Source organism: Mustela putorius, unplaced genomic scaffold, assembly GCF_011764305.1.
Source record: "Mustela putorius furo isolate JIRA1106 unplaced genomic scaffold, ASM1176430v1.1 tig00000407_pilon_pilon_pilon, whole genome shotgun sequence".
NCBI classification, from domain to species: Eukaryota; Metazoa; Chordata; class Mammalia; order Carnivora; family Mustelidae; genus Mustela; species Mustela putorius.
The window spans coordinates 4,824,544-4,896,632 of record NW_025421373.1 but is presented as its reverse complement, the minus strand read 5'-3'; positions in this window follow the sequence as shown (position 1 = coordinate 4,896,632).

Below are 72,089 nucleotides of genomic sequence, written 5' to 3'. Positions count from 1 at the left end.
TCCCAAATGAGAGAAGCAAAGTTAATAGAGCTTGCCAGAGCAGGCTTGTCAGCCACTGTTACATGCATTTTGGCAGAGAATCAAACACAAACAAGAGGAGTGGAAAAGCTTTAGACTGGGCCAAAGGAAACGACTTCAGGTGAGCCTTGATTGGAGGCTGTTGGCACGAAACAGCTGTAGGCACAATGTTTAAAAGTGGAAGCATAGAAAACAAGAGCAGGTACATGATTAGTTAGAGTTTTGAGATCTTTTTGCCAGGTTAGAAAGTGTGGTGAATATCACTGAGCAATGTATGCAGGGAAGTAATATTCGGGTTTGCACTGTGTCTTAATCACTCTGTCGCAGTGAAGAACACAATGGGTGGCAGAAAACCTGCAGAAAGGGGCCTGAGAGTGACCTGATGACATAATTCACTTTTTACCCACCCCTTCTTTCTTTCTAATCATCCAGTTAGAACGATGAATATATTTACGAAGGTGATGGAATTTAAATAAATGGTATGAGTATTACATACATTTAAACTTCATCACTAAACCAAGAAGACAATAAATACAACTTAAATGAAAAAATAACCCATATATTCTGCCATGTCATGATTTTTCCATTTCCATTTTCCCCTTCCTTGTTCTTGCATATTTTGCATCTAATCTGTTGTTGTCTTTTAATATATCTTCCTTCCGTGTATCTCCCTGAAATCCACAGGGGCATCACTTTTCCACAAGCCAAAGGAACAAGATCATCATCACTTGATGCCCTTACATAAATGCATTAGTCAAAATGACAACCTCATTGGCAATCAATAAAGACATAGGAAAAATGGCTAAAGCAAGTGGTGAGTTCAGAAAAGCAGTCTAGTTAAACAATTGCTCACCTAACTGAACAAGATTAATAGTGATTGATTTCAAGTACACCTTACAGAGCATATTTGTCTAACCATTCATTCATTCCTATCTCCTCTCCACCTTTCCCCTTTTTCTCAATGTCACTTTTACTGATGACTTACAGATTTAGTGAAAGAGCTAATTATAAAGTCTTACTTTCTCAATACAAACTAAAGGTTCTAAATATATTAATATCCGTGGTTTATCTGTATTGAAGAATTTTGTAATTTTGTAGTTTTTATGAAAAAAAATATTTATTTTGAGAGAGAGAGAAAACACGAGCACATGAGCAGCATGAGGGGCAGAGGGAAAAGGATACAAGCAAACTCCCCGCTGGGTGGGGAAGACCCTAGGCAGGGCTGGATCCCAGGACCCTGAGATCATGACCTGAGCTGAAGGCAGCAATTTATCCAACTGAGCCACCCAGGCGCCCAAGAATTTTATACTTTATGAGAATATTACTTAATATTTATTTGTGTTGAAAATATTATAATTCTATAAATTATCAATGGGTACTTGATTGAACTTTCTTGAAGAAAATGAAAAAGGCCCTTCCCATGGGCGCCTGGGTGTCTTAGTCATTGGGCGTCTGCCTTCAGCTCAGGTCATGATCCCAGGTCCTGAGATTGAGCCCCACATCGTGGGGGCGAGGGGGGGGGGTCCCTGCTCAGCGGGAAGCCTGCTTCTCCCTCTGCCACCCCCCGCTTGTGTTCCCTCTCTCGCCGCCTCTTTCTCTGCCAATTAAATGAATAAGTAAAATCTTTAAAAAAATGAAATAAGATGAAGAAAAATTTCATTTCGGCTACAAATTACTATCTTAGGGCAATTCCTACCTATACTTATGGTCCTGGCTAGTGACCTGTTTTACATTAAGCCAGCATGTTGCTTGTGGAATCATCCTGCTTGGCTGTAAATCTGATTCTTTTTAAATTCTTTATAATACAAACTTTCCTGTTATTACAAAAATATTGTATGCCTTTGACATACATGACTAGACCCTTTATGTGTGTGTTGACCTGCAGCAGAGACAAAACGATCCAAGAAAGATAAGAGTGACAAATTGATGGAAATGAGTGTGTGTGTGTGTGTGTGTGTGAATTTAATACCTATGACCATATTTTGTAGCATTCACAGAATGGAGCTTAAGTTATTTACAGTTATCTAGTAATGGAGAATGTAGGAAGAAGATAAATTTTGACACGTTTTAGGGTAATAACCATGTGAGAAAGAGGAAAATATCTATGTTAGGAGCTATAGAGCTAGAAAGATGGAATCAGCTTCTATTTAAAAGCTATAATTTCATCCTTATCCATGAAGTGAACTCATATATGACAAAATAGACTGGTTCCCATGGCACCCATAAATACAACATTATGTAAAACCATAATTTGCATCAGGTTAAAACACACAGGCAATTTTAGATTCCATAAGAAATTAAGTAACCTCCAAGTATTATTTACCCCATGTTAGTATTTCTCTTCTTCTAGCTTATAAATCAGAATACTAACCACTTAGAAAAATAAATATTATAGATTTATGTAATATAATATCAAATTTATTTTTATTTTAGTTTATAGGCTTTTCTGTAATTCATATATTGCAAACTGATTTCTATTTAAATGAGTCATCAAAAGAGAGAGTTTTGTTTACGCTGGGGTTTGCATGAACATGCTTTCACTTTCCAAACACTGATGTAGAAAGCTCTGCTGTATTCTAGTTGATCTTTGCTGTCTTAGTGACATTAAGTGAACAAACCAATTTTTGCCATAACAAGGACAAAAGAAATAAAGAATAAAATATACTTATGTGGAGAAAAAGCAAAGCAAAACGAAACAAAGATCCAAACTTGTTTTCATTGTTTTTGTGTCTATGTGAAATTGCAAGAATGAACTTCCTATGTATGTGGAAACTATCTTTGAATGTTTCTTGCTGTACTAGATAAAATAGGAGAAATAAAAGAGAAGAAGAGGAACTATGTAATAATGCGAGGAGCTTCTTCTGTGACCTTGGGCAAGTCGCTTAACCTCCTGGTGACTCAGCTTTTCCATCTGTATAACTGAATGGTAATTACCTCATTTATTCTGCACTCAATAGGTTGCCATTTGTATAAGCCTTGTTCAGCATCAAGGACATTTCTTCAAGGCTTCCTTCTTTTCATTGCCTGATGTCTATTTTTCACAATTTAAATAACGATTAATGTGATCACTATAACAAAATGGGGAGGGGGGAAGCATCCGTTATCTACATTTGCTGAATAATAGCTCAGAGTTAAGCCAGGCCTTGTACATTTTCCTGTGTATGCAAGGTTGTAACCGAAAGGCAGGAGCCAAAGACTAGAACAAACTATGTTTAAATAGATAACTACCTACCAATTATTTCTTAGTGATTTCTTTATTTTAATTCAGATCCTAAAATATTTATAAACTCTCTCAAATCAGAATCAAAGCCATCAACAGAGGGGGTACCATCTGTTGTCTGTGCCCATTTTTACCGAACTTTTTTTCAGAGTTTATTCGGGAGGTCAACTACTTACCTCACTCTTACACTTTGGAAAAATGCAAACAGATGTTCCGTTTGTCTCTTGCATATCATCAGTTCTGACTAATGATGGTAAAGTTCACGTTGGTGAATTTTCCCTAGCCCACATTTTATCTTCCAAATAACTTTGATTCTCACTAGCATCTTGACACCACTTTTATCATTCCGTAAACACATTGATTACTTGACAAAGAAGACTTCAGCTAAATTGAACATTTTTAAGATCGATTTAGACACTGTCTCACTATTAGAAGAGCTAATACAATTTTAAGCACATTTATTTTTCTCACATCTGGGATGCTGGCCTACAAACACACTTTAAATCAGGGTATAAAAATCTTCAAGGAGTCTTACAACCCAAAATACATGGTTATATTGCAATTAACACCCATAATCACTCACTCCAGAAACATGTACAAGCAATAGAGGAACACAATGTTTAGATTTAATGCATAATTAAAATCTTTGATAATTGTGTTTACAGATATGGACATCCAGGTAACATAATGAAGTGCTTAAGTAGAAAATAAGTTAGTAGGAGGAGTTGAAGATTACCATATAGTAAAAGTGGTATTTCAAATCACAGAAACTCAGTATTACCCAAATCAACTATAAACCATGAAACTTTCTCATTGGACTAACAGAATACCATCATGATACACATTTCCATTTTTTTAAAATTCACAAATGCATATTTTTATTATTAAACACTTATTATAATAAAACACCACAAATAAAATAATGCTATTTAAAAAAAATTTTTATAATTTACTTGACAGACAGAGATCATAAGTAGACAGAGAGGCAGTCAGAGAGAGAGGAAGAAGCAGGCTCCTGCTGAGCAGAGAGCCTGAGGCAGGGGCTCGATCCCAGGACCCTGAGATCATGACCTGAGCTGAAGGCAGAGGCTTTAACCCACTGAGCCACCCAGGTACCCCATTATGCTATTTGTTTTTGTGTGTCTCCTATTGTATTAAACATATGCTCTGAGAGGCTTTCTTGAACACATGGTATAACATCTATCTATTTTTCTAGTTTCTACAAGTGCAGTGTCACCAAACCTTTCATTCTGTAATAGACTTTTGCTTTTCTCCAGGTTACAATAACATTTTCCTTATTGTCTTTCAAAGCCCTTGTCCAGTCTTCTGGAAGTGTTTCCGGCTTTTGCTAATAGTCCCTTTAAGTCCTTTGTAGCTACTGCCTCATCCCAAAAGCAATGTCATATGGTGAGGATATTTTGGGAAAACCCCTCTTTTCAAGTGTTAGATTCTTCTTTGGTTTTCTGTTTCTGCATAGCAAACTTTCCAGACCTAAGTGCATCAAATAGTAACCTTAAAAATTATATCCTAAGTGTTTTCCTAAGTCAGGCATTTGGGTAGAGCTTGTCTGGACACCTTCAAGGAAATTGTGCACTGTATTTGACGGATACAGTCAGCTTAAGGTGCACACATGGGGAGAGCCGTGGAAATACAAAACAACCTCACTCCCTTCTGTGATTGTCTACTTGGGTTCTTTATTGGCCAAATCTAACTGAAAGCCAGAAAATATGGATAGCCTGTTCAATCTCATCATTAAAGAAAAAAACATCAGACAAATCCCAATTGAGGGACATTCTATCTGAATAATATTGTCCCGTATATCAACGTCATCACAAAAAAAAAAAAAAAAAACAAAAAAGTATGAGACTGTCACAGCAAGAAGAACCTAAAAAGACATGGCTACTGAATGTGATGTGGTGTTCTAGGTGGATCGTGAAACAGAAAAAGGACATTAAGTAAAAATGAGTAAATGTGCCTAAATTATGGGGTATAGTCAATAATTCTAAATATTAGTTTACTAATTATAAAATATGTACCATACTAATGGAAGGAGTTAAATGCTACAGGAAAATTTCTGTTCCCACATCATTGTATTTTTTGTAAATTTAGAATCGTTCTAAAGTTAAAGAAATTTTAAACATTTTCCCTTTTTAGTGTTTCTGATGTTATTGTCACCTATCTTTGAATGAAATATACCCTCTCCTTCCATTTGTAAACCTCAAACCACCTTGAAGAATAGACCATGCCTTGGAATCTCAGGTACTCTCAAGAATATCAGTTGGTTCAGGGTTTTTTTATTTTAAGATTTTATTTATTTATTTGACAGACAGAGATCACAGGGAAGCAGAGAGACAGGCAGAGAGAGAGAGAGAGAGTGAGGTGGCAGCAGGCTCCCTGCTGAGCAGAAAGCCAATGCGGGGCTTGATCCCAGGACTCTGGGATCATGACCCAAGTCAAAGGCAGAGGCTTTAACCCACTAAGCCACCCAGGAACGCCAGGGTTTTTTTTTTTTTTTTAGTTTAATTTTATTTTTTCAGTGTTCCATGATGCATTGTTTATTTACCACTCCCAGTGCTCCATGCAATACGTGCCCTCCTTAATACCCAACACCAGGCTCTCCCAAACCCTCGGTTTGTTTCTCAGAGTCCAGCTAATAGAGTGCCTGATACATGAATGGAACTCAAATTTTAAAGTAACCTTTAAAATTCATAAATATTAAGGAGCTATCCATGGTTTGAAACAAGTCATTTTTCAGGGATTTATAAGATTCCTGATATTCAACAATGCAAAGATTTTAACATGAACTAATTTTCCTATTATTTTAATAGTAAGCATAAGGTATTGAACTACATATAGGACTTCACCTAAAAGTTGAAATGCATATACATAAGGTATAACTTGTAAAAAAAAAAAACAAAACAAACAAAATAAACCAAGAAAAATAAAACAACTACAAACAACCAGTCACCAGTTTTCATCAGAATGCACAAATATTACTATTTGGGCTGTGTTGTATAATTAATTTGCATTGGCAGCATGCCCCATTGTGTGTTTAGATTTGCTAATGCAACAACTAAATGCACTTTGCCAGTTCTTGTGAAAGTTGACAGACATCAGATAAATTAAACCATGCTACAGACAAAGCTTAAATAAATACTGCACTGTGTTAAAAATAATGACTGTAATGATTATTCCAATAACACTGTGTAAAGCAACTCATCGTCATCTTTTGGAATCTTAAACTGACGAGAAGAACTGTGGGAAGAATCCATTGCAGAGAGAGAAGGGATGAAGGCAATATAGTTTAACACATTAACTCTCAAAACAATCTGTTAACCTGTGTGTGGGATTGTGCCACTGGTTGTTCAAGCTGTCTTGTGGGTATTGTGACATGAGAATTGTTTAACAAGTATCCTGGGAATTAGAGGGTATCCCTCAGTAGTCGCATGTGGCCTTCTCTGCGGCATACATGGCAGTGCTGCTGCGTCTCCCAGACTGACCTAGCATTAACTAAATTGGATGTCAAGTGTGTCAACATGCTTTAACTGCCAGTGACATTGTTCTCTAGGCTTCTGAGATGAAAGGCAACACATCCTGAGAGAAACAGGATACAGGAGTTAAAGAAGCAGGTGGAATGCACAAGATTTGCCTTTTATTTTTGGATTTACTATATTCTGATACTATAGTGCTTTATTGAAATGGCCGCCATAAGCTTTCCATCAAACAGGGCATTAGAGGCATCCCTTCCTTCACAGATACACATAGACTCATAGAGTCGTGCTGTTCAAACGGTGTGCAGGAAAATTGCAGTCCTGTTTCTTTTAGATCTGACTTCCTCACAGGTACCTACCTTTTACAGGCACCTAACTAAATTTTGAAAGGTATTACCATAGAAATGACTTTCCTTTATCTATGATTTCCTAAATAATGGTAACATTTAAAAACATGGCCACAGATATAACTAGTAACTTTTTAAAATCAAAATAATGTACCCAGGTTGTTATAGAATGAGACTTAATGTACCCATGTTATAACCATAAATTAAATAAAACATTTTAAAAAATCTACTTATTCCTGTGATAGAAATGCTATTTCTTTATAAAAACTGGTCAGTGGTCTCCTCTAGATTTGATTTCACCCTGTTCCTGAACTATGGTTAATAATACTGAATGAATAAATTCTTGAGTTTTGTTTTTTTTTAAGATTTTATTTACTTATTTGACAGACAGAGATCACAAGTAGACATAGAGGCAGGCAGAGAGAGAGAGAGAGAGGCTCCCTGCTAAGCAGAGAGCCCGATGCTGGGCTCGATTCCAGGACTCTGGGATCATGACCTGAGCTGAAGGCAGAGGCTTTAACCCACTGAGCCACCCAGGTGACCCAAATCCATTCTTTAACAACCAGCTGAAACTATGTCCACTTCAGTAAACTTCTCTGTAATTCTCCAGATTTTAAGAGTGTTATGTTTATAAGTTCTGTTAATGTTTCTGGCCTATGCCATGGAATTAGTATTGCTCATTTATTTTATACAGTTTCTATCCAAGGGAGCATATAATATAATATGGAAAGAGAAACAATATATACAATATATAACAATAAAGTGAAAAACAATTGACAAATAATTGTAACAATCACTTGTTGGGCACTTATCAATAACCATCATCCCCCTTCCATTGTCAATTTAAGTCCAAACTTTTATCAGGCACAGTTATCCAGAATAAAAGATCCCATTTCCCAGCATCTTTTACAGACTAGTGTGACTGGGTGTTAATATCTCAACAATGAGATATCAGAACAATTTATTTGAAAGGCTTTCTGGAAATCTTTATATTAGGACATTATTCTTTCACTCTGCTGTCTGGAAGTCTGTGGTGATAGCTGTTGCTTTATTCTGAAGCAAGAGATCTCAGTAAGGATTTTAGAACAGGACAGCAGGAGCTGGAACCCTGAAGAGAGCAGCAACTTTCTCTAATGTCCAAGATACCCCACCTCAAGTTTATTTTTTGAGATAAGGTCATATTTAGTTCTAGCCATGCTAATGTTGTGTGTTTCTTCCAACATATAATCAAGCCTAATCCTATTGGGGAAGAGAGAGGGATGATAGCACTTAGTGGTTGACTCTAACAAATTACCCAACCACTCATTGTTTTCTTCTGTATAACTTTAATTCTTATATTTGTCAAAATTGATATTCTTTCTTTTAAAGGATTCATTTATTTATTTGACAGAGAGAGATCACAGGAAGGCAGAGAGGCAGGCAGAGAGAGGGGGAAGCAGGCTCCCTGCTGAGCAGAGAGCCCGATGTGGGACTCAATTCCAGGACCCTGAAATCATGACCTGAGTTGAAGGAAGAGGCTTAACCCACTGAGCCACCCAGGTGCCCCCAAAATTGATATTCTTAAAATACACTGAGTTTGCATATATATATATATATATATATATATATATATATATATCACCTAAATAAATGAAACAAAATTTGACAAAAACAGAGAAGAGAAATTGACAAATTCATAATTATAAGTGCAAATTTTAATACTCTTCTTTAAGTAATTGAAAATTAATTTTGAGAGAAAATCAATAAGGAATTAACACATCTGAATAACACAATCACACTTGACCTAACATTTTTTCTAGAACGTGATACTTAAGAAAGTCAGAGAGCATATTCATCCTAAGTAGAATTGGTAGTTCCCAATATTAACTGTGTATCTGATCATAAAACATGTGTCCTTAAATCTGAGACACAAATTCAAATATTCAAATATTTCTAACTGAATGAAGAATAAATCACAACATATCTAAACTAGTAAGAAGGAGTTAAAGCAAGGCTTAGGGTGAAATTAACAGCCTTAAATACTATTTTTGAAAATAATAAAGGTCTAAATTAGTGATCTAAAGTAAATTGTATCCCATGTAAGCAGAAAAAAGAAAATAGCAATTATATATATATAGAAATCAATGAAGAGGGGGTACCTGAGTGGCTCAGTTGGTTAAGCATCTTCCTTCAGCTCAGATCATGATCCCAGGGTCCTGGGATTGAGTCCCAAGTCAGACTCCCTGCTTAGTGGGGAGCTTGCTTCTCCCTCTCCCTCTGCCTGCTTCTCCCCTTGTTGTGCACTCTCTCTCTCTCCCCCTCTCTCTGTGTCAATTAAATACATAAAATATTTTTAAAAATCCATGAAGAAAATATAACAAATCAAAGAATTGATGCTAACAGAAAAAAAATGAATTTTTTGTTTGACTATTTGAAAAATTCAATAGAATTGATAGAATTCTAGCAAAAGAGATCAAGAAAAAAGTAGTACATATTACCAATATCATATATGAAAGAGGAGACATAACTAAAATCATATAGATATTAAAAACATGAGAATATAATATGAATAAAATTAGACAAATGAATTGAAAATAGGTGAAATTAGCACATTTATTTAAACATATATATTACCAAAGATGACTCAACTAGAAAAAATCAGCTTAGCCCTCTTTATACTAAAAAAATTAAATTTTAATTATAAAGCTGATACACACACACACACACACACAGACACACACTTTGACTAGGTGATTCTATTAAATTGTTAAAGAAGAAATTATATCACTCATATGTAAATACTTTTCAAGTACAGACCAAAAAAGAAGGAAAACTTTCCAGATCACTTTATTAGGCCATTATCCTGAGAGCAAAACTAATCAAAATAATTATGATAAAATAAAAATATAGAAAAGCATCATTTATGATGATAGTTATCAAAGTCTTTAACAAAATATTAGCAAATTGAATCCATCAATATATAAGAAAGGGAATGCACCATGACCAATTGGTGTTCTTTCCATTGGTCTGACATTCAAAAGTTAATTAATGCAAGTTGCCATATAAATGAAATAAAGGAGGGAAAAACTGAACAACTTATTAGATTCACAGAAAGCATTTAACAAAATTAAACTGTTAAGATAAAATCTCTCAATAAATTAAGAAGAGGGGGACTTTTTTAAGTTGATAAAGGTTATCTATAAAAAACTTAACAACTACCATAAACTTAGTGGCAAAAGTTTGAATTCTTTCTCTATAAAATTGAGAATAAAACAAGAATATCTGCTCTGATTATTTCCATTTAACATTAAACTAGAAGTCTTAGCCTGTGCAATATGGCAAAAAGATAAGAAAAAGGAAAAGCAAAAGCATGCATACAAATTGGAAAGGTAAAGCACAGCAGGCTATTTGCAGGTGACATGATTCTGTACAGAGAAAATCTAAAAAAAATATATACAAAGTCACTAAAACTCATAAGTAAATCTAGCATGGTCAAAATAAAAAAATAAATTTATGTGTCTATATTTCATTTAACTAAATAAATAATGAAATACAATATATCATTTACAATATTATCAGAAAAGATGAAATACCTGAGAATATATTTAATAAAATACGAGTAGGACTGGTAGAGTGAAAATATAAAATATTGCTGATAGATATCAAACAATATCAACATGTATGTATGTAGTTTTGAAGACACGATATTGATACAATGTTCATTATCTCAAAAATGATACATAGATTCAATATAATTTCAATTAAGATTCTAGCAGAATGTTTTGGGTAATATCAAGTTGATTATAAAATTTACTTAGAAAAAGGCAAAGACCTAAAATTGCCAAAATAAATTTTTTCATCATTTTATTTATTTATTGGTCACCATGAGAAGTGTACTCTTTCATCCTATCCCCTATTTCACCCCAGCCCCCCACCCACTTTACCTTTGAAAACAATTAGTTTGTTTCTTGGTTTGTCTGTTGTTGCTGTTTTCTTTGCTTGTTTGTTTTGTTTCTTAAATTCCATGCATAAGTGAGTTTCTGTGGTATTTGTCTTTCTCTGACTGACTTATTTTGCTTAGCATCATACTCTCTAGCTCTGTCCATGTTGTTGGAAATGACAAGATTTTATTCTTTTTTAATGGCTGAATAGCATTCTATTGGGTATACATACCACATCTTCTTTATCTACTCTTCAGTTGAAGGACACTTGGGCTGCTTTCATAGTTTGACTATTGTAAATAATGCTGCAACAAACATAGGGACGTATGTATCCCTTTGAGTCAGAGTTTTTGTATTTTGGTGATAAGTACCCAATAGTGCAATTCCTGGGTTATAGGGTAGTTCTACTTTTAAATTTTGAAGAACATGCATATTGTTTTCCATGGCGCCTGCTCCTGTTTGCATTCCCACCAAGTGCATGGGGATTCCTTTTCCTCCACATTCTCCTCCATACTTGTTTCTTGTTTTGATTTCAGCCATTCTGACTATTGTGAAGTGATATTCCATGGCAGCTTTGATTTGCATTTCCCTGACGATGGGTGATGTTGAACATCATTTCATGTGTCTGTTGGTCATCTGCATGTCTTCTTTGGAGAAATGTCTGCTCATGCCTTCTGCCCATTTTTCAGTTGGATTGTTTTTTGGGTATTGAGTTATACGGGTTTTCTATATATTTTGAATAGTAAACTTTTATCTAATATGTCATTTGCAAATATCTTCACCCATTCAGTAGGTTGCCTTTAGTTTTGTTGGTTGTATCCTTCACTGCACAAAAACTTTAATTTTGATGGAGTCCTAATAGTTTATTTTTGCTTTAATTTCCCTTGCCTCAGGAGACGTATGTAGAAAAATGTCGCTATGGCTATGGTCAGAGAGATTGCTTCCTGTGCTATCTTTAAAGGTTTTTATGGTTTCAGGTCTTATATTTAGGTCTTTAATCCATTTTGAGTTTATCTGCATGTATGATGAAAGAAACTGGTCCAGTTTCATCCTTTTGCATGTGACTGTCCGGTTTTCTGAGCACCATTTATTGAAGAGACAGTCTTTTTCTCATTGTGTATTAATTCCTTCTGACAATTCTTCCTTGTCAAAGATTAATTGAGCATTTAATTGTGGATTTATTTCTGGGTTTTCTGTCCTATTGATCTAAGTGTCTATTTTTATGCTAGTACCATACTATTTTAATTATTACTGCTTTGTAATATGAGTTAAATCTGGAATTATGATACCTCCAGTTCTTTCTTTTTTCAGCCAAAATAACTTTTAAAGTGAACAACAAAGTTGGAGAACATAGAGTGCTTTATTTCAATATATAATATGAAGCTATAGGAATCAAGACAATATTGGCATGACATACAGATCAAGGAAACAAAACAGAGTCTAGAAATATATATATATGTATATATATATACATATATATATTTAGGAAAGATAATTCACTAGGGAAAATGAGAGTTTTATTTTTTTCTTTTAATTTGGTGCTAGATAATTTGATAATTTTTACCTTTCTTGCAGCAAATAATAAAAAAATAAAAGACTTATTTTGGAATAGAACATAAACCTAAACTTAAAACCTAAATCCTTAAAGTTTCTTCCAAAAGAATGCATGAGAAAAAATGTTTGTGACCTTGGGATTGGATCTTATTTCTTAGGTAGATCAGAAAGCACAAATTGTAAAATGAGAAATTTGGTTAAATGGACCATATGAAAATGAGGGGCACCTGAGTGACTCAGTCAGTTAAGGGTCCAGCTGTTGATTTTGGCTCAGGTCGTGATCTCAGGGTTGTGCTTTTGGCATGGAGCCTATTTAAGATTCTTTCTCTCCCTCTCCTTCTGCCCCTCAACCTCATCTTTCTCTCTCTCCCTCTCAAAAACAAAACAAAACAAACAAAATTAAGAGAAATGGAAAGATAATTCAAAGACTAGGAGTAATTCATATGTATAAAAATAAAACCATTATGAACAAATAATAAGTACATAAAGAAAGCTGTCAACCTTATTAATCATTAGGAAAATGTTAATTAAAGCCACAGTGAGGGATGCCTGGGTGGCTCAGTTGGTTGGACGACTGCCTTCGGCTCAGGTCATGATCCCGGAGTCCCAGGATCGAATCCCACATCGGGCTCCCAGCTCCATGGGGAGTCTGCTTCTCCCTCTGACCTTCTCCTCGCTCATGCTCTCTCTCACTGTCTCTCTCTCTCAAATAAATAAATAAAATCTTTAAAAAAAAAAAAGCCACAGTGAGATACAACTCAGACCTACTATCATAGCTAAATTAAAATAAATTCATAAAGCCAAGTGGTAGAATGAATTTTGAAGAACAGATATACTATACTCATGCCTTGCTTGTAAAATGCAAATTTGTCCACGGCTTTAGAAAAGTTGGGCATTTTCATGACATGCAGATATCATATGGTCTGCCAATTCAATTCTTAATTATTTATCTAACAGAAATGAAAACATATGTTCATGAATGTTTATTGCAGCTTATTTCTTATAATCGCCTTGAATTCAAATGGATCTAGTGTCCATCAACAGTGAATTAACAAATAAATTGCACCCCATAAATACAATGATATATTACTTGGCAATAAAAATCAATAAGCTAGTGATACACACAATAATGTGCACATATTTCAAAATGTTACTGAGAGAAAAAGAAACCAAAGAGAAAACAAAGTATGATTCCATTTATAGGAAACCCCAACATCACCTATGGTGATACAAATCGGACCCAAGTTTGCCTTAAATTAGGAGGAATTGACTAAAGAATCAAGGACATTATTCTGGATTGCAAGGAATATTCTGTCTTAATTATGGTGGAAGTTATACAGGTATATACTTCTCCCAAGGGCACTGCACTATACTTTTTATATGTGGGTATATTTTATTGTATATAAATTATGCTAACAAAAATTTTTAAAAGATTTTATTTATTTATTTGACAGAGAGAAAGAGAGAGTAGCAGGAACACAAGCAGGGTGAGTGGGAGAGGGAGAAGCAGGCTTCCTGCTGAGCAGGAAACCTAATTCAGGGCTTGATCAGAGGACCCAGGAATCATGACCTGAGCTGAAGGCAGTCGCTTAAGGACTGAACCATCCAGGCACCCCTGCTAACAAAGTTGATAGAAGATTAATAATACTTTGATTGAATCATGTATTCTGTGCGTATTTGCATATTGTGTTTGTGGGACAAAGCATTACTACTGGCTTCAACACTCACAAAGGTTTACCTTGACATGTTTTAAAAGCATATTCTTTATAAATATTTATATGACCTTTTTTTTCCCCTTTATTTTACCCCTCTTCTTTAAGGTGGCTTTTTTCTTCTTCTTCAAGTTCCTGTGGCTCTTTGAGCAAATTATCAAATACAGTTGACCCTTGGACAACAGTTTTGAAAGGTGCAGGCCCACTTATAGGCTCATGTTTTTTTCCCCTGCAGAAAGCTTTACTGTTTCCATTTGGCCCACAGCTTGGGAGAGGTTCCCAAGGGGGTTAAAGAACTACCTAGTGGCTGGAGGGAGAGGCTCAGTCAGAAGCCCTGACACCAGCGGGATGACAGAGAGGCCTCTCAAGAATAAGCAGCTGGGTGTAGGAAGCTCCTCCTTATGCTTGGGGTTGAGCCTTTTCTAAATTATACTCTCCCCGCCCAGCCTGGGGCCAGCCCAGCTTGCGGAGGTGAGTCAGGTGGTCACTGTGTTCTTAATGAGTTTTCCCCTGGCTCATCTACGAAGTGGTTCTCCAGGAAGTCACAGAGACGCCGTCTACTCCGCAGACCCCAGGATATGCCAAAGCAAAGGTTTAGATAGAGTCTTCTCCAGAAGTGTGGCAGCTTCCATGACATCTCGGGTTTTACCCTCACCCATCTGCATGTCTGCATGTTCTGGAAGAGGAGGAGCTGCTGTGCTGGTTTTGCATCTTTAAGAGGCGCTTGACAGCCTTGTGCTTCTCCCCTGACAACTCATGGGAGAAATGGCGCTGGCTCCAAAGCTGCATCACGGAACTTGACGCCCAGAGAGAGGTGGGTAGTAAAAGGCCCATAGATGCATGTTGACCAGGTGCTTAACTGAGGACCCCAAGGTGGTGGAAGAAGTCTGACAAAATCTGTGATTTATGGTAGACTGGAAATAAGGAGCTAAGCTTAAAAAAAGGGGGGAGGGGGCGAGGTTGTTGGCTGGTCTGCAGGTAGAGCGCGGCTGCAGAAATAGTTTGGAAGCTTGCAACAGAAAGGAGGTAGGAGAGCGGTTGGAGGCTGGAAGAAGGTCCCTCCCTGGGTCAGTTCTGCCAAACACTGCTGAAGCAAGGACAGGCCCCGGGACCCTGAACACACAGATTAACTTTTTACAGTATGTTGCTGCTAATGTATTCTGTAGCTTCCTTTATCGTAGGGATACAACATATCATATGTGCACAAAATATGTTAGTGGACTGTTGATAAGGCCTCTGGTCAAACTAGGTCATTCGTAGTTAAGTTTTGGGGCAGTAAGAAGTTATCGGTAGCTTTTTGCGGAGATCAGTGCCCCTAACCTCTGAACCCTGTTTAAGGGTCAACTATGATTGAGGACTTCCGGTGTTGGTAACCGCAGCGAACAGCACGGAGGGTGGGAGAGAAGTGAAGGATCAGACAGCCCTCCCTGCTTACAGGGGCTTGTGTTGCGTTCTTTCTGCCTATAACCTGCAACTAGATGGTAGGTACACATTCCAGGTGGAACTGAGGTGAGGCAATCAATAAGAAAACTGAATTTCACAATCTTGAACTCAATTAATTAAGTGACCCGTAGAAAAAACGAAACCTTCCACCTACCTTCTACCCCCCACCCCTCTTGTGATTTCAGACTCAGTTCATCACTAATAAGCCAGGTTAGCCTCTTGGGCTGTTTTTATTTGGCTAAATTTTCTAGATACTTGATTTCCTTATGAACAGACTATAATTAGAAGTATAAACTATCGGAGTCAAATTAGTCTGTGGTGTATTTTATATGAATAGGTACATGGCTAAAAAATTGCTTTACATCAAAATGAGCTTTCGTTGTTTCTCTTTTTCTTTCTTTCATTTTCTTTTCTTTTCTTTTTTTTTTTTTTAGTGTGAATGAAGTATTAACATTCACCCTTAAGTACCAAGAATTAGTGTACTTATGAAAGGAATAAAAGGACTAGGGGTGTATGTGAATTGTTTCTTGAGAAGAAAGCTCTCTAGTGACTTTGTTAGTTCTATAAGTTATGTTCTAAAAATGATTGAGTAGATAATACTTCAATCCTCATTTTTTATAGGATTGTAAATAGAGTGTCAGATAAACTATGTGGACATTGTATTTACGCATCTGTATGCATTTTATGGATCCAAACTTAGGTTGAAAGAAGCAGATAGAAGAGGTCACATTGCAAGTGTAACAAATAGGAAAAGTCACAAAATGCAGAACTAATTTGAAGAAAATAAATGATTGATAGTGCAATCATTGTGCAAATAGCTAAGGAGAAACTTGGGAAGCAAAGGGCATCAGGACAAAGGAAGGTATTAAATAAGAGTGGGAGTGGTGGGTTAGTAAGTGTCAGTATGGTAGACACTCCTATAGGAGAAATAAATGGTTGGAATGCACAATTTCAATGAGGACCATAAAGTGTTCCCTGTGAATACATTTGTAACATGCATCCAGAATGGAAAATGAATATCATAGGAAATGTTTACTTTAACATTTTCTTGTAACATAGTTACAAAATAATGAAGTCCTTTAAAGTTAGATATTTGGCTATTGCAAATAACTTGACCATTGACAGTATGTACCAGTTAGTTAACACTACGGATATTTACAGTTCCTCTAGTAGGTAGTACAGTAACACATAAAATCAAATCTCCAAGGGATGGATTCTAAGTTAAATTTGAATTACAACCTTAGATAGAAATAGACTTTTCTTTAGTTTAACCACAAGGTAACCAAACCAGCTGTAGCTTTCTGTTGGCCATCAATCTATTTAAAACTAGCTTTCTGGGGCACCTGAGTGGCTCAGTTGGTTGAGCATCTGCCTTTGGCTTAGGTCATGATCCCTGGGTCCTGGCATTGAGCCCCACATCAGGCTCCCCGCTCAGCCGGGAGCCTGCTTCTCTCCTCTCCCTCCCATCTTGTGTCTCTTCCACTATCTTGGTCTCTCTCTCAAATAAATAAAATCTTTAAAAAAAAAAAAAAAAGCAGCTTCCCATCATAAGACCTGGTGTAACTAGAAAATCCTCCAAAGAGAATGAATCCAAAGAGAAACACAAACATATTTTAAAGCTTCTTCAGTGTCTTTGGCATATAATTTGCATAATAATGGCATCTGAAGTAAGTCAGCACATGTTTAGTAATAATGAAGTAAATTATGCACCAAGTACCCATATGTGGAACAGCAAAAATCAATAGGGTATCAAACTAATAGAGTCTACATAGATGCGTTTGCTGTTCTCTATATGTATAAGCCTTTGTCATCGTGGTTGGTTAATGGTAGGTATAAATGCCTTCATTAAAAGCCCTGAGTAATCTGCCTGTGATTTATGTTTGCTGTTCTGCTGTCTAGTTTAATATAATGCTTCTGATGCTAATTGCAGCTTCGTAGCACTATTTGGCGATCAGAAGTTCTTGCTTTTTTGTCAAAATGCAGATCTGTTCCTCTTTGGATGCTCCAACCAGCTCATTCCACTCCCTCTGTGTATCAGAGGTCAGAGGGGGTGCCAGTGGCTGTGCAGTGGAGGTGAACATTTCTCTCAGAGCTTTGAAGTCCCTGAAAAGACCGTAGTTTAATATTTGTTGTGTTTTATGTAGTTGGAGCAGAAAGGAAATACCACTAATGTACAAATAGTACACGTGAGGCACATTATCCAGGTTCACTCCCTTATGCCTCCACCACTCTGAGAACGGTATTGTCATTTTATAGGAACTAGAGTACGTACAATGGTAGAAAACAGTATGCTTCATACTTACCAATGGTATGAAGATAAATGAGAAACTACTTGCAAAATTCTTGGGAGAGTGACATTGGAAAAGACTTGATTAACAAAGATTTAAATAAGTTGTGTCTTATGTGAGAAACCATATTCTTTGCCTTACAGTAGGTGTCGTGGAAAATTATAAACAGGCCCTTTGAAATACAAGTTTTTTTGTGCAATCAACATTCTAAAACATCCTGTAAGGTCACTAGCTCATCTATACTATTTGAGTTAAAGAGAAAGAGTTTTTGAGCTTCTGATGTCTTGCTACCTTGTTCCATTTGACAATGACTGAGTCACGTGCCTGCTTACTACTTGTTCCTCCCTCCACCTCTACCATCCCCGGAAGAAGACCACCTGATTATGTGGAAAAGCTGCACTGTGTACTTTCCACTTGGGAAGAACTGCATAGAAACCATAGTTAGGCCATTAACCAGCAGAGCGTCTTCTGACAAATAATGTAGATTTTGGAACTTCTCCTTATCAACCGTGAAATGGCTATAAAATGTAATACACACAGTTGTAAAGAAAAATGAATGAGATAATATGCCTAACATATCTTGGAAGCCAATAGGAATACTGTGGCTGGTCCTTTAATATTGCCTCCCTTCCCCTTCTGTAAGCACATTAATCAAAATACTTTTATGTTTGAATTTAAAAAAAAAAAATCTGGTGAATTCTTTTTTTTTTTTTTTTTCAAAGATTATTTATTTATTTATTTGACAGAGATCACAGGTAGGCAGAGAGGCAGGCAGAGAGAGAGGAAGGGAAGCAGGCTCCCTGCTGAGCAGAGAGCCCAATGCGGGGCTTGATCCCAGGACCCTGGGATCACAACTCAAGCCAAAGGCAGAGGCTTTAATGCACTGAGCCTCCCAGGCTCCCCTGTCTGGTGAATTCTTATCTACATATCATCTGTCATCAATGTCTGACCACCAAACATGGCTATAGTAATCCTCGACACTGGAAGATATCAGCTCTTACCCTGTGGGAAACAACTTACACATAACACACGTGATCCATACAGTGGGCAGTCTCAGCTGTAACTTTTCCTTTTCCTGGGAAATTCAAATGTCAGTGTTATTAAATCAAGCCAGTAAATACCAAAAGAATATTCTTATCCTGAAATAGTTAAATGCTCATTTTTTTTTTGTCAATTGATGTCTGCAGTACAGATCTGTTAACATGTATGATAGATAGCCTGATATTAAATTAACCTTGTCTTTATTGATCACTGAATCATTTCCATCACTTCCTATACCATAATTATGTTTTCACTTTCTGTTACAAAAGTTGATGGCAAAGGAAAGCAAAACATTAAATTATTTTTCATTATAGTTAATACTTTTAAAACTCTCATATCAAAGTTCAAATTGTTTTCTCTGGGTACTTAAGAATGGAAATATATTTAATAACTAATAGTTCATTAATCTCACTCAGTAATATTGAAATAACAAACTGACATTTTTTATTATAAATTATCCTCTGTTAAAAGCTGTTGTTTGATAATATATTTCCTTCTCCCTGTGAAACTAGCTATTTAACAGCCATTAGGTTTGTTTTTGTTTGTTTTCGGTGTGATTCCAAATGACTAACTTCAGGCATTTTAACTCCTCTGCTGATCTCAACCTCCTGAATTCAATCGCTGTAAACTTCCCCAAAATGTTAGGGTTGACACTGATCAGCATATCAACTCGAGAGTTAAATGTTTCTCCCTTCTTTCATCCAAGAGACATTTCTGGCTACATGAAATGTCCCTAATGAAACACTTATTACTCCTTCAAAGATCCATACTTATTTTCTAAGGCTTAATTATCTTTATCATTTACCCTAGGATTTTTAAAAATTCATTAAAAAAAAGTAATCCGTGAAGGTCTGTAGCTAAGGAAGTATATCTGCACCACTGTTCATCCCAGAACAAGTCTGTTTTCTTTCTTTCTTTCTTTCTTTTTTTTTTTTAAGATCTTATTTATTTGATAGAGAGATCACAAGTAGGCAGAGAGGCAGGCAGAGAGAGAAGAGGAAGCAGGCTCCCCACCGAGCAGAGAGCCTGACTTGGGACTCAATTCCAGGATCCTGGGATCATGACCTGAGCTGAAGGCAGAGTCTTAACCCACTGTACCACCCAGGTGCCCCATCTGTCTTTTCTAAAAGCATTTGATCTCACAACATAGAACTATTTTGGTGAGGGTTTAGGTGAATATAACTGGTAATATGGCATCAAAGTGACATCAAATGGTACACTAGTTAGCAAGGAATAATAGCCTTTTTTTTGAGTTATTTTGTTCATTTTGTTTTGATTTCCTAGGAGATTGCATGTTACAAAGTATGCAAACTATGTGTTCTAGGTTTTAGAGAGAAATTACCCATAGCCCTTCTAATTTGTTAACAAATTAGAAGATACTTCTTTCCCATTGTTTTATCTTGGACAAAAAAAATCCCCCAGAGTTTTGTAACATAGTCAGATTTCTTCAAGTGTGCTCTTAATGTAACTGTAATATTTACCCTGATCTACACATAACCATGGGTTTTTCAAAGAAACATGGATTGGTATCTGTAAGGTGGCAGTCTCTGTTCTAAACACTTGGGGGTACTATTGCAAACATTAAGAGAGCTCCCTTCTCTCCCTGTGCAGCTTACTCCATAGGAGAAGACAAATTATTGAAATGGAAAAATAAACACATAATAATTTCAGACAGTGGCAAATGACATAAATACAATTAAACAGGTGATATGATAGAAATTGCAGGTGGATAGTTCCTTAGAGTGATCAGAGTGATCAAGAAAGTCTCTTTCAAGGAAGCATTATTGGAATTGAATCGTGAAAGAGGATGACACTAAGAATTTTGTGGAGAAGTCTTAGAAGAAACAGCAAGTTTAACACTCTTTTTAGAACAAATTTGGCGTGTTGAAGGGAAAAAAAATTATCAGTGTATCTGGGGTTAAGATAGGCAGAGAGAGAGGAGGGAGGGAGACATTGGTGGAAAAGGCAAGTTCCATCACAAAGTTTTGAGGTCTGTTGAGAGCCTAATGGGAGGGGCAGCTGGGTGGCGCAGTTGGTTGGGAAACAGACTCTTGGTTTTAGGTCGTGGTTTTATGGGTCATGGGATTGGGCCCCATGTGGGGCTCCCCACTCAGCAGAGAGTCTGTTTGGGGTATCTCTTCCTCTGCCCCTACCCCTTACTCATGCATGCATTCTCTCTGTCTGTGTTATCTGTCATTGTCTGTCTTGCTCTAAAATGAGTAAAAAACCTTAAGGAAAAAAAAAAAAGCCAATGGGAAGCTATTGGGTGGGAATTGCAGGGAGCAATAATGTGATTAAAAATTTTTAAATCACTCTGACTGGTTAGTGGGAAAGAAATTTGGAGTGACAAGGCAAAAACAAGGAGAACATTGCAGTTGCGCAGATTGGAAATTATTAAAGGTATTGAAGAATGAATTCAATAAAGATGGGAAGACATCTGCAGGAAAACCTTCAGAGAAATGGTACGAAGAAGTATAACAGAGACTGAAAGGAAATGTAGGGTTAAGAAAGAAAAATCTACCTTTGCTTAAAATAACAAACACTAGAAGAGGTTATAGTTGTATGCCAATGTGTATTTTCCAGCTGGCAGAAATAAATTGATGTGGGAGAGAGAAGTGAAGACACGAAGTTGAGATTTACTCAACTCTAGTACAAATCCTTGTCTTGACAGGTGTGGGAACATTTCTTTCATTTTAAACAAGAGAGGAAAGAAACAGTGCGGGTGAATGAACACAGTTCATGGTGATTGCCGTTAATGGCACATGGAATGGTTGACATTTGGAGACAGGCTCCCGATCCAGTGTTGCACATGTCTACTGAAGGGAAAGACAGTCTCAACAAGTCACTTGCTATGCTATGTCCCTCTGCCAGGGATATCCTAACAGTAAAACAGAGTTGAAGTTTCCATAGCCAATCATTTGGAGACAGGCTGCTGCAGACGTACCAGATGATTTTGTCTTCAAGGGCTATTTTATAAATTCATTGCTGGCAGTATCTGAGTGATCTGGAATGCATTACTCTATCTTCTCAGCTAATCTGTGCCCTGTGGTTAGTATTCACCTAACTAGCTAAGAGTCCTGGTATGGTAATTCACCTACCCCAAGCATGGCAAGTTAACAGTACAACTTTTAAGTATCCATTCTGAAATAAATAACAGAGTAAGGTAACAAGAAGGACAAATGCATATTTCTTCATGACTATCTTCTACATCCACAATCAGGGCCAAAACCAATTTAACTGAGACACTATTAGCAGGAAGTATGTATGAATAGTTGGGAGGGTTAGGCTTTCTTAATTACTCCAGCCTCTCCATTCTCTTACCCATGTTACAATTTACTGAAAGCCTATTAATTATAAGGCATCAGAAATTTCAGATTCTTCAGTTTGCTAGGGTTCATGATATTCTAATCATGCTCCTCAGCCAGAAGCTACTGGCAGAGAAGGCACCGAGCTGTGACAGAATGCCATCTATGAGCTTTCAGACTGGACAGATTTCCCTATTCATAATCTTACTCTAGCAAATAAGCCATTCTTTTTTTTTTTTTAATTTTATTTATTTGACAGAGATCACAAGCAGGCAGAGAGGCAGGCAGAGAGAGAGGAAGGAATGCAGGTTCCCCATTGAGCAGATAGCCTGATGTGGGGCTCGATGCCAGGACCCTGGGATCAGGACCTGAGCAGAGGGCAGAGGCTTTAACCCACTGATCCCAGGACCCTGGGATCATGACCTGAGCTGAAGGCAGAGGCTTTAACCCACTGAGCCACCTAGTTGCCCCTGCAAATAAGCCATTCTTTATGCTGACATTTCCAAACCCTATAACATCTGCCATGGAAAACACATGATCTGGATTAGGTACAGCCTCTAGAAGTAACCTTCATTTCCAAAAATGTTTTTGATTAGGTAAGCAAACCAGAAGACGGTGACTATACCAGATGAAGAAAGTGAAGTTGAGAAATTATAATCAGGATGATCGTTATAGTTGACCTTTGAACAACACAAGGTTAGGGACACCTAACCTGCACTCCCATGCAGTCATATATGTATGAATGCCTCTTGATTCCTCAGAAATTTAACTGCTAGCAGTCTACTGTTGATAAGAAACCTTACTGATAATATAAATAGTTGATTAACACACATTTTTTTGTTATATGTATTATAGACTGTATCCTTGCCATAAAGTAAATAAAATGTTAAGAAAAATAGAAGGAAGAGAAAATACAGTCACAGTACAATACTGTATTTATTGAAGAAAAAAAATCCATTTATGAGCAGATCTATGCTGTTCAAACTCATGTTGTCATGGGGCAGCTCTAATTCTAGTTTTCCTGGGATTGTATTGGTCTCTGTATGTTCTTACAGAATAGTTAATAATAACAGTTGGGCTTATATTCAAAAGAACCATATTTTAGGATACAATACATAGTCTAAGTAGCTTTTCCCATTTCATATAGTTAATAGATGGCAGAATGGGCTTCAAGCTCAGATCTAGCGTAAAAACCCTGTTCGTCGTTCTACAACTCAATAAATATGCATCCTAGCTCACTTTAATTTAACCTTGCCACAAATTCTGTAACTATAAGATAAAAGGGCTAAGATATATTAATTTCAATATCAATTTCTCTTTTAGACCATCAACATTTCTATATATTTGCCATATTAGCAAAATATAAATTGGACTAACTTCAGTCATTTTACTTATTGAGAATTTTTTCCTAGGAAAATTGATCTCTGATAGTTAATTTTTAAATGGATGATCTCTCAGTGGATACTTGGTTTATAGTTAGCTTTGAATTCATTGTCAGTAAGACTGTAAGACTGAGTATGTAGCTATATGTTTCAGTTCAGATTTAATAGGAAAAAGTAAAAAATATATTCACAATTTTATCAAATACTTATTATAGGCCAAACTGGTATTCTATTTGGGGGAATTAATGATTCCTAATTTGTCCCTAATAATTATCATCAATTTTCCATTTGTCTCTAAGGTAAATATTCGGGTGAGGCTTTATTTCTAAGGGTGTACAACTCACTTGTTAGCTTATCTAATTTATGAGCAAGAGCATAAATCTGTAGTCTTATGTGTCAAAATATGATTTTTGAATTCTACTTTTCAAATCATCAAAAGAACAAACAAATTCAAACTCAATATACGGAAGTAACTAGAACTTTTACAATAATGAATGATTGGGCTGAAGTTAGTATCACACCTCTTAAACCCATAATTAAAGTGTGATATCTTATCTGACACAATTAGCTTTCTGCATTTCAGTTTATCCTAATTAACTTGGTTGAGTTTGACAGGTATCAGCATCTCTTGTCTTTGTGCCCTTGTTATATTCTGGCACATTAAATTTAGTCTTAAAACATAAAAAAATATGCCACCATGTCCTTGGTAAACTCAAGCCTCTCTGGAGCACTGAAATGACAGTCACAATCTCCTTCATTAAGAAGAAGAGACTTAGAGGATAAAAATATGGAAATTTAACCAATTTTTTATTGAATATTTTTGCATTAACAATCTATTCAGTAACTTCCAAGAAAATGTTTTCCTGATGTTTTCAGTATAATGATATAGTTTATCTTCATGATCATGCAAGATAAAAGGGAGAAAAAGTACAGTGACAAAACCCATTTCTGTGCATTTTTGGTGTGTGTAGAGAATGACTACAATAGCTTAAAATTGAAAAAATTCTTCAGTTTTACTGTTTCATATGATTATGCTAAATTATTAAATTAAATTTTTTTTTCAAATTTTAAGTACTTTTTATATGCAGTGAACAATTTTTTGTCAGCGATAATGGAAATTATTCAAAGATACCACTAAGTAGAAGCACCTCTAAAAGTTGATCAAGCTCTATTATTATTTGTCTGAAAAATTTTCACACAATTTTAGTGAAAATTCTCATAAAGCATTGAGTCCCAGTAAGAATAACTGATGAGACCAATTTAAGCTCTTTATCAAGTGTGCTTGCCAATATGGTACCCTATATGTTTTTTTCTTTTCCTTTCTTCAATTAACTACATTTTTTGTGTATCCAATAAAAATCTAAACATTAAAAAAATATAATTTTCACAGTTTGGGGGCTTTTGCAAAGTGCCAGATTCCAGAACTCCTAAAATAATCTTGAGAAAGTAGTTTGCTACTTTTTAATTTTTGATGCTACCTCTGTGGGTGCTACATTTTCAGAATATCTACTAAATGAAAAAAAAAAGAATATCTACTAAATGGATGAGGTCATGATCATCATCAGTGACTCCATCACTGATGAAATTAAGATGATAAAATTTTCTAAGGATTAGACTTGTGGTCTTCAAAATGTTCCCTGCTTATTAATTAATTTTAGAAACACAGCTGCTGTGGATCGGGGTACTTTTTACTTAATTTCTAGAGATTATGTTTATTGACAACATTGATGTTTGAAACTTATAATAATTTTATTTGTGTTTTAACTCATATGAGTAAAACTATTCACTCCTTGATCTAAATGTGACAGTGCTTAAGAAATGCATGTACTGGGCACCTGGGTGGTTCAGTGGGTTAAGTCTCTGCCTTCGGCTCAGGTCATGATCTCAGGGTCCTGGGATCAAGACCCACATCGGGCTCTCTGCTCAGCAGGGAGCCTGCTTCCTCCTCTCTCTCTGCCTGCCTCTCTGCCTACTTGTGATTTCTCTCTGTCAAATAAATAAATAAAATCTTTAAAAAAAAAAAGAAATGCATGTACTTCTTTTCAATTTAATTCTATTACCTTGCTCATGAAAATTTAATTTGGAAAAATTCCCAATAAGTTTTTCTACTTGGGAAGGAAAAAATAATGTATTGTTTTATGCGGATGTCTTACTTCAGAAATGACAAGTAAGTTTAGATAGCTGTTGAGCTATCTAATAACCTAGATGTTTTGAATTACCCTGACAAAAAAATTTGTTGATTCATATAACTATAAAATATCTTGAATTCTAAATTTGTTATAAGAATATTAATGTATACTGCAGAGGATTAGCTTTACTTTCCGGAACATAAAATGATCATTTTTCTAGACATTGATCATTATTCTCAACTAAATATCTCCATTTAAAGATTTTATTTATTTTATTATGAGAGAAAAGAGAGCATGGGGAGGGACAGAGGGAGAGAGGAAGAATCTCAGGCAGAAGCTGCACCAAGCTAAGAGCCCAATATGGGGCTGGATCCCATAACCTTAAGATCTTGACCTGAGCCAAAAGTGACAATCTACTGAGCTACCCAGGTGCCCCCAAATAGCTATGCTTAAACACTTAGTTCTGCTTAGTTTTTATTCCAAAAAGAGTTTATTTTATGAGCCTAGCAAAATAAAAGGAAGTAAATTAAAACGGCAATTACAAATTCTGGCTCAGAACATGGACCTTTTGGGACTCATAGATTCCCAGTGGCATAGTCACTTTGGAAAACAGATTGGAAGTTTCTTAAAAAGCTACCTTCATAAAATCTAGCTATACCATTCACAGGTTATCTACCTAAAGAAGTGAAAGCTATTTTCATGTAAAAACCTGTGTATGACTGTTTATAGCTAATGTTAACCCTGAAGACCCAAATTGAAGACAGTACACACATCCTTCATCTGGTATGTGGATGAACTGTGGTATAAAGGTATAATCTTAGAGTGGACATACTACTCAATAATGAAGACAAAGGACCTGCTGATAGCTGACAGTGTGTGAAGGCATGGATGAAACTCAGATGCAAAAAAACCTTACTCAGAAGCTTACATGCTCCATAATTCCATTCATAGGACATTCTAGAAAAAGCAAATGTATATAGATAAGAAACTCCTGAGTGGTGGCCTATGGGAAGATGTGGCAGAAGACAATGACTACAAAATGAGGGAATTTTTTGGGTAATGGATATCTTCTGTATCTTGGATATGATAATAATTTTATGGTTGCATATGATTTCAAAACATGAACCTGTACATCAAAGAAAGTGAATTTTACTACATATAAATTATAGCTCAGAAAACTCTATATATTCAAATTATATATCTTATATATATGAATAATTATATCTTATATATGTTTAATTATATATGATTTAATCATATATATGATTTAATCATGAATTATCATCCTCCTTTAATTCAATATTATTTGCCTTATAGGAAAGGTTTCTATTGTTTTCAGAAAGTTGCCAAATAAATAACTATTTTGTAAGAATTACTGGTAATTATTCTTTAACAGTATCATTAAGAGGCTATTTCAATTACTACCAAAGTTAACTTTTGAATGATTACAAGAAAAATGTTGGAAATAAGTGGCATATTTTATTACATTATATTAACAAAACTAGCAAATTTTCCCTATAGAACAAGAACAAGGGAAAATAACTTTCTTGTGTGGGAACAAGAATCTGCAATTTACTAACAATGCCAGTTACCATCGTAAAAGCTTGTTTTATTTTTAGATTATTATTTTAAAAATGAAGCATAAAGACATTTTCCTAAAAGGAAGACAAAAAATGGAAATTATGCTCACACTACTCAATGTCATTCATTTCATTAGACTTTGTTTTGTATTCATTAAAATAACTGACTTTTCCTAGACTTGGGTATATTATATGTGGCGGCTTTGTCTCTTTTTTAAATAGTTTTGTTTGAAGTGATTTCATTTCTGTGAAAGAAGGAGAAAGCAGAGATAATTACAGCAATATGCTTTACAAGCTCATGGGGTTTCAACTTTTCCATAGTTACTTCTTGAATTAGTTCTATTATAAAAATAAAACCCTTCACAGCTCATTGTCACTAGTGTTACAGCCTTAAAATGAATCACTTCTCATCTTGTCTTCTTAATATTTGACAAGGCGCAACTATTTTTTTTAAGCTTTTCAGATCAAACTTTAAAATATCCTCTTAAAAAAAGAAAAGAAACCTTTCTCAGAAGAAAGGTAAGAAACTGGACAAGTGAAAATGAATTGAATTACTAGCTTCATAAGAAAAATTTTGATGATTAATCAATTTATTTTTATGTCTGATTATCCTAGTTATCTCAATGAATCAAGCAGAATAATTCCTAATGAATAATCTATTACTTTTGAAAACTTATAAATTTTAAATTAACAAGTACATACTGGTTTTCAATATGGAGCATATCAGAATACCTAAAGTATGAGAAATGTTTCCAGAGTTCAGAAGGTAATAGGTATAATATAATAATTCTTTTATTATTAGATTGTGGGCTAAATATCACATCTTTTTAAAAGAAGAGTTGATTTTTTTTGCCTGGCTTGTTAATAACCACGTCTTTTCTCTCCTTTAAAACTTGAGAACTGTGGCGCCTGGGTGGCTCAGTGGGTTAAAGCCTCTGCCTTCAGGTCAGGTCATGATCTCAGGGTCCTGGGATCAAGCCCCACATCAGGCTCTCTGCTCTGCAGGGAGCCTGCTTCCTCCTCTCTTTCTGCCTGCCTCTCTGCCTACTTGTGATCTCTGTCTGTCAAATGAATAAATATAATCTTAAAAAAATAAAATAAATAAATAAAACTTGAGAACTGTTTTTAATTTAAAAAAAGGCATAATCAATAATTGCAGGTTATTTTCTCTCAAGGCCCAGGCAGAAGATAGGAGACAGAGGGATTACTTACTATGGGGTTATCCACTTTGTCTTAAGGCATAACTGTTTTCGTACCTAGATCTTACTGATGAGTAAAACTTTAATTTTTGATCCTTGATTCATATTTGTTATCTAAATTCTAAATCCTAGGAGTAGCTTAGTCCCCATTATGTAAGGAAACAGTTAAGATTCCAAGAGGAAAGTTTCTAAGGCCTGAATCAGCTTCATTTAGTTTTCAATTCTAATCCAGAAGATCTGATGGTCAAAAGTAGAACTTTAGGAAATATCTAAAATAACACTGAAAAGAGTGCAGATCTTAACATTTAGAGAACTGACTCCACAGTTCACTCAACAATAATGTAGACTTAGAGAATTTATTGAACTTTAGGAAATATCTAAAATAACACTGAAAAGAGTGCAGATCTTAACATTGAGAGAACTGACTCCACAGTTCACTCAACAATAATGTAGACTTAGAGAATTTATTGAATTTTCGAGATCCTCAGTCTCTTCAGGTCGAAAACAGAAAACTAATGCCTATAATACAGCTCATGTTAAAAATGGAATGAGATATGGATTATAAAATGCCTGCTCAGCAGTGGCTGCTACATACATGCTCATTAGTCAGCCAACAAATATTAGTCTCACGTTTATATTAAACCATGATTTCTCTCAATGACCCAGCATTCCTGAGAAGAATGTTCACTTACGTAATCATTTATGGTCCTGGCATTTCTCATGGCTTCTGCTTACTTAATATTGAGGACATCATTATCAGTCATTGATTATTTTTTATCAATGAATTTATGATCTTTTATTCTAGTAACATAATTATCATATAGATCAAAAAGATCTCATTGCTGGCAATATTTGTGTTTAAATAATTTCTTTTTTTTTTTTAAGATTTTATTTATTTATTTGACAGAGAGGAAGAGATCACAGTAGTAGGCAGAGAGGCAGGCAGAGAGAGAGGGGGAAACAGGTTCCCCCCCTGAGCAGAGAGTCCAATGCGGGGCTGGATCCTAGGACTCTGAGATCATAACCTGACCCGAAGGCAGAGGCTTAACCCACTGAACCACCCAGGTGTCCCAAAGCAAATAATTTTGTTCATGATCTTGTCCATTTCAATCATATTTGAAATTTCTTTCCAGCAGCTCTAGTCAGTCAAATAATCTGTGAACCCCTTAATGATTCAGTGTACCAGATATCTAGCTGTTCAGACGCTCTAAGAGGTAACTGCCCCCAGAGTTCAGTCCTCTCTCCACAAGCAATTGACTGGTGTAGGATTTTGAAAATCTAGCTCCCCTCCCCACCCCCGACTGGAGAACAGAATGAACTCTGCAGTGTTTTTCATGGTCCTCATCCCCCAGTGAAGCCAGCACTTCACCTGACTGGACTGGCTTCTTCTCCCTTCTTCACCTGCTTTCCTCCAGTCCTTTACCAGATTTTTCTTGGCTTGTCTTAGGAAGTCCCTTCTATTGGAAGACTTGTCTCAGATTCTGCTCCAGGGAAACTTAGCCACTATTCGTGGTGTTAAAATACTATGGTCTAACACATGTTTATAGAGAAATGTTCTTTCTAAATTATAAACCATAGGGGCTCCTGGGTGGCTCAGTGGGTTAAAGCCTCTGCCTTCGGCGCAGGTTGTGATCCCAGGGTCTAGGACTGAGACCCACATGGGGTTCTCTGCTCAGCGGGGAGCCTGCTTCCCCCTCTCTCTCTGCCTGCCTCTCTGTCTACTAGTGATCTCTGTCAAATAAATAAATAAAATCTTAAAAAAATTATAAGCCATAACCAAACCATTCTAAGATATATCTTTCTGCAAAGTCTTAGTGACTCCACATCTATCTACCAAAAAATGTGAGCGGAGTATTTTTTAAAGATTTTTTTTTTTAATTTGAGAGAGAGAAAGAGAGAGAGAATGAGAAGGAGCAGGAGTGGGGAGGGAGGAGGAGAGGGAGGAGACTCCGTGCTGAGCAGGACCCTGAGATCATGACCTGAGCCAAAGGCAGATCCTTAACCACTTAAGGCTCCTAGCTACCCCTGAGCAGGATATTTATAAACATTGTTTATAAATGTGTTCTTAGTATAGATAATGTAATTTTACTTCACAAAGAAATATCTCATTATTAGCCACTGGCAAAAGCAACACAAATTATATATACCTCACAATTACACATTTATACGACTAATTTAACCTGGACTAAAAGTTCCTGAAGGCCTTATTTATATTTATTTACTTACTGTCTTTACAAATCTGTAGGTCCACCTTCTTTTTTTTTTAATTCTTTCCTGTTACACTTTTTTGCCTGTATGGTATAAATATTCATTGTATGTGCACTAGATCAAAAACAGTAACATAAGGATTTGTGTGAGTAGGTTCATTCACAAATATAAGAATATTTTCTTTTTAATAAAAGAAATTTTGAATATTAAAATGTAGACAAATTTATCCATACAAATTTTAAATTACTTTCTGCATTTTCATATTTCATAAACTATTTCTATATAATGGAACAAAAAGCATAAACTGTTAAATGTTCAAAACAAAACTCCTGTTTCACGGAAATCCTATCATTTTTCATATGTCTTTCAGTACACAATTCAAAAAGAATAAATTGAAATATATCTGAACATATATTGGTGCATATCTCATATAGCACCTTAGTAAACCTGTTGCTTAAAGCTCAGAATTCTATGGATGCCTTATTAATTTTTTCTATTTTAATAATAAATCCAATATTTTATCAAGACCCTTCCTGAATTCACCTATCTTCAATTTTCAGATTAAAAATAGTGGAAAAATATCGCTATTTAAATCAAGTAAACTTTGTGACTTCAACCACCCATTTTAAGTATACTTAAACAACATTTTAAATTATTTTTATGGTGAATTCTGGTATGGAATTGTAGGTTTGTGTTGATAATTCTTTTTGAAAGAGTAAGAAACTAACATTCTGTGTAATGAAGAAATTTACACAGATCGCCCAAGTGACAAATGGTGGAAAGTGATCTGGAATGTAGGCAGTCAAATGACTGGAAATTTCATGTTTATTTCCATTCATGCTGCCCATATCATGGGGAATAAATAAGAAGGTACTAATGTTAATGTGCAGCTCTATTATATGTAAAGGATAATGTAGTTTTGAAAGTGCAAGAAAATTGCAGGGAATCTCACAGAAAATTAGAATGAAGTAAATGAGGTCCTAGGTGGTCTAAGGGGAACATGGCATTAACTCTGGCCTTAAAGGATGAGTTGAATTCAGAAGTCAAGAAACAGTATGAACTTACACAAACTTTTTATTAGACATTTTAATTGGTTTTATGGTTTTTTTTTTTTTTTAGATTTTATTTATTTATTTGACAGAGAGATCACAAGTAGGCAGAGAGGCAGGCAGAGAGAGAGGGGGAAGCAGGTTCCCTGCTGAGCAGAGAGCCCGATGTGGGGCTCAATCCCAGGACCCTGAGATCATGACCTGAGCCAAAGGCAGAGGCTTTAACCCTGGGCCTCCCAGGCACCCCAGTTTTATGTATTTTTAAAATCTGAATGTCCCTTTGGTTATTATTTCCAACTTCAGATATATGTGCTAGATACTCTCATATGCCCAAAGATATAGTAAGTATGATAATTACACTCCTAATGTATAAAAATATAAAGTCTGGGGCACTTTATATTTGGGTAGCTCAGTGGGTTAAGCCTCTGCCTTTGGCTCAGGTTGTGATCCCAGGGTCCTGGGATCAAGCTCCGCATCAGGCTCCCTGCTTGGTGGGAAGCCTGCTTTTCCCTCTCCCTCTGCTTGTTTCACTATCTCACTGTATGTCTCTCTGTCAAATAAATAAATAAAATCTTAAAAAAAAATATTAAGTCTGAAACTATATAAATGATCATCCAGAAAAGAATGGATAAAGTTGTAACTGTATAATGGGACAAACAGAGATACAGTTTGAAATAAGAGGACATACATATGTGAGACATTATTGAAAAGATTCTTACTGAACAATATGCATTGTTTGATCCTATGTATGTAAAAAGAAGCACATTAAGTCAATATATCTTTTCCTGTACAGGTTACTAAAAATGCATTTTCAAAACTCTGGAAGGAATATATCACAATCTAATGGTGTTAGCTCTAGAGGGGAGTAGAGTTACTGTGGGACAGTACAGGTTGGCATTGGGGCAATAACAACTAATGTGCTTTTTAAGTTTTCTTTAAAGATTTTATTTATTTGAGAGACAGCAAGAGAGAGAGCACAAGCTGGGGGAAGGGCAGAGAAGAAAGGAGAAGCATGCCCCTCACTGATCAGGGAGCCCAAGACATGGCATGATCCCAGGAACCCAGGATCATGACCTGAGCCCAAGGCAGATGCTTAACTGGCTGAGCAACCCAGGTGCCCCTACACTTTTTAAGTTCTTATTTTTGACAATTTTCAGTGATTAAATTTTTGTTCATTACATGTACTCAAATATTATTTAAGTATTAAAATATTATATAGTGATCTAGAGGAATAGGTCCCTTGCACAGATAGTTTTCCTACTATCATTCAGAAAGCAAAGAACTAACACTCCCCCCACCATCACTAGTACAAAAGTATATGAAACAATTGTCAATCCTTATCACCTCTCTACAGTTGATCTAGATACACTCAGGAAACTTCAGGCAATTCTGAGTTATAATACGTTGTACAATAAATTGTAAGGAGACTGGACACTAGTGTCTTATTACCTATCATTTTTATAAAATGGGATAGTCTGAGAAGAGTAATCATTTTTCGATCTTCATTTGTGTAATTGTATATTATCATTTGAATTCCCACTCTATATCAGTATGCTCTTCATTATCTGTTGAATTATCTAACCTTTCTTCCTTCCCTCTCAACATAGTTTTTTTACTTTGTTCTCTGAAATCACTTTGGCGATATTCATTAAATATTTTGGAGTCTGGCTCATATCCTTCAGCCTCTTAAAGATCCTGACACAATCCAAGGTAAATTTTAAAATTCATCAAGATTTCTAACAATTTAGCTTAAAAATTTAGGATATTACCCAATTCAAAAAAAGAAAAGGAAAGGAGTGGTAAATATTGTAGAGGAAGACCTTATTTAAATGATCATCTATGTAGGAAGTCCAAGAGAGTCAACTAAGTAATTATAAATAAATCAGATAATATAACAGTAGGACCACTGTTTACATTGTGTGCAAAAATAAATAGCTTTTTGGTAATCCTTTCTGGCATATGACACCAAAAGCACAGGCATCAGAAGAAAAAAATAGGTAAATCAGACTTCATCAAAATTAAATAACAACAACAAAAACATGCTATCAAGAGAATAAAAATGCAACCCACAGAATGAAAGAAAATATTTCAAATAATATAAGATAGGATATTGATATATAAAATATATAAAGAACTATGACTCAGCAAAAACAAATAATCCAAGCAAAAGTGAGCAAAGGACCTAAATAGACCTTCCTCCAAAGAAGATAAACAGATAGTCAACCAGCACATGAAAAGATTCTCAACATTTCACTGGTAATTAGAAACATGCAAATCAAAACCACAATGAGATACTACTTCACTTCCCGTTAGGATGGCTATTACCACTTTGTATTCATTAGAATGGCTATTGTAAAACAAGAAAAGAGAAAACATGTTGGAGAGGATGTGAAGTAATTGGAAACCTGTGCATTGCTGATAGGAATGTAGAATGGGGGCAGTTGCTGTGCAGAATGGTATGGTGAGTCCTCAAACAAAACAAAACAAAAACTGAATTACCATATAATCAGATGATCCAACAATTCCACTTCTGGGGCTATTCCCAAAAGAATTAAAATCAGAGACTTGAATAGATGTTGTACACTCATGTTCATATTAGTAGTATATACAATAGACCAAATGTGGAAACAACCCAAGTATCCAGTGATGGATGAACAGATAAACAAAATGTACTGTTTAACAATGGAATATTATTTGAAGGGAATTCTGGGGGCACCTGGATGACTCAGTTAGTTAACCACCTGACTCTTGATTTCAACTCAGGTCATCATCTCAGGATCCTGAGAGATTGAGCCCTGCACCTGGCTCTGTGCTCAGTGTGGAGACTGGTTGAAATTCTCTTACTTTGCCCCTGTCCCTCCCCCTGCTTGTATTCTTGCTCTCTCTCAAAATAAATCAAATCTTTTTTTTAATTTAAATTCAATTTAACTTACATATACTATGTCATTAGCTTCAGAGATAGAACTCAGTGATTTATCAGTTGCATACAACACCCAGTGCTCATTGCGGTCACGCGCCCTCTTTAATGTCCATCACCCGGTATCTTCACCCCTTCACACCCATCCCCTCCAGCAACCCTGTTTGTTCCCTACAGTTAAGAGTTTCTTACAGTTTTCCTCTTTTATTTTTCCTTCCCTTCTCCTATGTTCATTTGTTTTGTTTCTAAATTCCACATATGAGTGAAATAAAATATTTAAAAATCTTTAAAAAAATAAGGAAGGAAATTCTGATACGTGCTACAATGTGGATAAACCTTGACATAATGTTAAGTGAGATGAGCCAGTCACAGGACTGATATTGTATAATACCACTTATACAAGATTCCTAAGATAATCGAAATCGTAGAGTCAGAAAGTAGAATGGTGGTTGTCAGGGGCAAGGGGAAAGAAAAATGGCTTACCCACTGTTTAACAGACACAGAATTTCATTTGCGGAAGATGAAACTAAAAATGAAGATGGTGAGGGTTGAACAATAATGTGAATGTACTTAGTGTCACAAAAACGTACTACTGGTGTATTCCATTGGCTGGAGAATGGGTGTCTAAAGGGGTATCTCTCGATGGGATGGAGGCCCCCAATGTGGGGTAATGATCCAGTGGAAGCCGGTGGCATTGGAGGTGAAAGAATCTGCTTGAGACAAAACAAAGAAAGTAAAAGTTTATGGAATCCACTGCCAGGGAGCAGGAGGCAGGACAGCAGAGTAGGTCTGCCCTGAGGTAGGAGGTGAGGCTGCTTTTAGAGGGGGGCAATGAGGAGGTACGGCACAAAGGGAATCTTCCCTTTCTTGGTAACTGTTCCTGGTTGTAAGTAGCCCACGCATCAGTTAGGGCCTATGCATATTTTGAGGTGGGTCCCCAGATGGGCCTAAATTCAGTCAACGGTTCACTGTGGGTCCTTTTTCATTCCACTGCTCAAGCCTGTTTGGCTAAAAGCATCCTCTACAGAGAGTATTATAAAGAATTCCTCCCATGTTCCTGTTTGGATGGATGTACAATTTTTCCTCGCTGTTTTTGTGGTATCAAAACTTTCGAATAACCTGACTTACTAGGGTGAGTTTGTTATATTCCCTACTGTAAACTTGGCAGCACCTCACCTGTCTTTCAAAGTCACCATTCCATTTGTAAGGAGAAGCTTCCTCTTTTCCTTTCCTTCAAGATCTAGGATTCTGTTTTTGCCAAATGGAGTGATTCTGGAAATGTCTGGAAGGCAGAGGGAGGCAGAGTCCTTTAGTCTCACAAGTTGGCTGTAACCAGATGCCCAGGGAAACGAGAGATGTAGAGCCATTTCTTGGTGAGTGCCTGAGAGCCACCTGTTGTGCTGTAGCCACCTGGGAAAGGACTGAAAACTCTCACAGAGCATCTTGAACACAGCGGTAGCTCCCGCATCAGTGCCACAGGCTGGGATTCCCTGTGGCTCCTCCAGAACCTACCAGCCTGACTTCTCCAGCTTCCCATGACATCCCATGCTGTTACGCTAGATCTTTCTATTAAAACTCTGTATCTGGATTACAGAATGCTTCTGTCTCACTGACTGAATATAGATTGATGTAATTAGAAAGGCAGTTAAATTATGGTATGCATGAGATACCCTACAGTACTTAAAAAATATGAAGTAGCCCAATGAATTCTAATTAAGAAAAAAATAATAAAGTCATAGGGAAACACAAACAGTGCTGTCCCACTTAAGGCTGTATTCAAAGAATTGTTAACAGTAGTCATCTCTAGGGAGAAAATTGGAGGGCTGGGTAAGATGAAGGGAGACATTCACATTTTTCTCTGAAACTTCTGCATCTCTTGCATCCTTTTGGTAAAAATCCTAATGATACCCTTGAAATTAGAAATAACACTAACAGAAAGGCTAAAAAACACCTGACCCTTCATAAATTCCAAAGACTGTTGTCTTGTACACAATTACTTCTGATGGTTATGTCCAGGACTGCTCCTTGGATTTTATTATTGCTTATATATTATAAATATTATACACAAATGCACATGTACAATTACTTGCTTGCATACATACATACACACACACACACACCACACACACATACCCCTCTACTAGAAAATGTATACCTCACAAAAGCATTCTCCTACAATCCTAACTTTCCATTTTGGCATTGACATTAACCCACATTTCAGTATCACAGAGACCTATTGCAAATTTCTTCAAATTTTCTTCAATCCATCAGCCTACCTGTTCAGTTGTTTGCTTCTTTTTATTTATTTCAACTTTACCAAGAGAACCCTAACTCCCTTAGATACTTATTTTTCCTTCCTATCTTTCTGTGGAAATTCAAGCCCCAAATCACTATTTCAATCTGATTCCTCCACTCTTAGACGAGTAAAAATGCATTCTGTTGAAGAATATAATCCAACTCTCAGGCTGTTGTTATTTGAAGCTAATGAACTACAACCACAGCTGTTCTCTCAATGTACACTCACTATTTTCATTTTCTATAGTCCTCTCTTTTTCATTCCTGTCCAATATAATCTAAACTTCTTTTCTCATGTAAGATTTGGTATGAAACTTTCTTATTTCATAAATGTCTGTCATTCATTCTCTGAAAAATAAAAATGTGGCCACCGAATGAGTTTCTTATATTCACCTACTTGCCAAAAATAGATTTATAACAATTCAGAATTCCTGTCCTGAAATATCAGAGAGTGATTCTTTCCTGCTACATTAGTATGACCTCTCCATTCTGCTTGGTTTTCCTCAGTACTTGCTCTATAGCTTTCTTTTTTCCATATATATTTCCCTTAAGCATATTCTGACTGTTCCCATTACAGGAAGTTTGACTTTAGGCACTCTTTTAAATAATCTCTGATGGATCCATTGCCTTTTACTGAAACTTCTCAAAGAATACTAATTGTTTTCTCTACTCCCTTACTGCTAAGGGTTAGCATTCTTATTACATCTAAGAATAATAATGATTGTAATAAGTAGTAGTTATTGAGTGCTGATTATATTCTAGGAATCTTTTCAGCCCATTAAATATTTAAAAATTTCAAATCTTCCAACAGCCCTAAGAGGTAAGTACTATTGTAATTTTAAGATTTGAAAACTGAGCTATTGAAATTTAGATAACTTGCCCAAGGTCTCACAATCAATAAGTGACAAAATAGTATTTTAAGCCAAACTGGTTGACTCCAGAATCCAGCTTTTTTTTTTTTTAAAGGATTTTACTTATTTATTAGAGAGCACATGCATGAGAGAAAGAGAGAACATGTACAGGAGAAGAGAGAAAAGCAGATTCCCCACTGGGCAGGGAGCCCAACATAGGGCTTAATCCCAGGACTGGGATCATCATCTAAGCCAAAGACAGATGCTTACCTGACTTAGCCACCCAGGCACCCCCAGAATCCAGCATCTTGATCATTATGTGGCACTACCTCTCAGCTGCACACATTAGCGAAATAATTTGCTTCTTTAAACAGGGAGGAGATTTTGTTTGGTTGATTACGTACAGGAATGGGTGATATTCTATTATTCTAAACTTTGCGTATGTGTAAACATTTTTACATATGATAAAATTTTAAAAATAACTTCATCACAGTGGTCAATTTAGGGATCAATCCTAAGATTCTAACTGGTTCTCTTGCCTTTGGTTTATATCTTATCTAAATAGAAACTTATTAAAAATTTCCACAAAGGTTATGAAAGGATTATGAAACTCTCATTTTATTTTTCTAAGAGTAACATTACTCCTAGAGCTTTAACATTTTTTCCAATCAGTGCAATTTATAAGGTTTGAGACTTTCTGGAATCATGTCTCAGTGGACATCATTAGGATGAACATTGGCCCTCAGCAAAATACCACATGCTATAGAAGTTTCTAGGTGGAAGACATTTGAATACAATTCTAAACAATTTCTAGGCACTTTTACCTGCGCCTTTATAGAATGATAGAAAGCTTTATCATCTAAAGGTGGTAAGACTCTTCCACAGACTAACCAGGCATTTAGTGTCTGTTGACAAAAACACATGGCAGATATCAAGTGACTTTCAGCAAATGGCCAGGCATTCTGAAGGACATTAGTATTTTCTACAGAGAAACACAACTGTGGATGAATGTTGAAATCCAATTAGAATTCCATTTTGCCTCATTTGGCTAAACAGATACAACCTATCTATGGACATACATGAATTAACCACAGTAAAGAGGATTCCTAATCAGGAATTTTAAGCTTTTGGTTTTCTGTCAACCATCTTGTAAGGAGTGTTCTGTGACCTTAGCAGGATCTGCTTGAGGAAAAAATGGCAATAATATGCATTCCATACTCTAAGGGGAATGATTATATGCCAGTATCAGATGCCTTAGGCAATATTTGCACATTTTCTTCAAGTTCCACCATGATAATATTATTCAAGAGAGAAGTGCCACTTTGATTTGCCAGTAAAGAGTGGACTGAACTCTATGTTTGAAAGTACAGCCCTTAGAAACACGTCTATATTTCTCTGCTGTGATTCACTTTTTCTTGGTGTCACTGTAAATTCAGAAAATAATTATGCAGTCTTGGGTTTTGCGATCCTAACATCATCATCCAGAAACAAATGTGTAGTTTCTCAGTCTGGAATTCTGTTCTCTTAGATAGTCATATAACCCCTATTTTTTTTTTTAATTTGGTCATTCACTTATCAGCCTAATAATTGTGTTCTGAGGCTTTCCTTTTTCACCCACATTTCTGACTTTTGTTTCTTCATTAGAATTTCAGCTTCATAAGAACAGGAACATTTTCATCTTCCTATAATACCTACACTGATATATACAATACATATGATTCAGTGACTCTCTAGTATAATGTTTGGCACAAAATACGCATTCAGCATTGATTTGGTGGATGGATGAATCATCGGTACTACATTTTTTAATGCATGGAGTTGAAATCTGAATTTCACAGAAAGTTCATGAAATAATGAAAATACATTGATCAGTTTGCCTTTCTCAATAGGTATTGATTAAGTAAATGAAACATTGCAAATGGTGTTTATTGTGAAGATTGAGACAGGACTCTGACAACTACGTGATAATGTTGGATGCCAGGATTCTAAAAATAACCAATATATATATATATATATATATATATATTGTGCAAAGTTTCATCTCAAGACCTCAAATAATTCTATTAAGTAAAGCTGTTCTTTCCAATTTGGGGACTTAAAATATACATTACTAATATCACATTAAAAATTCAAGTTTAAATCTGTACAGTCCAAAATACAAAATCTGACCTTTAACATGTTAATGTATATGGGAAAAAAAATCAGGTTTTCTGTCATTAATGAAAGTATTGAATTGAAATAAAGGTAATTGGGTATTTCTACTTTAATTTTTTGTAAGATTTCCTATTCGAAATATAATCTCTTATGCTATGCACAATTGTGTAAAAGTAATATACTTGTATTTAAAGAAGCAAAAATAGTGATTATGATTTGGCAATGATATCCTTACACCCAGAATATACTTATTACCTGCTTGGCAAATTCCTATAGGAATTTAAGTTCTCAGCCCAAATGCTAAAACCCTTACTGAGAATACTAAGATGGGAATTATTTCCTGGCTTACATTTTGCAAGATATCTTTATTTCCCATGGAGGCAGTAAATAATTATTTAACCATGCATTAAAGTGCTTATTGGTCTTCTCAGCTTGATGGAATTTAATAAAAACCAAAACCAAAATAAAACCAACCACAACATACTCCTTCAGCACCTTTGACATGATAATCATAGTAAGGACTTAATTGGATTCTAAGGCTGGGAGATTTTTTTTTTTTTAATTCTTATTTTGCTTTACTTATTTTCCATCAGAAAAAATGAAACATGTGACTCTGTTCTTTCAATAACATAATACATAATTCCCATCAACAGAGCCATCAAAATCTGCTTATGATGAAGCACAGTTTGCTCACTTGAATAATCTTTTTGCTAAAAGAAAGACTTACCCCTGGATTTTCCAATAGATCTTACTCACCTTGACAACCCTGAAAATCCCTGCCTGGACTCCTAGTTTTAGCTTGGTTACAGGAACACAAAAGCAGAAATTTGCTGTAGGTATTATTACTTTCTTCATCAGTCATTGATAAATATTTTTGATCATATCCAATTTGTGTAAACCAGAGGTTTGTTATATCTGGTAGCAAGGTAGGGGCCTTTGTGCAAAGGGTGATTAAGAATTTAGCCAGTCTGCGGAATTCATTGACTGAATCTTGGTCATCATCATATTCCCTAAGCTGAAGTTATTAGTTACAGAGGGTTCTCAGTCCATAGAATCTGGCATCCCCACAGTTCCAACACCCTCCCCACCAAAACACTGCATGTCTCTGTTTTCACACATGGACTTGCTTGGCTTGGATCCTGCCCCTTACCAAGTCTTGGGTAGAATCTTTTCATTTGTAATGGAACCTCTACTTCTGCCCCCACTAACTGGCTGTCATCCTGCTCTGAAATGCACTTCTGCTTTCATTGTGTTTAATGGTCCCTATTAACATGCTTTACCCATCACTTCCTAGACCAGTGGCTATTGCTACAGAAATCAAGACCTAATTCACTATTTCTCTTGGAGTTAGGACAAATACAATTTGTCTTTGAGAGACCAGTGCTTAATTATTATAGTATTCCTGATTTCTGTTGTGCCTCCTCTCAGTTTCCTTCCTTTCTCTGTGGGCTCAAGTTGAGTATTCAACAACTTGGTAGATGATCCTAGTAGGACAGATTTTAAGACATTACAGATGTTTTTGAATTCCAGGCAAGAAAATTATGCCTGTTTTTTTTTTTTTAATAGGAAATAAAAAGTCATTGTGAAACTTTGAAGAGGGCAGTAAAAATGATTAAAGGTACTCTTGAGGAAACTTGTGAATAGTGTGATTTTGTGAAGGGAAAATGGAAGCAAGGCCAGACGTTTTGTTGTGTTCCAGTTAAGAGTGCAAGTGCTTAAAAACTCTTAACAACAGCAAAATAAAAAACAAAATAAAACAAAACAAAACACCAGTGACTGGTAAAGAGAACTTTACCACTTTCTCTCTCTTTATAGAACATTTCAGACAAACAAATTCACACTAACATTTTAGCAGATTTTTTAAAAAAATATTTATTTATTGTGGTAAGAGCTCTTAACATGAGTTCTAAACTTTTAATAATTTTTTTAAAGATTTTATTTATTTATTTGACAGAGAGAGATCACAAATAGGCAGAGAGAGAGAGAGGAGGAAGCAGCCTTCCCGCTGAGCAGAGAGCCCAATGCGGGGCTCGATCTGAGGACCCTGGGATCATGACCTGAGCTGAAGGCAGAGGCTTAACCCACTGAACCACCCAGGCGCCCCTAAACTTTTAATAAATTTTTAAGTGTACAATACACTATTGTTAACTATAGGCACAGTGTTGCACAGCAGATCTGTTCACCGATGACAGGATCTTATGTGTAGAAAAATCTATAAACAAGCAAATACTTAATCAAAGAACTCCATACTAATTATAGGTCTCAGGATTTGTCTTTCTTCATGATTGAGCCTTGATAGGTTATATGTTTCTAGGAATTCGTTTCTTCTAGATTATTTAGTTGGCATAAAATTATTCATAATAATCTCATAGGATCATTTTCATTTTTGTGTCATCAAATGTAATGTCTCCTTTCATTTCTTATTTTGAGTTTTCTCTCCTTATTCATAATTAGTCTAGGTAAAGGTTTATCAACTTTATTTATCTTTTTAAGAAAATACTTAGTTTCATTGACTTTTTTCTGTTTTTCTATTCTCCATTTCATTAGTCTATTTCTCTCTTTTTCTAGGTTTCATTACTTTCTTCTGCTAACTTTGGATTTAATTTTGTTCTTTTTCTAGTTTTCTGTAGTGTAAACTCAAGTTATTTATTCCAGGTCTTTATTTGTTTCTTTTTGAGTGTTTACTGCTATGAACTTCTCTTTTGTTCTTGCTTTGGCTGTGTCTTGTAAGTTTTGACATGTTCTATTTTCATTTTCTTTTGTCTCAGGATAGTCCCTATTTTTAAAAAATTTTTTGGATATTCAAAAATATAGTTAATTTCCTCATATCTGTGAATTTTTCAGGGTTTTTTTTTTTTTTCCTTCTGCTATTGGTTTCATTCCACCATAGTGAGAAAAGATATTTGGTATATTTTCAATCTTCTTAAATTTGTTAAGACTTGTTTTGTGACCTGATCTATCCTTAAAAAAGATGTAAGTACTCTTGAGAAACTATGTATTCTGCTGCTGTTCAGTGCAATGTTCTGTGTGTCTGTTATGTCCATTTTGTTTATACCATTGTCAAGTCCACTGTTTCCTTGTTGATTTTCATTTGGCTGATTTTTGTCCATTATTGGAAGGGGTATTAAAGTTGTATACTATTATTGTAATACTATTTCTCTCTTTGGTTCTTTTAATATTTGCTGATGTGTTCATATATATTTATAATTGTCATTTTTGTATATTTTAATATATTTATAATTGTGTATTTATATCTTCCTGTTGAATTGTCCCTTTTATCATTTACATAGTATGACTTTTCTCCTTGTAACAGTTTTTGACCAGAAGTCTATGTTGTCTGATGTAAGTATATCCAAATCTGCTTTCTTTATGGTGTCATTTGAACCATATATATATATAGAGATAGAGAGAGAAATATATAAATATATATATCTATAGAGAGAAATATATCCCTCTATATTAAATATATATTTCTATATGATATATTTTATTTTATTTTAAATATATAAATACAATATACAAATATAAATCATATGTAATTTATATATAATCAATATATTAAGTATAAATATATATTTTAATATATATTATCTAAAATTAAATGTATATATATATTTAGATTTTATTTATTTATTTGAGAGAGAGAAAGAAAGCATGAGTAGGGGGGAGGGGCAGAGGGAGACAGAAAAGTAGACTCCACGCTCATCAGGGAGCCCAACGCAGGACTCATTCCTGGGACTACAGGATCATGACCTGAGCTGAAGGTAGATGCTTATCTTACCAAGCCACCCAGGTGCCCCTGGAATATCTTTTTGCATATGTTCACTTTCAGCCTATGTGTGTCTTTGAATCTAAGGTGAATTTCTTCATGTGCCTGGGTGGCTCAGTTGGTTAAGGGACTGACTCTTGACTTCAGCTTTGGACATGATCTCAGGGTTGTGAGATTGAGCCCTGTGTTGGGCTTTCTCCTGGGCATAGAGCCTGTTTAAGATGATTTCTTTTGAGGCGCGTGGGTGGTTCAGTAGGTTAAAACCTCTGCTTTTGGCTCAGGTCATGATCCCAGGGTCTTGGGATGGAACCGCATCAGGCTCTCTGCTCAGCAGGGAGCCCATTTCCTCTTCTCTCTGCCTGCCTCTCTGCCTACTTGTGACCTCTCTCTGTCAAATAAATAAATAAGATCTTAAAAAAAAAAAAAAAGATTCTTTCTCTCTCTCTTTTTGCCCCATCCGCTTGCCCCCCCACCCACTCACATGTGTTTTCTCTGTCTTAAAAAAAAAGTGAGCTTCTTGTTCGCAGCATGTGGTTCTATATTCTTTTTTATTCATTCATCCACTCTGTCTTTTGATTCGTGGATTTAATCCGTTTACATTCAATGTAACTATTGATAGGAATGGATTTCATCTTGTTTCTGTTTGTCTTAGAGTTATTTTGTTTTTCTTGCTTCCATTGTGTTTTGTTGATTTTCTGTGTTATACTTTGATTCCTTTCCTTTTCAAAATATCTATAGGATGTGTGTGTGTGTGTGTGTGTGTGTGGTATGTGATGGGGTTTACATAAAATATCTTATAGTCATAATAGTCTATTTTAAGCTGGTAACAACTTAACCTTGATCACATACAAATTCTGTGCTTTAACTTTTTCTCCCCCAAACTTTGTTATTGATGTCATAACTTACATCTGATTTTATTGTGTATCTATTAACATATGTTAATTATAGTTATTTTTGATACTTTTGACTTTTAACTTTTATGCCACAATTCAAAGGGATTTATCCACCACCATTACTATAATATTCTGGGTTTTTTTTTTTTTTCTATATATTTACCTTTACTGGTGTGTTTTAGACTTTCTTAATCTACAATGCTGCTATTTAGCATCTTTTCAACTTGAAGAACTCCTTTTAGCATTTCGTGTAAGTCATTTCTAGTGGCAATAATTTTCTTAGCTTTTATCTGTCTGAGAATGTCTTAATATCACCTTCAGTTGTGAAGTTTTGCTATTTATAGTATTCCTGGTTGGTAGGTTTCTTTCTTTCTTTCTTTCTTTCTTTTTTTCTTTCTTTCTTCTTCTTCCTCCTCTTCTTCTTCTTCTTCCTCCTCCTCCTCCTCTTCCTCTTCTTCTTCTTCTTCTTCTTCTTCTTCTTCTTCTTCTTCTTTTTTTCTTTTATTGCTTTGAAAATATCATCTCAGACCCTTTTTTCGTGTAAGTTTCTGGTGAGAAATCTGCTTCTAATCTGATAGAGTTTCCCTTGTATTTGACAAGTTGCTTTTACTTGCTGCTTTCAATATGACTTCTTTGCTTTTGTCTTGACAATTTGATTATAATTTGTCTTGGTATGGGTTTCTTTGGTATTTATCTTATTAGAATATTGTGGGTGGATCTGGATGTCCATACCCTTCACATATTTGGTAAATTTTTAGTCATTATCCTTTGAATAAGTTTTCTGGACCTTTCTCTTTCTCATCCCCCCACCCTAACCCTGGGACTCCCGTAATTCATTTGGTGGTATGCCATAAATGCCTCAGGCTTTCTCTCCCCACCTTTTTTTTTTTCTTCTTCTTTTTTTTTTCTCCTCTGACTAAATAATTTCCAATGACTTGTCTTTAAGTTAACTGATCCTTTCTTCTGCTTGACCTAGCATGGTATTGAATTCCATTAGTGAATTTTTCAGTCCAGTTATTGTTTTCTTCAGTACCATAATTTGTTTGGTATTTTTTTCCTTATCTTTTTATTGAAAATATCACTTTGTTTATGGATTATTCTCGAGAACTTAGTAAGCATAGATATGATAGTTAATATGAATCCTCTGTTAGGTAAATTACACATCTCTGCTTAATTAGAGCCTGTTTCTGAAGATTTATCTTTTTTAATTATTTGGAAAACATTTCTCTGTTTCTTCATTTTCATGACCTTATATTGATGTCTGTGTATTAGACAAAACAACTACCTCTCCTAGGTTTCAGAGACTCATCCTGTACTGGAAAAGAGCTTCACCAGTAAGTCTGGCCAGATATTCTCAAATCTTTATGCTAGTCCAAAATACTTTGTTTTTAGAGGCCTCCAAGCATTTTGGGTACCCACACTATTATGAGATAACAGAGACTGAAGCTAATTCCTCAGGCAGCCCCCAGATAAATTGTGTTGGATGTTTGGTGCATCTCTCTCCCTCCCCTGGGAGAAACTGAGACCTGGAGTTTTTCAACTCCTAGCTCTGTGCTGGGCCAGAGAGAGTAGTCTTGGTGACTTCCAGCTAAAATCACCATCTCTGTTTTCACTGACCCCAGGGCACTATCATATTCCATATTATCTCAGCATTCTCAGACATTTACTTATTTCTGACTGTGTGGCACTATAATGGAGGTAGAAATTGTGATGAGAGGGCATCTCAAATCTCCCTATTGGTTTTGATGTGGCAGGTTTCACAGTCACCCAGGGTGCAGGGGTCTCTTAACCCATTTCTAGACTTCTCACAAAGATAATATATTTATGAATTATTATTATTCAATAAATGTGTTTGTTGGGGGAAAAGGGGTTGAAGGCTTCTTATTCCACCATCTTGTTGACATCACTCCAGTAAGTACATTTTTTTTAAGTCAGTTTCTTTTTGTATATCTTTACACAATATTCCCCAAAATATTGAATACAAAAGTGAAAAGCAACAATAACAATAACAACAACTGTTTAGTATGTTTGTTTTGGTTTCTTGTATGTATGAATTGTCTGTATTAAAGTTAATTTTTTTAAAAATTTTACATTTTCTGAAACAATTTTTTAAATAGCTTCATATAAAAAGTAGACCAGAGTCATTAAGATCCAAAATTTCCAAAGTGCACTTCACTTAAAAGTATTTGTATACAATTATAAGTTCTCATTAACCATTCAGACCTCATACAAAGCAAAAGGAGAGATCACACTTAAAGGAAATCTGTGTAAAATGTTTGGATTTATACTATAATGACTACATTTTCCTTTTTAATTGAGTAAAAGCAAACTTAAAAGCTTTTAAATGGGGACGCCTGGGTGGCTCAGTTGGTTAAGCAGCTGCCTTCGGCTCAGGTCATGATCCCAGCGTCCTGGGATCGAGTCCCACATGGGGCTCCTTGCTCGGCAGGGAGCCTGCTTCTCCCTCTGCCTCTGCCTGCCATTCCGTCTGCCTGTGCTCACTCTCTCCCTCTCTCTCTCTCTGATAAATAAATAAAATCTTTAAAAAAAAAAAAAAAAAAAAAAGCTTTTAAATGTCACAAAAATTATTAATGAGAATAATAGCAGATGTAATGAATGTGGTAGAAAAAAATTTATATTCATTCAGAAGGGAAACAAAGGCAACTACCTTTCAGTTTTAGATAAAATCCAAAACTAGTAACCCTGAAAAATTGAATTAAAGATTCAAACATGTAGATGTTGTTTTGTATATGAGAACGATCTACTGTCCTAACATGTTCTATGTGGCATCTCTAGTTCATTCCATTTTGATACATCTTAATACCTACCCTACTGCTTCTAAGCTGGTTCACATGCATAGAGAATAAATTTATTTTTGTGACTTAACAGCTTTAGCTTTTGATGATAGATATGGATGACCCTCATTCGACTAATTAACCAAATGAAAACTCCATTCTGTGTCACTAATGGATCTTCTTTGCTAAAATGAAAGTAAAATTAATCTTTTTGGATTAAATGATTGAATGCTCGAATAGTCTAAATAGTAACTAAAGAGACATGGTCATTTCTATTAGAACTTACTCACACTTTCTCTTACAATATACATATATTTTTGTGAAGCAGCAAGATACATTTATGACAATAATCACAGATGAGAAAACATTCAGGGATTTTATAATGGATGGATTAATAAATGAATAAAAATGCAACAATAGCATCCCCCAAAAATATTCATTGGTAGTCCATAGGACCATTAGGTGGTCCTAAAGTGAAGACACTAGCCCTTTCAGATATATGAAAATTGTTACTGGTGCTGATAGGTTGTATGTGCATGTGTGTGTGTGTGTGTGTGTGTGTGTGTGTGTGTGAGAGAGAGAGAGAGAGGATTTTGTTTTGAAATACTTCTGTCTATTTTTTGGTTTTCAACTACAGTCACTATTTTGGAGTTGGTTTTGCTCATAGCATTACTTTCTAATGTGACATTCTGCCTAATATCTTTTTCAGAGTTAGCACTTTGCAGATTGTTAATCACTAGGCAATCTTCTCTTTGCCAGGGTATGGCAACAAAATGAAACAAAACAAAACAAACCAGAATGAGTCACTTCATTTTAAAACAAAGCTTCAGCATGCCTTTCAAAGATTATGTGAGTAAGTGTGTGAAGTGTTTGTGTATGTATGCATGGGTATGTGTAGTTGGTTAGCAGCCTGCCCATTTCATTGTCTTAGTACTATGAATCTTCTTTTGGTGACAATAACATCAATAATGGCAGCACAGTAGTGACTCCCATCACAACCCTGTGTGTGTCTAGTGCTGGACTAAATATATCCTGTTTTACCCAATTGAAAATTGTTTTTCTGAGTGAAGAATTGCCTGACTTTTATAGCTAAGGAGATTCATGTTCATTCATTCATTTATTAATCTGATATATATTGAATGCACACTCTGTGCAAGGCTTTGTATTAGGTACTGGCGTTCAAAAGTGAAAAAAACTCAAACATGTCTACTTTCATGTTGTTTACATTCTGCTGTGAAGAGACGTGCAAAAAACAATTAAAATGCCTAATTTATATAGTAAATTAAAGGTTATTAGGACTATGGAAAACATGAAGCAGGTAAGTGGGGGTAGGAGTGAAGAGGAGAGGGTTGCCATCTTGCGTATTTAGGTTTGGTTTCAAAGACAAGGTGACTTTTAAGAAAACGTTTAATGAGTTAAGTAAAAACTCATCCTGGGCAGAGGAATCACCAGTAGAGAAGCCTGAAGGTGAGAGCTTGCCTGATATTTGGAGACCATCCTGGCCATCTGACATGGAGTGAGCAAAGGAGAATGTGATGGTGGACAGGGTCAGAGGTAGAAGCAGGGAGGGAACTTGTAGTCTCATGTGTAGTCTCATGAACTTGTCGTCTCATGTAGTCTCATGGGTGCCTTTGAGCAGTTGCCTGACACAAGCTCACTTCTGCATGTTAGAAGGGTCATCTTGGTCACTGTGTGGAGAATATGCTACGGAGAGGCAAAGGTGGTAGCAAAGAGAGTCATGAAGCAACTGTTGTAATAACTGAGAAAAAAAAAAAAAGAAGATGTGGAAGTTCAGAGAAGATACAGAAATTGTCCAGTCACACAATAAGTGAGCTGAATCCAGGTTTGCCTCACCTCAAGTCTGTACCTCTTTTCCGTATGTGTTTAGTTGAGCACCGCTGTAACTCCATTAGCTGGGGAATGTGTGTAAGTTTCTTTCTTGGCATTAGAGTTTGTATTCTGAAGTATAGGATAAAGGGATTGGCTTTTGTTCTGATAGACTTCTGACACCAGTAAATGCCATAGTCATGTTATTAAATTTTAAATATTACCTTTTATTGGTCTGGAAGAAGGAGAATAAGCATTTCTATAATGGCAACATAAATTCAGCAAGGAACAAAATAATGCCTTCCTACTGAGAGAAAGAAATCAACGGAGTTTCCAATTTTTTTTTTTTAATTTAGTATGTGAGAACAGTTCTTTCACAAAGGACACAGTAGTGTGAATCCTACTTATTGTTCTCCAGAGTGTGGAGACTAGCAGTACTGTATTTATTTAATTTTTGAAAGAGTAGATAACATTTTTGCCCTTCAGATGAAGTTCAAATCCTATCCTTAATCAATAGACTTGAAATAAGTATCTAGATCATTCATAAGAGAATCTGGAAGATGGTATAGATACAAGGGAAATATTGAAAAATATATCTTGATAAAGCAAAACTAGGTAAGCATAATAAAATATATTGTCTTAGTTGCTTTCAGAGTGGAAAAAAATGATAAAATTTTAACATGGATTAAAATCTTCCTATATAGATTTAATATATTGTCATTTTCCTTAAAAATGAATGCTGAATAAATTTTTTAACTGATTTTATATTTCACTAGAACTATTAGGATTGTCTTTCATCAAATAACAGTAATTGGGTGTTTACTTCAAGAGCATAGATGTCAAATGAAAAGGAAGAGACTGCCTGCATGTGTACCTGATTCAGATGATGTTTAGGCCTCGTATTTCCTGGGTTTATACAGCAAAGGAGGCACTTTCTATGCTTCTGTGCTTTGGCCATCTAAGTACAAAATCAGTACTCAGCACACTGAACAGGAGATGATAGGGTACAATTTCATGTACTCAAAAGGAAGAGTGGTTTATAAATATATCAAGGACAAGAACACCCCCCCCCATACTAGAAAACACTATTGGAGAATATCAATAAATATGTGATTATGTAGTTCTCGAAATTTAACTACTACGATTAAATAGAAATTCCTCTTCAGTAGCATTGTTAGGAATTTCAAATTAGCAATGAAAGAATTGGCTTTGGTTTTGACAGACTTCTTTGATTTTAGTCACAGAGGAATGTGAAAAAGATTTTTAATATCCGTTAAATGAATAGTGATACATAGTATCTTATTTTTCCATAGTTGCTGTTATCACTTTTGTTATCACATAGTATCTTATTTTCCCATAGTTGCATCTGTTATCACTTTTTTAAATGCAAATTTAAAAACCCAAATTATTATTCCACTTTTTCCTTAGAACTTCAAGAATTTTGTTCCCTTATCACCCCCCCCACACACACACAATTTTTTTTAAACCTCTATCCTTTTCTATTACTGTGTAAACTCCCCCTTGCTGTCAAAGACAAATTAATTTGAAGAGTAATCAGCATTCTGCCATCACTTCCTCATTATCCATCACTACTCAACTCATTGCAATTTGGCTTTATCTTATCAAGACTCTATTGGAATTTGCCTCACTAAATCTCTGGGATTCTTGTAACTTCTCTTACTGTTCTCGTTGTTCATTTGGTATCATTTTATTTTATTACGTTATACACTGTTCCTCATATGTCCACCCTTTAAATGGTCTCCAGATCTCCATAAAGAATCTTCTTTGTCTGTTCCTTCCATGGGATGGTGCCCATTTGCATTTTTCACTTATTACCAAACTCTGGGAAATCTAAATGTAAACACATCCCCTGAAGTCTGGTTCTTTAACCAATATGTTGCACCCTCTGCTTAAGAAGAACTTGTGATTTAAGAGAGATTGTTCTGCTATAGCAAGTTTCTTTTCCAAGACCTTGGGTTACCGACAATCATTATGTGAGTAAGTTTCACATTTGGGGGGAGAAATGTGCCAGGAAGTTTCTAACTAGCAAGAGCTCCCTTCCCCCACAAGAACCTGAATCACAGAGATTCTTCATATTTGTATAGCTGTATTGAGAAGATCTTCAATTTGTAGCAACAGATGTATACCCTAGGGAGGCCCTTATTTTTCTAGAATGGATATATTAATAAGATCCTTAGGATATGTTCTTGAGGGTCATAAGGCCCCCAAAGTGCATGCGTTAGAAAATGTGTGTGGTTCTACTAATCACTGGGCTTTTGTTTGCTAAAGCTGAACATGCCAGCTGAGAGTGAATACTGAATTGTTTAGGATGATACAGGAAAAAAAAAAAAATTAGCAGCTCTTTAAGTGACGAATGAAGGGAAAGATAGATTCTATGGCAGAAAAAAGGAACTTTGCTGGTAGAACAGAGATTCTAAATTGGAAATGTCATGACATTTTTCCTGATACAGGTACAATATAAGTCTTTTTCCCCACACACCACTTTTTCTCCTGCAAAAAAGTGACCGTTGTCATAACACACATATTGGTACATTGGTCTCTACTTATTTGATTTTAGGATTTCCAGTTAACTTTCTGTGTTCTTTCTTTTTTTTTTTTTAAGATTTTATTTATTTATTCAACAGAGAGAGATCACAAGTAGGCAGAGAGGCAGGAAGAAAGAGAGAGGAGGAAGAAGGTTCCCTGTTGAGCAGAGAGCCCGATGCAGGACTCGATTCCAGGACCCTGAGATCATGACCTGAGCCTAAGGCAGAGGCTTAATCCACTGAGCCACCCAGGCGCCCAACTTTCTGTGTTCTTAAAGAACATATAGGAGAAATACCTGTGCCATATGAATGCATTCAAATGGCAATATAAAACCTAGTATTTTCTATTCTCAATCTATACTTTGTGGACCTTATTTTAATTACTCTCATCTGACATGTGTATTTGACTGAATCTTCCAGTCTATTATGAGAATCTTAGAGCACAGAAGCCATACCTTTATCCTGTATCATTATTTCAACAACCTCCGAACTTGTTTCATGTCTCCAGAATCTAAAATAATGTTTTAAATATAGCACACCAGCGATTAAAAAATAACTTCAAAAGGTGGCAAAATAACAAATGTCAGGGCTCTTAAATTCAGTCCCCTCTACTAATTATGTTACCACTATCCTCTCAGCATGGAAGAAGCCAGAAATAAAACAGAAGTTTTCAAGCTCTTAGAATTATCTGTGGTTAAAATCAATCTCCCAAACAGAGAGGAGTCAAATAAAGCTTTTATCTGTTATAGAATGAAGCAGCCTGAAATCAAATGTTGTTTGCCAAGTTGTTGAGGAAATCTTGCAAAGTTTGATGGGAATGAATAAACTTTTCTAGAAGCTGTGTTAAGCCTTCGCGGCAAGTATCTCTATATTCCCTTTCTTGTGAATATGACTGTTTAAAAAAAAATGGATTAGCTCTGTTACCTGCAGCATCACTATATTATTGCTTTTAGATATAGATCATTATTTGCCTATAAAGCACTTCAGAAATGTTACAGAGGAGTCTGTTCCTATTTTGCAGTTGCTTACTACCCTGGTAGCTACAAATATTGCATTTCCGAAAATCTTTTTTGAAGTCAGAATGCCAGTACCCTCAGACGAAGGTTGTAAACCAGAAAATATCATCTGTAACACAGATTATTGCTTTATAATTATCCATGTCAGAGTGCATCTTGTGATTATTAGTTAATCAGAAAATAATATGTTATTGGGTAGGAATATCTGCTGTTCTCTGATTTTATTAAAGGAAGTCTATTCTGTACAGAAGGACATTTTTCAATGAGTTTCTGCTCTCCTAGCTCAGTTATCATCATTGTCATAAGCTAGGGTTTGTCCTAATTCCTGAGCAATACATGGACACTGTATGAAAACAAGTGGCTTTCTTTTTCTTTTTCTTTTCTTTTTTGTTTACAGAATAAACAAAGTATCTTGAAGCATGAAAGAGCAATTCTTATGTTTCTTCATCTCTTGGAAAAGTTCTTACTGTTGTTGTAAGTCCCAGTGAGTTATAGTTCTTTTATACACATGAAAAAAGATAATGGTTATAATCCTACCATGTGAATTTCAACTTTCACCCCTCTCTCTGAAGTTAAAAGTAAGCTTCCAAAGCTTTTAGAAGGCAGCTGCCCTTTTCAAACTGCATTTCTAGTGCATCAGTCTTATTGATTTATTCATAGTAAATGCTACCTGCTCATTCTCTGTGTGTGAAACTGAAGAAGGCTGCATAAGTGCTTCCTAAACCCTGGCAACCATCTCAGATGTAACATGGCTAAACAGTGAAAACTTATTCTTTCTGGTGAGGACAATGGGCAGGCTGGAGAGGGAAAATGGGGCTTTCAGAGCCAACCGGGATAGGTCATAAATTCTAGTTTACCACCAATATCAAACGTGAAATGTTTTAACATTCCAGGAACTATTACTTCCAGAAAGTGATAGAACCTCTCCAGTAATGAAAGCATTGATCCCGAACTGAACTCTAAGTGCATGATGTAAATCGGATAAGTTTTCTGAGAGAAATCCATTTCTGAGTCTCAAAGCCCTTATAGGTGAATGCATATCAAAAAAAAAAAAAAAAGAGAGAGAGAGAGAGAGAGAAAAGAAAGACAAAAAGGAGTGAGAAGTCTTAAATTTTAACACCCCAAATACAGACTTACAGAAAGAAAAAAGGAAATTACCTGTTTTGGTTATGCTACGATATGTCCTCCCCCTTTATTGACATATGAATTCATTCATGGTATTTTTAAGTTTTGGTCCTGCATTTGTACTGCATCATTATTCCATGTGCCAATTTATACTGAGCTCAATGACATCCTACCACCTAAGTGTTTCTAAGACAGAAAAAAACTAGAAAGCTATTATTTTTAATGAATACCCAAATAAAGTATAGGATAGGTAAGTTTATTACCTTCATTGGTTATCCATTGAAAAAATTAGGGAGGGACCACATAGCCTTTCCCTTCCTGATTCTGTGAAAAAGAAGTGAAGATGATTTCATCAAAATGGTTTGATGCCCAGCACCCATTCTCTGATTCAATGCCTATAAAGCTAGTCATCAAACTTATGGTAGAAAAAACAATGAAGTTATTATTTTCCATAAAGCAAATGCAGCTAAAATTCCACTATTATTGTCTGGGCTTGACCCAATCAGTCAGTGATGGGAAGTGGGTCTGGTATGTGATGAAGGGTTTTTTTCTGGTATGTGATGAAGCTGATTTTTAGAGTCTCACTGTTATATATAAATGGCCAAGGAGCACCTAACATTTGAGATAAACATTTAGGATGAAGTTATGAGATAGCCTGTGTGCTAAAATGGGAAGCAGAGGCAATGTTGGGAGGTGAGAAAAAATATAAAGAAAATATGTTTGGAAGACAAAAATAATTTTTCTCTCAGGAAGGAAGGAAGGAAGAAAGGAAATTGGGAGAAAAAGAAGATAAGAAAATATAAAAAAAATTCAAGATAAAAGGGAAAATATAGCAGATTTTTTTAGAAAAAGGAAATTTTTTAAATTTATTTTTTTAATTAGAAAAAGGAAATTTGTCAAAAGGAACTCTTTTGGGAAAGGTAACAAAAAAGATTAAAAATTAGAAAATATAATTTTCATATTTTTTGCTTTTTGATATCAAAATTGATAAATATATAATTGAACTCCCATGTTGCTCTGTTGAACCAACTGAACATTCTCAGTTTATAATTCCCATAATTAGTGTGAACACTGTCAACAATAGCACTAATTTTTTCTTTTTATTTCATTGAATCCAAATATTTCCATTAAAATTAACTTTCAAAATTCAGTCACTTGGACTTTGTTCTAATGAAATGGGAAAGGGATTAAATTATATACCTTCATGGCTGTGCAGTGCTCATCCATGTATCCTATTACTGCACAAAGAGGCCTGTCTCTTAAGTGGAAGATGAAAGCTTTACATATGCAAAAAATACAAAAGAATTTCTGTACATGTAAGTTGATATCAATCTTAGAAAATCTTTTGTATGGTCTGATACAAAGGATGGTACCCAAGATGGTGTCACTGTCACAACCGAATGTTTATACCACCTTGACTTAAGTAAAATCTGCAGACTTGAATTGAATATTGTAATTGTACAAACCTAGGTTGTTGAGATTGTTGGTATGGATTTTTTCTTAACATATGTATCATTTATCATTAAAAAAGAATACTTAAAATTATATATCAGTATTTTATCTCCATGCATATTAGATTTTAAAGGAATGCTTACCCAGAATGGTGATTTTTTTTTCTTTAAAGATTTCATTTATTTGAAGGAGAGAGAGAGAGAGAGAGAGAGAAAGAGAGCATGAACAGAGGGGCAGAGGAAGATGGAGAAGCAGACTCCCCACTTAGCAGGAAGACAGACATGGGGCTCGATTCCAGGACCCTGAGATCATGACTTGAGCCAAAGGCAGACATTTAACTTACTGAGCCATCCAGGCACCCCCAGAATGGTGATTTCTTTAAGCATTGTTTACTTAATAAGCAATATATTTTTGGATTTCAATAGTAATCTAGTTAGCAACAAAAGAAGAAATATAAGAAAATTATGAAAAACATTTTCAGAGGAAGTATGTCCAAGTAAAGTGGTTTGAAAAACGTGCATAGTAAGTGCTGATATTGATGAGATTATGGATAACCATGTTTTAAAAGTCATCAGGAATGGGAATCTGGTCTTCTTTATGATAGTTTAATTTATTCTGGATAATTCATTATCTGGTTTAGTTTTGTTCTTATTATATATCTCATGAAAATCATAGTCTATATCAATATTTTAAGCTCTTATTATTTGAAATATACTAAGATCGATTAGACTCTAAAAGATTTTGATAATACTTCCATTCCTCCTTGGCTGTACTTCCACAGTATCTGTTCCAAAACTTTTGCACTTTTGTTTTATATTCACTTATATTAATTGAATCCAACATATTTATTGAGAAATCAAAGTTATTTGAAGTGATGTCTCTCCTCACTCTCTATTTTCTTAGCTCCTTCCTACCCTCCAGCCTCAGGCCAAAAAGCATTTGTACAACTGCCAAAAAGCAATTTCTCCACTTACGTTTTCAGTCGTAGCCCAACCTGTACCCTGTATGCTTCGATTCCCATTCTCCTTTGTAACTCTTAATTTAACCAAACAGGTAAATAATCAAACACAGAGATAGCCACAACACTGCTCTTGGCCAGTCTTTTTTCTTCAAACTGCATCCCTCCTTTTGAATTACTGAGTTCTTAGAATTAATATTTCACAATCCAAGCTCCTTCTTTTTGCTTTACCTTCCCCATCTTCTAACTTCCTTACTCTCAACCATCAAAAAGAATGAGGATTCACAAATCACAAACCTAATCATTCCCAAGCCCACATTTTCCTTGACTTTTAAAGCACATTTTGTGTCTGTCTTTTACTCATTAAACATCTGAGCTCTTTAACACTACTTTCTTCACTCATGAATGAATCCATTGTGTGTATTTCCAGTGGTCTGTGGCTACTTGGATATGAATGTCTTTTTGTATCTTAGCACAGTACATCTATATCTAAGCTCACAATCATAAAGTGAGATCCTTACATTGGCTCTCCTTTGTCTATCGATTAGATAACTGAACAGAATCAAATTCTTTATAAATTTTCAATTATTTTCTCTTCTTTCCCTCCCATGTCAGTTAAGACCTCTAAATGATATTATTCTTTGCTTTTTCTGTCTTCCTGCAAAAGGTAATATAGATATTTACCAGTTTACAAATCACACAATTGAAATATCCTTTACCTTTTGGTGATAGGAATACGAAGAGTGGTAAATCCTGTTTTGTTTTGATTGTTTGTTTATGTATATATGCTAACTACAGACTTTATTTCATAAACAAAAATTAGAAATGCAAATTGAGAGCTATCTCCTCAGGTGTGAGGGAAAGATCAGGGCAAGGAATCCCTCATGGCTCATGTACAGTCATATACTGGAGGAGTTGTGATAATTCCCTCCCTGGCGCCTATAATGGAAAACCTCAGGAAATATATGACCCTGTGGCAGAGACCATCTGTCAAGAACTCAGAATAGGGGTCAGTTCCTGGGAGGGGACAGAGTCTGACAAAAGCACAGCCAATGGCCTATGACAGGATCAAGTTATATGTACCAAGAACATCCTGCTAATGGAAGTGATCTTGTTCAAGAAGATGGTTGCCCAGGGCCATGTACATCTGCTCCAACAGCTGCTCTTTGGTGAACAGGTGCTTTCTGTCAAGAAGCATCTGAACAAAGCTCAGTGCAGTGTGCATGCCCCATGCCATGACCTTCATCATAGCCTTCCTATCCTCTAGCAACCTGCTGACCAACGCATGCCTGACTCATGAAACGCATCCACCTTCTATACTTTCTTTGAGGAGACCGTGCTCATCTGTGCAGTCCACGCACTAATGACCTCCACAGGGTACCTGAAGGTAAACATGTAGGTGGACCTGTGGCCTTCCTACCCAGCCTACAGTGGGTCTCCTTAAAGATGTTGGTGATGTCACACCACTGAACCCTGGTCAGCTCCTCCTCATACTATGGGTAGAAGCTTGTGCGTGGGTCAGTGTCAGGCTCTTCAGATATGGTTCAACAAAATCTCGCCTTCTCCTCCAGTGGGGTAAAGTGGATAGAGAGATGTGGATTAAGTGGCCCTGGCTAGAGCAGAGGGTTGTTCAGAATAACCCGGTTGGCAGATACGGCCAGCAATAGCATGAGGTGGATGGTGCCCATTTCATCCGTTTGTACCTGGGCCGTGGTGGAGGGGGCTTTTTCTCCCTCCTGCAGTGAACACCTTTTATTTTTAGACCAGCTAAATATATATATAATACAAAAACTATTTTAAAACTATTGTTATTTATTTTTTAATTTAAAATCAATTAACATATAATGCATTATTAGTTTCAGAGGTAGAAGTCAAGGATTCATCAGTCTTATATAATACCAAGGGCTCATTACATCTTCTAGTTACCCCGCCCTCCTATTCTACCCCCAGCAACCCTCAGTTTGTTCCCTATGATTAAGAGTCTCTTATGGTTTCTCTCTCTCTCTGATTTTGTCTTGTTTTATTTTTTCTTCTCTTTCCCTATGATCCTGTTTTGTTTCTTAAATTCCACATATGAGTGAGAGCATATGATAATTGTCTCTCTCAGACTGGCTTACTTCACTTAGCATAACACCCTGTAGCTCCATCCATGCCATTGCCAATGACAAGATTTTATTTTATTTTATTTTATTTTATTGATGGCATTGTATATATATATACCATATCTTCTTTATCCATTCATCTGTCAATAGACATCTGGGCTCTTTCCATATTTTGGCTATTGTGGATATTGTTGCTATAAGCATTGGGGTATGCAGGAGCCCCTTCAGATAACCATAATTGTATCTTTGAGGTAAATACCTACTATTTCAGTTGTTGGATCTTAGGTAGATCTATTTTAAACTTCTTGAGGAAACTTCATACTGTTTTCCAGAGTGGCTGCATTCCCAGAGGCCAGGGCATGTTCTAAAGACTGAAAGTGAAGGGAAGACCACATGTAGATAGACAAGAGCTGGGAAGCTGTGAGTTGTAATGTGAAACTAAGCTATATAGACTGGGTGGCTCAGTTGGTTAAGAGTCTGCCTTCGGCTCAGGTCATGATCCCAGGGTCCTGGGATCAAACCCCGTATCAGACTTCCTGCTCCACAGGGAGCCTGCTTCTCCCTTTCCCATCCCCCTTGCTTGTGTTCCCTCTCTCACTGTTTCTTTCCCCGTCAAATAAATAAATAAAATCTTTAAAAAAAGTTCTGCAGAATGATACTGGTATGAAAACAGAAAAAGTAGATCAATGGAACAAAGTAAAGAAGCCAGGAATAGACAAACACTTATAAGTTCATTTAATTTTGGACAGAGATGCTAAAGCATTTCAGTGGGGAAAGGGAAATCTTTTAAACAAATGGCCCTGCAATAACTGGATGCACATATGGAATAAAAAAATTAATCCCATTTAGTAGCAAACAGAAACATTGAGTTGGAGCCAAATTTAAATGCTAAAGCTAAAACTCTAAATGTGGATTCTCTGTGGAACCTAAGGGAAGCAAATATTTCTTAGAGCACAAAAAGGAATAATAAGAAAGATAAGACATAAATTAGACTTCATTAAAATCAGACTTCATCAACATAGGAAAATAAATAAAATGTACAAGCAAAACCTATAACAGAAAAAAGACCAGCATAAAGAATTGTGTAAGGAACCTTAACAACTCAACAATAGGAAGATAAACAAGCTAGTAAAAGGGGTAGAAAAACTTGTATGCTTCACAGAGAAAGATGTACAAGTGTTCAATAAACATGAGAAAAAGTCAACATTATTCATTAGAAAAAATGTGAATTAAAATCAAATTTATATACACTTGCTGGAATGACTAAAATTTAAAATTTGCCAGCACCTAAAACTAAAACTTGGCCAGGATGTGGAACAACTAGATCTCATATATGCTGGTTAGAATAAAAATAATATACCCCCTTTGAAATAGGAAGTTTGGTGGCCTGTCATAAAGGAATGTATCTGTCCCTGAAATTCTACCCTAGTTATTTATCTAAGATCAATGAAATCCCATGTCTATAAATAGTTTTACACAAGAATATCCAGAGCTGCTTTATAGAAGTCAAAAAATGGAAGTGGCCCTACTTTTATAATGGAAAATATGTAAATATTTTATGATAAATTCATATAACAAATATACTGCTTTTCAATAAAAAAAAAACACAAAAAGATGTATATCACAGACACGTTGGAAGCTGAACTAGATACAAAAAATTATATGTTGTAAAATTCTATTTATACTATATTCTAGCCCTGGCAAAACCAATCCATGATGGAAAAGAAAAATGTCATAGTATTTACCTCTGTGGAGGGTAAGGAAACTGATTGAAAATAGCTATGTGTTTCTGAGGTGATGTATATCTTATGTCTTAACAGTATATTCTTTTGTCAAAACTCATTAAATTTTACATTTAAGCTTTGCCCATTTCACTCTAATTACATTTTATCTCAAAAAAAAAAAAAAACCAAAAAAAACAAAGGAATGGTAAAGAAATATTGAACTCCAGTAGGAGTTTTTTGTTTTTTAGTGGTGTCAGTTACCACTATCAAAGCTGTCTTCTGTGTTTGCTAAGTTTAAGCAAATGTGTAGATATATTGAGGCTAATGAGAACCAGGTTTGTCACTGTTTTTGAAAGGAGTTAAAAATAAAAAATAATAAAAAAAAAGAGGTGCCTCGGGCGCCTGGGTGGCTCAGTGGGTTAAGCCGCTGCCTTCGGCTCAGGTCATGATCTCAGAGTCCTGGGATCGAGTCCCGCATCGGGCTCTCTGCTCAGCAGAGAGCCTGCTTCCCTCTCTCTCTCTCTGCCTGCCTCTCCATCTTGTGATTTCTCTCTGTCAAATAAATAAATAAAATCTTAAAAAAAAAAAAAAAAAGAGGTGCCCTGAATTGTTGGGTAAAATTAGAGACAGCAATAGGAACTTGACCTTTCAATAGAGGGAGACATATTTCCAAGTCTGTTCCCCAAGAAGGCATAGAAGGTGTCAATACACTTGGTTCTCCAGGTTTGTTTTCTAAAAACTGTTGTCTGTTGAAAAAGGAACAGGAAGGGTATGTGCTTTGGTGAGTGCTGTGAAGTGTGTAAACCTGGTGATTCACAGACCTGTACCCCTGGGGATAAAAATATATGTTTATAAAAAATAAAAAATTAAAAAAAAAAAAGGAACAGGAAGGTAGCTGGTAGTGGGGCTGGGCCATAAAAAGCAAGATGCGAACCTATACCATCTATAGGGGCAGACATTACAGATGCGCTCTAAAGAATGTTAAGAGGAAAATTATCAATAACCAGTGAATGTAAATAAAGTATGTAGAGGACACAGGGCTATTTTTGTGACTTTTCTGTCAATGTAAAATTAAATCAAAATGAAATGTAACAAAATATATTCTAGTAGATGTCTTAAAAATGATTGAAAACCACTGGACTATTCCATCCAGTCTATCTGAACCCAGTCATTGGATTCTGACTCTGTTCTTTTTGTAACAATACTTTCACAATGTAATGATTGTTTCCTACCTCCCTGTCACAATCTGTCCCTCAGAATTCACCTAAAAGGACTTTCTTCTCCTTGAGACCTTATGTGACTACATTTACAGCTGACTGCGTGGACCATGCAGTTGTGATTTATGAATGCTTTCCCTATTACTCTTACTTTTTTGGCATGTCTTTTGTTTTAAAACCTTTGAAGCTCTAAAAGGCGGAAATTCTACTCTATTGTTGCCAACTCTAATACCTAACTACTTTGCGTGAGCCAAGCAGGTGCTTAATATTTTCAGATCAATTGTTTTTCGTCTGAGAAAGCATATTCCAGTGAAAGCCTGGCTTTAAAAGGTATTTAATTCTTTGTAAGCTTTTATGCTTCTATTTTAAAACTCATTTGTACAAGCCAAACTTACAGTAGAAAGTTGTTGTAGGGTTTGGAACAAATGCAGGTTTTCGAAATCTGAACTCATTCCCTAGGTGCAAATCTGTTTTGACTTGTGCGTTACTTTAATAAGTTCAGTCAACCCATGACCTTATATTTGCTGCCCTTTCTTATAGGATATAGTGTCTATTATTTCGTTGAAATGTTTTCATACCTTGGAACTATTTGAATTGCATACATCAAAACTACTGAAATTTTCTGATCCCTGTCAGATATAACATGGTCTTCGTAGGCAGATAATATCATTATACAAAAGCCTTTATCTTTGTGGGTTCTGGACTGACAAAAGGAGAGAGAGTGAACAGATGTTTTCCAACTCCAGTGGCCATCTGCTGAGCCCTAAGCAACCCTCTTGACAGAGGAGCGATCGGCAGAGCACTTACTCATAAAATACCCATTTTGTGAATGAAATGATTTTAGTGGTCTCTAAGGCTATCACTTTGTCATCCTCTGTCAGTACTAAAATTAATGTGGAAATAAAAGTAAACAAAGCATTTTTCCTTCCTGTGTTCCCCAAAATTTATCGACTTGTTTAAACATCTGACTCTAGTGCAAACAAACATGGTTTTACTATAATTGCATTTAAATCTTGATGAAAAACAGCAACTTCTCATCAGAGTTTTTCCTCTTTAGGATTATGCAGACAGGCTTAAAACTGAACTCTGTTCTACTCTTCACGTAGAAGACCCACAATTTTTGTTTTTGTTTTTTTATTTTATAGAGGTAGTTTTCTCCTCTAGATATACCAAGTGATACATGCTAATATCTGTACGTACTAATATTACATATTAAAATCTGAATTAGTTGACTAGGGCTACTGTAACAAAATAGCACAGGCTGTGTGACTTAAACAACGAAATTTATTTCTCAAAATTCTGGAGACAAGAAAGCTAAGATCAAAGTGTCAACAAGTTGACAGGCTTTCTTGTAACTGCTGAGTCATGGCATCCCTTCTCACCTTTGGATTATCTCCTTCGATTTTCTTCCCACCTGCCAATCTAGGGCTGTGTATACAGACAGCTTTTCTGTCACCCCAGCAGCCTCCACCACCGGAAGTATTCATGGGGGATCTCTCTCCCCTTTACCAATAAACCTGGAGACCAGACTGAATCCCTACTTATGCTGGTCTCAGAGACAAGCACTCAAAGAGTTTTCTATCTCCTTTATTTATTTTATTTTTGCCAGCTTTTTTGAGATATAATTGACAGATAACATTGTGTAAATTTAAGGTGTACAATGTGACGATTTGATACACATATCTATTGCAAAGTGTTTACCATGTCAAGGTTAGTTAACTCATCCTCACCTCCCATAATGACCATTTGTTGTTTTTTTTATGGTAAAGCCATTAAAGCTTGGTCTTTAAGTATACAATACAGTGTTTTTAGTCACTGTACTGTACCTTAGATGCATAGAACTTATTTTACAAATTGAGAGTTTGTACTCTACTCATTTCCCAACCCCTCAGCCCCTGGAAACCACCACTCTAATGCCCTATGTTTCTGTGAGTACAATTTTTTGATTCCTCATGTATGTTAGATAATACAGTATCTTTCTCTGGCATACAGTTTCCTTATTCTGTGTCTTAAGGCAAATCACTAGAGGGAAACAGATATAAACAATTTAGAGATGGGGCAATTGTAAACCTTAGAAAGTTCTTAAGCCAACGGTCCTTGTACTTAAATCTCTTGTCTTCCATTGAAGACTGTAAAGTAAAGCTGATTCTGGCTTCAGATTTTAGAGAATGGGATTCTCAGATTTCTCCCACCCGCAGCCTCCGACCTCTACCCAAGCAAAGTCAAGTCATCTTGAAACCTCTGCCCGCTGTATCCACTATGTCTGAAAGAAAAACAAATTAACTCTGATAATGCAAATTAGACAGAATGAGGTCTCCGTCTCTCTCTTTTAAACAAAGTCTCAAAAAATTAATTTTTCTCTCAAGCATTGTTCCAAATCCCACATTCAAATGGTCCAGGATTTATTTTCTTTAGCCAAATTTTCATTTGGCTAAATGAATTTCATTTCATTTCATTCAAGGAAAAATTATAAATGAGGTAAAATGTTGGTGTGGTGAGGTTCAAAAACTAAATATATCTCAAACAGAACTTTGAAGTAGAGATGTCCGTATGATCAGAGGAATGGTAATTCTTTAATTCTTTAAAGCTTTACAATCCTCTTTCCCATACTAAAGTATGTCTAAAGAAAAAACGTTTGGAAGATGCATTTCTTCAGAAAAAGACAGTTATTTTAGCTAATAAAAACATGACTGCAGTCAAATAGCAACTGTATATACTTTTCCATGATTCAGTAACTCTAGCCCCAAAATAGTCAGTATCAAACTCTTTATACCTATCCGGGAGCTTATACTAATCCCAAGAAGGCTAGGGATACCTAGCCACTACCATTACATGCTCACATATGATACCTGTACAGACAAGATTCCGCAAATGAAAGCCTCAAAGATATTGACTGGACAAGTAGTAGTACCTCTCCATACAATACAATCTTGTTCTACTCATTATTCTAGGGTGCAATTTTATCCAAATTTTCATTAAAATTCATTTACTGTAAAGTTTTTGAATAAAAAGAGTACTTATGGTTAAATGTTTTTAAAATTAATTATATATGAAAGCATTTAAAGCCCCATTCATCCATTTCTCAACAAGACAAAGCCTAAAATCTTTCTGTCACTGTGAAAATTAGTTTCTTGGGTATAAATAATATAACTAGAGATAAACTTTGATTGAGGCGCAATCCCTCTTGGGGATTGAATTTGTCTCATTCTTTGGTTTTATCCATTGCTTATTTTATCCTGAACTAGTTTCCAAAATCTAGCACTGAAAGGTCTGAAAGCCACTGAATTAAGTTCTCTAGGGAAGCCTACTTGCTTTGTCCTGAGGGAAATGTGGAATACATGTGGCTGTTGAAAGATGATGCTCTTCCTTTTTATTTGTGTTTTTCCCAAATAAATGCATTTTCTGGTGTGGATGAGGGAACTCAGTTCTTTCAGATATTGGCTGAACAGATTAAATCAGAATATTGTTTTCTGCCACCTCCTTGATTTTCCCAATCCTTCTCAACTTTCTTTTAACGAACATCTTTCTTTGAGCCATAATTCATCTGCTACAGACCATGAAGGTTCAAGTGAGGGTAGTAATTTCCTAAGGGGACTTGACTCTCAGGGAAATTCCAACAAAAAACTAATTTTAAACTTAATGTTTGTTATAAATCACACCTTAGAAGCCCAAGGGAGTTTTCTTTCTGAATGCTATTCAAGCCAAACCAAACTAAACAAAAAGGAAACTTAATGGTTGATAAGCGTGGATGGAACTCAGAAGAAAATACTCTGTGTTTATTTGGCTCTATTCTATGGTCATTTATGCACTCTTTTAGTTTTTACTCCCTGAATATGTGACTTATCAATAAGGTATCAAGTGAATATTGAGAGTTGCTGTCTCTTTTCAGAGTGTTACCAAGAGGTGAGCTAATGCTTAAAATAACAAAAGAAAAAAAAATTTCCAAGAAGTCCTTCCAGTTGTTTCTAGGCAAAAGAAGGAGTAGCAGAGTAATGGGCAATTTTTTTTTATAAGCCTGCATAATTGTTTCTGTAAACTTAAATGGCAAATCCTAATCATTTTTAAAACCAAAGAGAAGACAGGATCCTCCTCCAGAAACACCTTTGTAATGAAATTCCTTAAAATCAGTACTTTATCTCCTTTTTCCTCCTACAGTCATTTTCCTGTTAGATCTTTCATCAAATATCTGTACTACAAGGAACTAATGAGGATAGACAAATGAGTCCACAAATACTTAGCTATTTGTAATTTTCCTATTCTAGTAAAATTTTCCTTCAACATCGGCTGAAGGATTGCACAAGCACTATCGAGCCTATATTAGATTCATGATATAGTACAAAACCTGCACAACATCAGCCCAGATGTTATAAACCTCATTCTCATTTTTCATTAAGAACAAGATGTACCAACATTTGATGTTTTCACATGTGCAGATGCAAATTAGATGGGCCCAGCCATTAGAGAAAAAGTTGATATCTGTTGCAATGAATAAGTACTATATTAAAATATATTAAAATAAGCATGTTTGTTATGACTCATTTTTGTATTTGCTTTTGTGTGCTTAAATACATATGGGAAGCTGTACCTGTTGCTTTGTCTTTCTAAAACATATTTTCCAGTATACAAAATTTGGGCAATTCTCATGGACATTTCATTTGACGGCTCTGAGCATTATGTAAGATATGGTGTATAAATGAAAATAATTTGGTGCATAGAAGATAGTTTGAGGTTTCCACCATACCTGTTACTGGACTTCAGGAATTTCTGGTATTATAAAGGATAATTGAAGAGAATCTTTACTCAGAATTTCTAAAATTTGATACTACTCATAATTTTCTTTATCTATTATTATCCATCAACAAACATACCTTTCTTCATTTTACATATTAACGTAAATGTGATTTTTAAAAATGTTTTTACCCCTTGGTTCAATACCTTGTTTGATGCACAGGTGTGTGTTCTAACTAGTTTAAATTCACCATAGTAATATGATTGCCTTTGCCAGTGAATGGGAAAGTCACATTTGCAATAGCATAAATCTGACAATGGCACCAAAGAGTAAATCCTCAGGTAAATTCTACTCGTTCTCAAAAAAGTGACATGTAATCTCTTTAAAAATTTTTTTTTATTAACATATAATGTATTGTTTGCCGCAGGGGTACAGGTCTGGGAATCATCAGGCTTACCCATTTCACAACATTCACCATAGCACTTACCCTCCCCAATGTCCATAATACAACCACCCTCTCCCCACCCCCCCGCGCACCTCCCCAGCAACCCTCAGCTTGTTTTGTGAGATTAAGAGTCTCTTATGGTATGTCTTACTTCAAGAATCATCATATTGAATGTGTCATCTGAAAATGACAAATTTGTCATAGAAACATGAGGGGAGGTAACTTGAGAAAAATAAAGACATGATCATGAAATCAAGATGCAAAAATCAAAATAATAAACTCGAATAATTCTATCTTTGTATGTTATATTATGCGAGATGTTTTTGCTCTTAAATACTCCAAGTGGAATTTATCTTACTTTGAATGGAAAGTAATTTCACCCACATCAGGTAAAGTGGAAAGGTGGAAAGTCAAGTACAAGATGTTGGTATTTGTTAGCTAATGCCTGCCAAGCACAGATATACTTTTTTGTTGTTGTTGTTAAAGTAAGCATTGGTACTTCTGACTAAAATAGTTTCTCAAACTTTTGTAAATAAAATATTTGTCTACATATATTTATATATATTGTCTAATTTGTGTTATCTTGAGTGAATTCACTATCATAAAATGTTCTAATAATTTTGTGATCATTTTCCATTCAGGGTGTATATTTTTCTATGCCTTAAAAAATACCTATGGACTTTTATTTGTAGCAATGTGGTAGATTAACTATCCATCATCACGCTGAAAACAACTGAACAAAATATGTTGGATGCTGGACAAAATATGTTTTAACTTAATAAATTGGAAAGGAGATACATGATATTCAGAATCCAAAAATGAGATGAAAGGGGGTTCCAGGGAGGTCAGTGAAGCACTAAAGCTTACTTTTGCCTTGAAGATATTTGATAAACCTTATTAACTTTCAGGTCACTGTGAATAAAGCCCATTGCCTACTGAGATGTGCAGAAACTCTTAAGAGGTCTCTTGCCCCATTAAACTGGGATCCAAGAAGACTTAATCCTCACTACAGTGTTTAACTGTAATTGCCAACTCAATTCCAAAGTACATATAGTTCGTGACTGTATAAACCTTGGCTTTTAGGATGGGAAACTTTTTTCGTTAGGTTCTGTATCCTCAAGTCGACATCAGAACAGGTTTGCACCAAATTCACACTCTGAATATGTGGCAATATCAAGCAAACAATCTATTTGTTATACTTCTATATGAAATGTCAGAAACAGGAGCAATTTCTCTAGAATAAATGAACTTCAATATTGGCCTCAAGTTTTTCCTCAAGTAAACCTTCCCAAAAATTAAAAAAAAAACACATCTCATAGTATAAATATATCATAAAATATCTGGAAAATAAAAAAAACCATGCAAGTACCACCTTGATATATATTGTCAATTGATACCAATTACTATTCTTGCTTTTCAAAGATCTTTAATGTATTCCATTACTTAGAATTCTTTGATGAAAGTTCTAGTTAAATTTCACATAGAAGAAGCAACCATATAAAATCTGAAAAGTTGAAGAGAATAAAAAATAGTCTACTAGATGACACAGCTGTAGGGTTCTTCCACTAGTGGAGATGTTCTTCTGAGAATTGCTCACTTGGTTATCCAAATGAGCTACATGAGAAAGCATGAACTGCAACATCCTGCCTCTTCTCTCACAGCTTCCCCATAGCAACCTGAATCATCCTTGTTAAGATTTTCAGAAAGGTGAAAACATGGGCTAGAGATCCTAGCAATTGGTACATTTCAGGATTTTCTGAAAACCATGAGTAGAATCATTGACACTTGGCATACCAGCCCTTTCAAGTTAGCATAAGCCTTTATTTTACTAATTAATTAGTTTTTTGTTGTTTTTGTTTTATTTTGTTTTGCTTACGATTTTTATAGTGACATCAATTTTCTTGTGAGACTCTGAAAAATATACATGGTTAACACAGGCATGCACACGCACACACAACAGACAACAGAAGGAAAACTCAAAAGTAATTCAGAAGTTAGAATTACTGAGGAAAATATAAAATGAGTATTTTAAACAATATTTAAAAACTTAAAGATAAGATAGAAATATGACTAAAGGGTAAGAAACTATACTAATGACCAAATTTATCTGAAAAAGAAATGATTACAACTTTTAGAAATAAGACAAAAAACTCCTTTTTATTTTTTTTTTAAAGTGTGGGGGAGGTGGAAGGTATTTTGAGGGGAGGGACAGAAGGAGAGGGAGATAATCTTTATGTTTAATTCATTTAATTTTATTTTTTTTATTTTTTATATATATTTTTAAATTTAAATTTTAGGCAGTTAACATACATTGCAGTATTGGTTTCTGGAGCAGAATTCAGTGATTCATCACTTATATACAACACCCAGGGCACATCACAAAAAGTGCCCTCCTTAATACCTATCACCCTTCTAGCCCTTCTACCACTCACCCACCTCCCTCAACCCTCATTTTGTTCTCTATCTTTAGGAGTCTCTTAAACTTGTTTCCCTCTGTTCTTTTTTTCTTTTCCCCCTCCCATATGTTCATCTCTTTTCTTAAATTCCACATTTGAGTGATATCATACAGTATTTGTCTTTCTCTGACTGACTTAGTTGGCTTAGCATACTCTCTAGCTCCATCCATGTTGTTGCAAATGTCAAGATTTCATTCTTTTTGATGGCTGAGTAATACTCTATTGTATACATATACTACCTCTTCATTTTCCATTCATTAGTTAGTGAAAATTTGGGCTCTCTATAGTTAGGCTATCATTGAAAATGCTGCTATAGACATGGATGCATGTATCCCTTCAAATTTGTATTTTTGTATCCTTTGGGTAAATACCTAGTAGTGCACTTGATGGATCACAGGCTAGTTCTGTTCTTAACATTTTGAAGACCTCCATACTGTTCTCCAGAGTGTCTGTAACAGTGCGCATTCCCACCAACAGTATAAGAGGGTTTCCCTTTTTTCACATCCTCACCAACACCTGTTCTTTCCTGTGTTGTTACTGTTACACATTCTGACAGGTGTGAGGTGCTATCTCATTGTGGTTTTGATTTGTATTTCTCTGGTCATGAGTTCTGTTGAGCATATTTTCATGTGTCTGTTAACCATTTGTATGTCTTCTTTGGAAAAATGTATATTTATGTCTTCTGCCCATTTTTTGACTGGGTTATTTGGTTTCTGGGTGTTCAGTTTGATAAGAGCTTTGTGGATTTTGAATACTAACCCTTAATCATATGTGTCATTTGTAAATATCTTCTCCCATTCTTTAGGTTTCCTTTTAGTTTTGTTGATTGTTTTCTCTGCTGTGCAGAAGATTTTTATCTTAATGAATCCCAGTAGTTTATTTTGCTTTTGTTTTCCCTTGCCTCCAAATATGTGTCTAGTAAGAAGTTGCTACAGCTGATGCCAAAGAGGTTGCTGCTTGTGTCCTCTAAGATTCTGATGGTTTCCTGTCTCATATTAAGGTCTTTCATCCATTTTCAATTTATTTTTGTGTATGGAATAAGAGAGTGGTCTGGTTTCATTCTTCTGCATTTGCTGTCCACTTTTCCCCAACACAATTTGTTGAAAAGACTGTCTTTTTTGCATTGTATATGCTTTCCTACTTTGTAGGTTAATTGACCATATAGTTGTGGGTCCTTTTCTGGGTTCTCTATTCTGTTCCATTGACCCATGTGTCCATTTTCATGCCAGTACCATACGGTCTTGATGACTACAACATCATAGTATTGCTTGAAATCCTCCAGTTTTCTTTTTCTTTTTCAGAACTGCTTTGGCATTTGGGTTCTTTTGTGGTGCCATACAAATTTTAGGATTGTTTTTTTCTAGCTCTGTGAACAATGATGATGATGTTTTGATAGGGATTGCATTAAATGTGCAGATTGCTTTGGGTAGTATAGATATTTTAAGAATGTTTTTTCTTCCAGTCCATGGGCATGGAATGTCTTTCCATTTATTTATGTCCTCTTAAATTTCTTTCAGAAGTGTTCTATAGTTTTCAGAGTAGAGTTTTTATACTTCTTTAGATAGATTTATTTCTAGGTATCTTATTATTTTTGATGGAATTGCAAGTGGTATCGATTCCTTGATTTCTTTTTCTGCTGATTTATTACTGGTGTATAGAAATGCAACAGATTTCGGCACATTTATTTTATATCCTGTAGCTTTGCTGAATTCCTGTATGAGTTCTGGCAAATTTTTGGTGGAGTCTTTTGAGTTTTCTATGTAGAGTATCATGTTATCTACGAAGAGTGAGAGTTTGACTTCCTTGCCAATTTGGATGCATTTTATTTCTTTTTGATACCTTACACATAAAGGAGGTAGAAAAGTAAGAGCAAACAAAGCTTAAAGAAAACAGAAGAAGGGAAATAGTAAAGATTAGAGCAGAAATTATATAGAAACAAAACAAAATACTAGAATAGATTAATGACACTAAGTGCTGGTTGTTTGAAAGCATCAACAAAATTGATAAACCCCTAGACAAAATTAACAAAAAGAAAATAAAAAGGATCCAAGTAGATGAAATCATAAGTGATAGAGGAGAGATCTCAACCAACACCACAGAAATTCAAACAATTTTAAGAGAATACTATGAAAGATTATATGCCAATAAACTGGGCAAACTCGAAGAAATGGACAAATTTCTAGAAACTTACAAACTACCAAGATGAAACAGAAAGAAAGAAAATTTGAGGAGACCCATAACCAGCAAAGAAATTGAATCAGTAATTAAAAATCTCTCAACTGGGGCTCCTGGGTGGCTCAGTGGGTTAAGCCGCTGCCTTCGGCTCAGGTCATGATCTCAGGGTCCTGGGATCAAGTCCCGCATTGGGCTCTCTGCTCAGCAGGGAGCCTGCTTCCCTATCTCTCTCTCTGCCTGCCTCTCAGTGTACTTGTAATTTCTCTCTGTCAAATAAATAAATAAAATCTTTAAAAAATAAATAAAATAAATAAAATAATAAAAAATAAAAATCTCTCAACAAACCCAAGTCCTGGGCCAGATGGCTTCCCAGGGGAACCTACCAGACATTTAAAGAAGAGTTAATACCTATTTTCTCAAACTGTTCCAAAGAAAGGGAAGGGAAAACTTCCAAACTCATTCTCTGAAGCCAGTATTACTTTGATTTCAAAGTCAGACAGACCCCACTAAAAAGGAGAATTACAGACCAATATCTCTGATGAACATGGATGCAAAAATTCTTAACAAAATACTAGCAAATTGAATTCAATAGTACATTTAAAGAATTATTCACCCATGATCAAGTGGGATTTATTCCTGGGCTGCAGGGATGGTTCAATATTCACAAATCATTCAATATGATACATCATATTAATAAAAGAAAGGATAAGAGCCCTATGATCCTCTCAACAGATGTAGAAAAAATATTTGACAAAAT